We start from the raw sequence: 72,089 nt of genomic DNA on the forward strand, positions 1-72,089 counted from the left end.
TGTACAAAGCAGTACAAAAATACACATACAGAAAATGGCTTATTGTATCTCTTGACGTAGAAGTAAGTTTATGTGCTTCAGTCGCTAAACTATGGATAGTGACACAGTTTAAGTATATTTTAAAAGATAGATAGATAGATAGATAGATAGATAGATAGATAGATAGATAGATAGATAGATAGATAGATAGATAGATAGATAGATAGATAGATAGATAGATAGATAGATAGATAGATAGATAGAATTAAATTTTACCACACGAAAGTAAAAAAAGACGAAAAATGTACTCGAGTCAGATCAAAAAGAAACCTGAAAGAAAAGCAAAATATTTTGGTGATATTTGCTGCATTTGTTGTTGTAATATTTAGGTGATATTTAGATTAAACATGGGTTGTAATAGCATTATAGCAGTGTATAAAAGTAACATAGGTGTCTTGTGTCATCAACAACTTGAAGAATAATGTAAACGGAAGTAGGAACTAACTATGCAATGTTTTCCCCCCAATAATCAGGATTTATGCATTACTGACACATTCACAAACAGTCTTGTATAACAGACAGGCAGCTCAATCCCCAGGAGCAGAAGGAATGAGTCTGGATTCAACAGCAGGCAGCTCTTACTGAGAAGTGGTTTCACACACGTACACACACTTACATGCACGCACACACACACACACACACACACACAACACAACACAACACAACACAACACAATCCACATGAAGCAGACATTTATGTTTATTTGCTTCAACATGGTCACTTGAAGATTCAATACGCAAAAGTTTTTTTTTTTGTTTTTTTTGTTTGTTTGTTTGTTTCATTGGACAAGAATTCTGAAATTACCTTTCACCATATCACAGTTTAATTCTGTACCCTATCTTGATGTTCTTTACATGCTGTGGAAAATCTTGCCCACCATGGAAGATTTTTTGCTGATCATATGTGTTTTCAGACAAGAAGTAGGATTAAACATGTGATTTACAGCTTTAATTACTGACCATTCTTAAGATTCTCTATGGTTCTACTCTGTGGCTCGTTACAAAAGCAACATGGCACTTTCCATAACTGATATTTAGGCTTCCATTTTCCCACAGCAACATGAAATGGCATCAATCAGGTTATCACTATATCTGTAAATGTAATCTTTTCTTCCTGCAGAACGAAGACATCTGTATCTGCAAATCTTGTTCTGCAGCTTCAACAGAAAAGGTTGTAGAGAGACCAAAGTCAAACACTGTAACAAATTTAATACCAGGCAAAAAAGTGGTTTGCTAATTACTGTAAAAAATAATTACAGTATATTACTGGATACTTTTTACAGGTTTCTGCTGTAAATTACACCAATGTATTATTGTTTTATATTAGAAACAACTATTAGTTGTATTGTAGTTTTGTTTTTTCACTTTTCTGTGTGATTTACTTCAAATATGACTTTACTTCAAGCTCAGTTACACATTTTCAGCAAAATATATCATTAACTGAACATAAAACAGGTGTCTGCAATGACTGTCATTTATCAAACTCCATGGGTTTTTAGTTTTTTTAGTTTTGACTGCTCCAGTTCGACTGTAGCCGTGCTAATGGCTAACGGCGCTAACAGGGCCTGGACTGAGGTATTTCCGAATGGAGCGAACGCACGCAGCTAGCGTTAGCTTAACTTAACCAGTTTTTCATTAGCAAACATTTGTAAAATCGGTGCATTCTGAGTCCCACACCCCGCATATTCCGTATGAAACATGACTAAGATAAATAAAACAATGGGAAATACAGTCACTCACACTAATAAAGAAACATTACCGTAACTAAAATGCTGGTTTTGACATGTCTACATTACATGCAGAGTTAAAATAGACGTCTACACGGTCAAATTATATTGCATGAAGTTACTACTTGAATCACATTTTAATTTTGTGGGCTAATAATGTTTTACTTACACTTTTTTGAATGGATGGATGTCGGGTTCACCCCCCCATGTCCGCCTTCATGTCCTCTTTCGCGCCTTCTTATACTAACAGTTTGTAATTGTAATTTGTATCGTTTACAGTCAGGACCAAGTGAAAACACAACCATCCTGTAATTTTACAAAGTGATAATGTGAACAAATGCTTGAAGTTACAGTACATACTTTTCACCTACAATGCATTGCAATATACAGTTACACCTTGTAAGTTGTTAGAACAAGAAGCTACTGTAATTTTTTACTGTAGAAATTACAGAAATGTGTTACAATGCAAGTGTTTCAGTTATATTATTTTAAAATTTGTATCATAAAATGCCATCCTACATTTCCTTTTTAAGGTATAGTAGACGAAATCTAACACTAAATTATATTTAGAAAATATGAAGCCATTTCTCTGTTAACAGTGAATCAGTTCCTTATCTGTGATGTGGAAGATGTTCTGTGTCTAGTAATGAAACCAACTCTGCAGCTCTAAAGACATTCATTTTGCTCTACATTCTGGTAATTCTTCTGCTGGTTTTATTATTGGTTATAAACCCACTTGACGTTATGAAGACAGTTAGATGTGTTTTAGAGAGACTGTTTTATCAGCCCAACTACTGGTTTTAACTAAACTTGACGCCTATAGTGTCCAGTTCTTAATATTGATCGGGAAATACTGACTGTGATGGAAAATAATTGCACAAATATTCAAATCACTCCTTGAAATATTAGTTTTACTGCCAGTTGGATGCAGTTTCATACTTATTGATTTGTGTTTAATGTTAAGTGATTTTTTAATTTTTTTTATTTATTGTTTTGTGATAGCATTCAGTTCGACAGTTATCCAGTTTCTAATAAACTGCAACAATAGATCATTTCAGACAATCATTTTTTCTTGCTCCAAACTATCATTATTATATCAGTCTTTAAAAATCTAGTCTCAATCGATCTCTGAAATGTAAGCATTATGTTTACACTTACCAAGATAATTATTTATCAGGCTGATGTAAAAAAAATAAATAAAAAACAAAACTCTAAATTCATGCAAATATAACTGAGTCTCTCCTGGGTGTACAAATCTGCGATATCTGTTAACATCTCTACAAGAATTAATATAATATTACTAGCCCCTTGACCAGTGGGGAACCACGGGCCATATTAAAACAGATATCTAGGGACTGAAGTTACTGTCATTCCTGTTTTTAACTTCATTTCCCATCATGCAGCGTGGTACTGTGCTTCCCATCAACCATCATGGACTGAAGTTAGTAAATGTGTCATTCCTGTTTTTAACTTCATTTCCCATCATGCAGCGTGGTACTGCACTTCCGGTCAACCGAGCAACATGATTTTAAGACTGTTGTATTCCAAAATGACTAATATCTCCCAAAATATTGGTCACATCAACTTACTGAGATATTTAATGTGGAGATGGGACTATTCTTCAACTGTAGCTACCAAATTGGCCAGTTAAAAACGTCTCAATTTCTCAGAATCGTGCAGATACACACACACACTCAGACACTCTGAGAATTTCTAGTATTATGATATAGAAGATATGTATTATGAAACTGAGCAAATTAAAATTTTGATTATGTCATTATGTCACCAGTAAATTTTATGGCTCACCAAAGCCATATCTAATTCATCCTCTAGATAATATGAATGTTTGAACAAAATATAATAAGTTCAGAGTCATAATTATTAAGATATTTCAGGGTGGACTTATGTGGCTGACCATCTGAGGTCAGCATTGTCACCTCTAAATCATTGTGTTATTTTAATTTTATTTTATTTTATGATTTGTCTCAAACTTTGGAGTAAAAATAAATAAATAAATAAATACATCAAGAAGTCAATTATACGCACCCATCAATGGTCATTAATTACAGAAAAAGTAACGAAATACAATAAATTTAACATAAGTGTACATATTAATCAACTCGTAAACACAGTTTGAGAAGCGACAGAAAGAACCAAGGGCTTATCTAGTCCTGTCCCTTCCTTACTTTCAGTGTCAGATTCATAACTAAATATATTTCCTTCATCGGCTATTTATCGCATTAAATTAGAGAACAATGAATAACTAGTCAGAGCAACTTAATATTGGTTGTATCACCATTCTGCCAGAAATAAACATAAACAAATAGAGACTAAACTATACAGGGTATAATATGTAAGCCCCAAACTACATATAAACCCATCAACAATATCTCCCATTACACATACCAAAATATGAAAGTGGTCTGATTACTCAGTGCATTTGTATGAGTCGATTCACATTTGTTTGTATTGATTTTAAACAATGAGATGCGACTAAAAATATATTAAATCTCAGATAAAGACGCATTAAAGACCCACTTCTGTTGTCTTTTGTTTGTCACTTAAAAGTACGTGAAGAATGGTATTCATGGTTTTTACAGTACGACACAGAAACGAAGCAAGATGCACACAAATGTCCAAAAACAGAACAAAGTCATGCACCTTTAGATTGAATTTATTGTTGTTATAACACAGGACGTTGCCTTCATGTATGGGTTAATATCTGTAAAACTCTGCATCATACCCCAGCTGTCCTGTTTGTGACCCCAGTCCCCATCTGTTATAGCATCCCACCTATTCACTCCTTCCTCTGTTCTCCCTGGCATCTTTGGAGCATAGCCAGCAGGCTCTGTGATAAGTGTCCTTTTCAATGGTCAGAAGAAAATCATAGCACATCAGCAAAGAAGCTGCTCTGTTCTAAAAGCTTACACCCTGGGGTAAAACATAGGCCCCATTTGCACTTGTCATTTCATATTGGGTAGAAAATCAGTCACTCGCACCACTCCCTCATCCTTATAGATCTATAGGCTGTGATGCAAAAAAGATTATTCAGTGTTTCAAACTGATCAGAGATAAGATAAACTCGCAGTTGGGAGGAGGAAAGCTTCTGTCTGTGTTTTTAAGAGACAGATGCATTAACAAATCTGGTTTGATCAGATGCTTCTAAGGTGTATTTATACTCAGCTTTCAGGCTTTTTGATATTAGCGACTTCACAGTTATCACACATCACATGGCATCATTAACTTCTTTTTCCAGGTTTTTTTTTTTTTTTTTTGCATGTCTTTGATCCATCATTTTGTTTTGTCTGGAGGAACTGGTGCCTATGATCTTTTTTATGTCTCCATTTGTCACTGTGACACTATAAACACTAACACTCTCTCTGGTGGATTTCATAAATGACCAGCGCTAGAGTAGGCTGATACATAGAGAACAAAATCTTCCAGATGACGATGTTTTAAAGGTGGGGTATGAGATCTTAGAAAAACGGTTTGAGCAAGCTACATTTTGAAAATACTCAATTCAAAAGTCCAAACCCCGTTCTTCAGACATCCCCCCCGAAGCCACGCCTCCAGAGTACTGGCATGTGCAATACTTGTTCTCAAGGGTTCACAGCAGCTATTCGCCCGGCTCCGGTTGCTCTGATCCATGCATACCTCATTCAGTCTCCTCCAACACCCCGACTCTTACAGAACAGCCCCAGTTCATACCTATCTGACTAATGTTACATTTCCTAGTGATTTATGTTGGTGACAAAGCAGTTTTCCGGTGAACTTTCCATCCTAATATAACTAATATAGCCAAGCTCTACCTCTGGCTTCATTTCCTGAACAAGTGCCCCAAACCTCTGAGAACGCACGATTCATGCGTGAAGAGGGGTTACGCGCAGAGGGGGGAGGGACAAATGGCAGTTGAGTTTGATAGACGTATCGCCATTCAATCATTTTGATTGGGCGCTCAAAGTGATTGGAGGGTGTTTTTTCAGTCCTGTCCGTTCCACAGGTGACAGTTTTTTTTTTGTGTGTGTTAGAGCATTTAATTAATTAGTTATAATCGGGGTGTGAAGGGGATTTTAAGCAATATAGGAAAAAAAAAAAAAAAATGCTCCAGGAAAACATCTCGTACCCCACCTTTAATGAAGAAATGTCAGTAAACTGGCCTGTTTGGTCTGAATGTCAGGACATACATGATGTTACACTATTGTGTGGCCGTATGAAACATCTCCATTGACCTTTGCTTTTCATGATCTGTGACCACTGCATGCTTCATTTGTGCATATCTGACCCTTAGACCTTCCTCCCTTTCTCACAGGTTACATAAAAAGTTTTATTTTCTTTCTTTTTCTCTTCTCCTTTGTAGCTATGACTTGATTACAGAAGCTGAAAAAATGAGCAGAAACATGCTTTTTTTGACCAAGCCAAACAGGAACTGAGGTGGTCAATCAAAATGTTCTTTTCACTTCCTTTATTTCTTTTTGGAGGCTGGATGCATTTTGGCTTCTTAATCATTTTTTGTACTAAAAACCTGGCATAAAGTGTATACTTTGCAGTGTTCAGCACTGTGAAGTAGAGATGAATTACAAAGTTGCAGTCCACAGACAATTACTTCTCAGCCTGACCTAAGAAGCAACTCCTTAACTACTCCTCAATGCCAAGAAAGATGTATGGGCTACAAGCACCTGAAATGCACAAAATACCATCTTACAAAGTGGCTCAGCTGAATGATGGAAACTCTTTCTCATTTCACAAAAACCAACAGCTGTTTGCTAAATCATCTGTTAAAAAAACCATAGTGCCAAAATTCTGTTTAAATACCACATGTTAATGCCTCTCATATTTAATCGCTCAGGGAACAGATGCTGGCTTCTTTTTAATTAAGCAACCTCTGAGCTTTGTTACTTCTCAGCGAACGCTAATGCAATCTGCTTCACAAACCTGTAACTAGAAATGCTGAACATCCCATTTTCCACGTTGCTGAACTGGTTCTAATGATCGGTTGATAATGGCCTATAACCATACACCTAAGTCCTGAGGTGGTAAAGCCAGCAGTCAACAGGTTTAATTCAACTTGTATCCTAAACTTTACTCTTTGACATAAAAAGTTTTATAGTAACATATGTAATCAATAAACCACACACAGTTGCACTGCTGCTGTGATCCATAAAGGAAATTAGCATGCTTTGTAGAGTTTGATTTGCACCGCATTTTAGTTTTTTTTAAGATACTAAATCAATACCAAGCACCTAATGACCAATAAGTAGTGATGATTGTCTGCTACAGAATTACACAAGCAAAGTGAAATAGGCCGAGCCAAACGCTTTCTTTTTAAGGCAACGTGAGGTAAATGTATTCCACTCACATTTTGAGATTTGGAAAAGCAGCAGACCCGGCCCGTTTGGTGCGTGACATTGTTTGTGAGGTTTAATTAAGTCACAGTCACTCTTGATGGAGTTAGTTAAAGTCATGAGCCCCTGTTGACTTTGGAATGGCTGAGTGAAGCACATTCGTGTTGCTGCTTTGATTGTTTTTAGTCATTAAAGGATCAGCACCCTGGAGAAGTTAAGGGAAAGGTACAGCCAATTCCACTGTATCTGAAAAATACAACAGTTATCCATGGAAGGCTGAGTAAATCTGCTGGATTACTGAACGCTGGATCATGGCCAGCATATGGAAATGTAACCTGCATGGTACTAATCTACCAAGGTTTATCAGGAGGGAAATTTGTATTTATGATAGGATTTGTAGGTTTTTATCATGTGTAAAATTTGAAAGTTTTGAGTCTTTTTTACAAAACAAGTACAAGTATTAAGTTATTTTTAATTTGCCATGATTGCATTGTTTGCAAAGTTGTAATGTGGAATGTATTAAATTTTTAGCAGTGGAATAAAAAGCGCATCTAAAATCTTTTTAGATGCTTCAGGGCGGCCATGGCTCAGGAGGTAGAGCGGGTTGTCCAATTATTAAAGGGTTGGTGGTTCGAATCACGCTCTGTCCTAGTCATATGCCGTTGTGTCCTTGGGCAAGACACTTCACCCACCTTGCCGTTGTCACTCACACTGGTGTATGAATGTTTGGTGGCGGTCGGAGGGGCTGTTTGGTGCAAATTGGCAGCCATGGCTACAAATGTAGTTTACCACCACCAGCGTGAGAATGGATCAATAATGTAAAGTGCTTCAGGTGCCTTGAAAAGCGCTATAGAAATCTCATCCATTATTATTATAAACCACACAGTTGTGATTAAGATCAAGATTCAATTAAGGTGGTTGTATTCGTGAATCTGTACAAACTTCTTCAATTTCAGAGTTTTTTTTTTTTTTTTCAGTTTTTATGGAATAAAATGCAACTATGTATTAATGTTGTTGGTAATTTGGTCCTTTTTTCCATATCCTGCAGAGACTATTTTTACATTTTTAAATTAGAAAATCACCAAATTGTACTCTTGTTGTAGGAGTGCCATAATTTTGCATATAACTATGATATTTGGTATTTCAGAGGCCACACCTTCCCAAAATGTTTGTACAACTGATGATTAACAGCAAAGTATGAAAGTCAGTAGAAAATGTATACCATTATAAAAGTACTCTGCAGTAAACATATGTAGTGACAGTAATGTTACATTTTTCATTTCCTTATAACTATTGTGCACTGAAAAACGAGGACATTGCTGACTTTAACCATTTGACTTGGTCTATATTCAAAAAGTATTACTGTTAATTATGACTTCAGTATTTGTATTATGGCACATTACAAATGCATGCCTTCTAAATATCAATGCTGATGAATCCCCCCTATTCTGCCTTGAGATATACACTTATGGTGTGGACAAAAGGTGTAAACACAGCAAAAGCTGCACACTATTTGTGTGGGCATAGCCTTGGGCACATAGAATGTGAAAATGTCATTGTTGTGGGCTATGTTGGAAGGGGCCTGAGACACGCACAGTTGCACACAAAAGCAAACATTAAATGCATACACTGGCATTCTGAATATATCATTATGTTATGTAGGTCAGCTATGAAATATAACAACTGTCACAATAAAGAATAATGAAGGATTGTACAGCCATGTGGACATCAGAGGGTTATATTCCATATTATTTTCTTTTCACCATCATAATGGAAGAAACTGTGCTTGTTAACAATTACAGACTGTTAGGAAGCATTTCATAAAACGCTCAAAATCATATGTATGTTTGAAGAGATAAGACCGATAGGTTAGCTACCCATGGCTACACCCAGTTGTATAATCTAAGATAACTAGATTACTCCAGCTGCCATGTTCTCTAGCCTCAGGAGATGACCGTATATGTTGCCTGCCACCAAATGAACCAATAAGATTTTCTGTTACAATATCTGTGTTTTAACCAGTAGAGGGCGTATTTGGAGCACAATATGTCTGGGGGTTAAAATGCTTTTAGATTTGATTAGATAGAACTTTACTGATCCTTTGGGCAGAGCCTTCAGGAAATTGAGGGGCAATTTATTTCTCCAGTTTTGTGGTAAGCATAAAAAAATAGCAGCTGATGAGGAAAGAATGTAACCAGAGTTTTTGATTTGCAGGTCTGGCGTTGGGCTGATGGACCGCTTGTTTCTCAGGCTTGTGGTCTTGGGTTGGTTTCTCCTGCACAGCAGCACAGCTTGACAAAAAGGCTGCCAGTGATGCATGCAAATCTACCCTGATAATGGTATTAATGTCTGTACCTACAGGCAAGAGACAAGAGTTTCTGTACTACCTTGATAACCCTGAAAATGCTGTCATAGGGGGAGTGAGGAGGTCTTGACTAAAAGGTTTAAGATGAACATCCTTATAGTGGGTTGGGGGGGTTATATACTTATATATACTTATTAGAGAATCCAGGCTCAGGAAGATGTAGCTGCTAAAGGTAAAGGGATCTAAATAATATATTGTGAAATATCTTACATGCAGTAAAATTGTCACACACTTATGTAATGGAGTCAGTGGGTTTAAACTAGACATGGATGTACAGGGGTAAAAGTGAGCACCATTCTGCCTCTCCTTGGCTCGCTCTGTGTATAGTTCTGGTAAATCTGGGGCCAGTTTGGCTTCATTTGCAGCACAAGCCTCTTAATCCCTGGAGTCTCCAGTGTAGAAAGAGACATGAGGAGCATATGGAGGGCCTCTGATCCTTATTAGTACATGGCACAGGCAGCAAGAAAAAAATCAGGTGGTTTTAGGGAGCTGAACTTTTTTGTATAAGCCTTCATGGGTTTTTATCATTATTTTTTCTCACATCATGGCCCATCAGCAGAAGTGTGAAGCTTTTATTCCTCCTTTTGTATAAAACTTTCCTCTGTGAACAGTGAAGGGAAGATAAATTATATATTTATCGCACATTTTCTCTAATATTTAAAATCAGACTTAAGCTTCAATGTTGTAACTTTCATCTTCCGTTTGTCCACAGAAATTTCTTCTGTGTATTTCCCCTCTGCAGGACTGGCCTACTTTACACACAGTGCTCATTCATGTGGTAGAGCTGCCCACTAAGACCACAGTCTTCAACTGCAGGTCTCTAAATAGCTCCACTTAAGCTGTTGGGGTTAGGAAGAGAGGATTATTCATTCACTTCCAAAGACCAGATTTTGGTGTGGGTGCAGTTTTTGACCTAGCAACCTTCCAGTCACACATTTACAAGCATTCAGTTTTTATGTGGCCCAATATTTGACTGCCTCTGGGATGCAATGATGTAGCTGTAACAGAAACAACAGGGACCATTCAGTTTAGTGAGATATTCTCCAAAATCACGATCATCATCTGAATAATTTTTTCCTCTCTGCCAGCAGTGGTTGGCAGTCTAAACACCACCTACAATATATTTAACATTATGTTGACATTTGTCCCAAAAAGTCAGAGTTGAGCAACCTGTACGTCACCTCTCCACTCACAAAAATCAATGATTTGCAAGCTCTTCAGCAGTTCAACCCATTCTAAGAAGAAAAACAGCACAGAAAGAATAATATAGTAAGTTATCCACACTGGCCCCATACATAATTAAAGGCATCCATACAAACAAAGTCATGTTGTGGGTAAACATAAACCTCACATGGGGAAAAGGTCAATACAGCAAACCCATAAAAAATTAATCTGATTGGCCAAAAGGTGTCCGCATGCTTGAAAAGAATTAATATGATCTGATTCTGTCTGAAGGCAAAAGTGATTACGCCGAGTCTGTATGGAGCGGTCACATTCGGAGGTGTGGTAAATAGCCGGCAGTCATATAGAGGAGAGCAACTCAATAATTATTCAAATGGGGATGAAGGCATACACTTTCAGACTGTTTTTCCTTAAAGGCGAGTATTTGTACACAAAAGAGTGATAAATTTCCCGTCTATTTCTGTTGCAGCATATCACTCACGATCTGAGTTAGTTGTCAGCAAAATATACCCTGGTACCCCACGGTGCTGATCTGTAGTTGGAACTCTTTGCTTTAACCCATAAAGACCCAGTGCTACTTTTGTGAGACTTCATATGTACATTTTTTTTCTCCCTTATGCAATTAATCACTACTCATTATAATATTATCCTCTCCATTTTGCATTTATTTCAGTGAAAATCAGGTATTTTCCTACATTTATTTTACTGATCATGTACTTTAATTATTACGCTGCGATTAGGCTACATTTGTTTCTGATATTTTTTATTGCGAAGCCTTATCATAGTACAGACATGACATCCCCTGAGTGGTACATTGCGCTTCATTTTTGATATCAACATAACAAACGCATAATCAGAAACGAAAAGAAAACAACATTGATCAAGTGAGAAGAAGAAAAAAAAGTGGGGGAGGGGGGTTGGCAGAAAAACAAAAACACAATTTGACATCTCACCTCCCCCTCCCCATCCCCAGAGTCACTGAGATAAATTGGGGTAGTGCTACACATGGATTACTGCTCATGTAGTGGATCTTAACTGTCCAGCCCTTCCATATATGACATCACTGGTTTTCAGTTTGTTTGTTTTTTCAAATTCTCCCAATTTGTCATTAAGTGTGTATCTAATCCTCTTCAAGTGAAGGGTGACCATCATTGTTGTTATCCAGGCTTTAATAGTTAGTGTCTCTTTTGACGTCCACTACAGGAGAATGAGCTTCTGTGCACAGAGACGCTGAGATTACATTTGAGGGTTATCACACCAAAAACCGAGAAAACCTAAGAAAAATATTTACATTGTCTACATGACTGCTGCTACTACATTTGCACATTTTATACTACCTTAAATTTTTAAATCTTAGCCTTTCATACAGTATACCTCCATTTTGTACATATTTTTCAATTGCACACTTTTATATTTTTATACTCTTTCAACCTGTAAAGCCTGAACCACTGACAGAAAATTCCACTTCTTTGAAACTGGAGCCTTTATCAGTCCTTCTGAACAACCCCAAAATTTGTTTTTCAAATATCAGTTTCCATATATGAGTTTCAGTTTTGTAAAATATTTGATACATTGGGTCTCAATGCTCAAATATTATTATTTTTAAACACACAAAACATAATATAACACAAACATGTCTAACAAATTGTAATTCCTTTTCAAAATTAGCGAAGTTCTGCCTCCGTCCTCATTAATTTAATCTTGTAGTGTCACAGGAAAGGCCTCTGGTGAATGAATTCCTCCCCCCTGGTGGATTATCTGTGTATTACATGTGACTTATTGTATACATCAGATTTTTCAAGAAAAAAAATATCACACTGATCATAAAGAGGGCTTCAAAACCTCATGTATCAAATATGATACGTTTGGTGTTATAGGGTTAAAGATGTTTGTATCTGTTGTATTGCTACTTGATGTAAGTGCACTGTTGCTGGCAGAGACCACCTGTAATCTTGTTGCACAAGAGGTGTAACCACAGTAAAGCCTATTCTATTATATTCTATTCTATTCTAAAAAGGGACTTCATCAGTGAAATCTATCATTAACTGAACATAAACCAAGTGTCTCCATCCACTGTCATTGATTAAACTTAATTGGTTTTACTGGTGAATCAGTGTTGTAGAAGATGACGGTGTTTCCACGGTAACTACGGAGCCTCTGAACGTCCAAATGAGTCATATCTGATGACCATGAAAAGATGACAAACCGCATTTTACACCAATTATTTACATATATTGATAGGAGTAGTGGTTCTAAAGTTATTAAACATTTTCGATCGGTAGATGCTTTTGGATGCTGGCGTACATACTGTATGTTTGGGTCTTTATGGGTTAAACAGTACTGACAAAAACAGACATTATTTTAACATAGGTTCATTAAACTGTATGAAAGGATAACGAGGGCAAAACCCCTCACACTGCAACCTCGTTCACATCATTCACACTAAAACCACCCCCACCAAAAAGCTTCTAATCCACACAGCTTTACTTTTGTTTATCCATATTTTTTAAAATTTATCATGAACAAGATCTTGTCTCATGCATTCATAATTTCTACACCCTCAGAACTTCCTAACAGGGGCAATGTATCTTTTCTCCCCCCGTTTTTTCCTGTGGTGTGATCATTTGCATAACTAATCTGGTATTTACATTCATCAATTGCTTCATTAATTAGGTCAGTGATCAAAGTAGGATTTCTAACACTCGGGAGGAGAGGAAAAAAAATACATTTTGGTGGCTCTCTGCTACAGCTCTGCTCAGTAACAAAAAGGATTATAGGCGAGGAGTTTGGGTTGAGATCTAACGCATAATTTCTTATGGATAGCCTGCTGAGAGATACTGCACTCTTATGTAACTCAGCAACATCATTATGGAGACAGTCAGGGAAGGCAGATAGTCTCCATCTTTTTGCCACTACCACTAGCAGAACAGTCAGATCGCCCACGCCATCTACTGGTGGACACGGGGAGGATTTTAACCACCGCTAATGACCACCCAGGGGAAAGAGCCAGGGGCAGAGGAAAACTAACAGTCCTTTCAGGGGCTGGATTTGAGGTTTTTGAACACCAGTGACATGTATGATCCACCATTGGCCAGTGTCATTAGTCATGTGAGACAAATCCAGGCTCTGGGACCCACAATGCTGTTCTCCGACTCTCCCGCTTCCTTTGTCAGTGGTGATGTGTAATTTGTCTACCTTCTGCATTCATCTGACCTTCCACTTGACAAGGCGTCGTCTCAAAGACAGGTTTGTGTGTGCTGAGTATTTGCGGTATCTTGCTGACACACACAATGTAACTATGGACCAGTACTGAGGTCCCTGTTCCACTTCTTTAATCTCTCATCTGCTGGCAGCACTACATCATCATCTGGAAACACAGAGCACAAGACAGGAAAGGTACACAAATAGAAACTGCTGACCCATCTATTTCATATGTGTGTAAAAAGGCATGAATTATGAAATATATACACAATTGAAAAAGGCATGATCAATTTGATAAGCATGGCTGGACTGAAAAATGACTGTTGCCTTGCTTTAATTGCACATATTGAAGTTTTTGCGCCTCACTGAGTTAAGTGTCCTGTTATTGGAGTTCACTTTCTCTGAGTGATCCGCTTAAAATACAACTTGCACAAATGGAGAGAGCATTGAGTTTAAGAATTTTATATGCCACATATGACCTGAATGACTGCTTTAACCACATATTGATTCATGCAGTTAACACTCACGAATCATACAGTTCACTTACAGCTCGTCAAATCACATTACAGTATTTACCATATCAATTGCCTCTATATATGTGCCAAGTTTGAAGTAAATTGAAACAAAATTGATGTTTTTATAGACATGTGAAATCTCGTCCATTATAAGTAAATGGGAGGGGGAAAAAAAGATGTAAAAATTTAATTAAAAATTTTAACTTTGACGTACTTTTCCCAAAATGTAACCACATCCATTCTGTGTCGCTGGCAATCTATAAACACAATTTGATATGAATTCAACCAATAGTTTTGCTGCTACAGACATGTGAAATTTCGCCCATTATAAGGCTTGAGATAAGGCTTGCGGAATCAGAAACATCTTTTAAATCACTTCTTAAAACACATTTTTACAGACTTGCTTTTATGTGATGTCTGTCCCCTTTTTAACCTTAATTTTTAAATTTGATCCTGTTTGATTATTAACTTGTTCATACATCTCTCTAATTGTGTTGCTTCTGTTTTAGTGTTTTTACTTGCTTCGTGTATCCTGCTGTTGTGCCCTCTGTCAAAGCACTTTGTAAACTTTGTTTTTAAAGGTGCTATACAAATAAAGTTATTATTATTATTATTATTATAAGTGAATGGGAATTTTTTTTTTTTTAATTTAAATTCATTAAAATATGAACTTTGAAAAACTAGAAATACATTTGCTAACAATTTATACATTTGAACATGAGAACTAAACTGCAGTATTGATTTAATTTACTTCATGCATCTATGTGTACAACCATTATCTTGTTTTGTCCAGACACAGTGAAACTCCCAAAGGAACCTGGTTCAGTAATTAGAGGGAGCATTAACAGGAGTATGTGACCCCAACTTTCACCTCACCCCCCTGAGTATACAGACCCTAGACACAAATACAAGTTATTCAGCAATCTGCTATGAATCTGTATTGACCCTACAGTCAGCTGACACACTTGAAATAACCAGATGGAACCAGCTTCTCCTTGAAGTCTTAACCTTAATGGCACATTCTATGTCTGACCCCAAGACATGAATGATAGGACACACATGGAATGAATAAATACAGTGGAGATAGAATGCAGAGAATGGACCCATATTGTAGGTTTCTTTATTTTGTTCCATATTGGGCAATTTTCCACATTTAGAGGGGTACATCTGTGAAATAATCTGGACCAGAACTTTAAAATGTTTTTTTTTCAGTTTGTGCATTTAAAAGGATGTATGAATCCAGTCTAATAACAAAATATAGAACATTATCTGAATAAATGAATATCCAGTTATAATAAAGAAGAATGCATAAAAATATGATATTATTGTGTGTTGCCTATTTGTAATTAATTAATGAATACAGACTATCATGATAAGGAGATATTATCACATTTATTAATGACTGTATTTGTAGTAAGTACTTAAAGTGCATATAAATATTATAGTTTATATTTTAAAAAAAAGGATTGATTATGCAACTCTGATTATGTGTGAGGTGACTAAAAAAAGTGTATTTGAGTGGTTTGTACGGATGCTTTGTGTTATTTTATATATATATATATAGAGAGAGAGAGAGAGAGAGAGATAGACAGACAGACAGACAGACAGACAGACAGATAGATAGTGTTAACAAAGCAAAGGAAGCAGAATTAATTTAAGTATTAGTTTGTAAAAAGGGGGTGGAAGGCTGTAAGTTATACTTCTTCCCACTCCTTTTCAAGCACCAAAAAATTTTGTTTGACTGTGTTGTATGGCTCTTTGTTATCTGATGATTCTATGTGGTCGAAATAAAACTAAACTAACAAACTAACTACTGGCCTTGATGGATGTGTGAGATCTATCCTAGCCCCTTCCCACCAACATGGAACCAAAAAAATAAACTGGTTCAGAAATTTCCCAGAACCATGTCTCTCTTATGGAACCAAACACAAGTTACGGTTTCTTGGAACTGAAGTGTAAATCCATGTGGGCATGTTGTGTCCTACAGGTTGAAAGAAAAGAGAAAAAAAAGAGAGGATGCAGATGCAATGTAGCTATCTCAGAAACCAATGGGGAAAAGTAAGTGCAGTAATTGCTTGTTAAGCCCAGTGTTTGGTGTTGTTGATGGTTTTTAGTTGGTTAAACGAAAAGCTGGAAAGTGGCACAAGATTTAGCAGTTGATTGCAAATTAACAAGAAATCTAATACTGAACAGACAAAATAAAGTTGTCAAAAAATGCATGTGGATAAGGACATGTATTATATTTTGTCTCATTTGACGTGATGGTCCGCATCACCATCTGTTAATTACGCATCCTTGGTTAGAATTATTCACTCTAAACCCGAGGAAACGTAACCAAGCTTGTAAGAATCCTGAGTAGAACCACTTCAAGAACCAGAGCTAATTTGGTGAAAAAGGCCTGTGAGAGCACTTCTTGTGTAATCTTACTTGAAATGTAATCAATACTAGTGTTACGTTTCAAGCCAATGTGATATTTAACTGAGAAATTGGCCACATGTAGTACAGTACCTGTAAAGTGGTTGATTAAGGCAACGGTAGGCCTGTTAAGTGTCATCCATGACGCTGTGGGCTGGAGCTCATATAATTGAAGTGGTTAGGAAACAGGTTCTACATTTTTTCTAAATAGACTCAGAAAAAAAGCATTCCAATATGTATCACTAGAAAAGCACACGGAGAACACAGAGCTCCACCAAGGCAGATCAGTCTTCCCTACCCCAAATCACCACCAAGATTTAATCATTTGTTCCTTTTGCCAGTATCAACATTTCCTGAAAATTTCATCCAAATCCGTCCATAACTTTTTGAGTTATCTTGCTAACAGACAAACAAACAAACAGACAAATCCCGATGAAAACATAACCTCTACCGTTCCTTGGCGGAGGTAAATATTATGCATAATTTTCCATAGTTTGTGCTCTTACTCCAGCCTTGGTATCTTTGCCTCCAGTCAAGTGATACCGGTACCTAAACACCACCATAAACAAGTTTTATAAAATGTGTGGCCACAAAAAGCAGATATAAAACACATGTTCATTCAGCAATCATTAATCCAAGACGGAATAAGCTTGAGGGATGGCACAGGAGCCAAACTAACTCCAAATGGAAATAGAGACACAACTATACACTGGTATTTGTGGAAAAAAAAAAAAAAAGAAAAGTAAATCCCTCCATCAGGCTGAGAGTATCTAAGAATAAATTATTTCAAGTAACCTGCTCTTGTAATTGTGTTGAAATAAAATGTAGATATAGAGGGATATGTGAGGTTGTGAGTGTTTGGACACACAAGGGTATAAAAGCTGTATTTCAAGTTGTGACATATTAAACTTAAAGGCGAGAAATGGCAAATCGCAGGTCAGGCAACAGTGTGTGTCTCCACAGATTTAGTGAAGTCTATGTCTCAACAGAGGGCTACAGCCTCCAATTTGCTGGTGAACTGCTGAACTGTAATTGCCTGGTATGGCTCTTATCAAACTTATCAAACTCATGCCACTTTAATTTTGTGCTTCCTTTTGCTGGCCTACTGTAACCTCTGAGAACCTCTTTGGAGTAAACAGAAATTACATGAACAATACCACTTTTGTCTTCTTTTACCCTGGGAAAGAGTTTGCAAAGTACCATGTGGCATGTCCAAAGTCCAAAAAGACTGCAAAAACAGTTCTTCTAGCATTACCTCTAATGATCTAGTTATGCAGTGAAGTTTTAACTAATTTTGCTGTTTTCAGAAATGTAACTTTGTGCTTTTATAGCTTGTTTTGTTTTGCATTGCTCTGACATGAGCTTTTATCTTCATATAAAGACATTCTTTGTCTTATCTTACTCTCATCCCCTCAACCTATAAAGACCCAGTGCTACTTTTGTGGTAGTTCCCAAATCAATTTCTTAAGTGATTTATCACCATTTATTATAATATTATCCTTTGTATTTTGTGGGGTTTTTTGCGTTTTTTCACTGAAAATCAGGTATTTTCCTATATTTAATTTACTGATCATGTAGATGTTCGTTAAAGCTCTGATTAAACTTGAGGGTTATTATATCAAGAAGAAAAAGGGGTTTTCTCAGCAAAATATGTCATGAATTGAATGTAAAACAAGTGTGTCCATCCACTGTCAGTGATCCAACTCCATGGGTTTTACCAGTGAATCAATGTTGTAGAAGATGACAGTGTTTCCATGGTAACTACAGAGCCTCTGAATGTCCGAATGGGTCATATCCGATGACCATTAAAAGATGATAAACTGTATTTTACACCAGTTATTTACATGTATTGATAGGATTAGTGGATCAACGGGTATTAAACATTTTAAATCAGTAGATGGTTTTGGTCACCAGTAGATGTTTGGGTCTTTATGGGTTAAAGTGAATTGGTTCAGGGATTTGTTGATAGTTTGTCAAGACACACAGGGACTCCAGTCTTTCTAATGGTAGTTAATGAGTTTTATGGGGTTTTTTTATGTTTATGTGTTCTAATGCAATAGCTGGGATACACAGTGGTGCAGGTAAGGGGAAGCACTATATGGCCAAAATGGAGGTGTGTTTGGTGGCCAGGGAAGTAAATACAAACAGGGATGACAGCAATGCAGCTCACTGTAATAAGTAAACACATCACAACTCCATGTGATTTATTGCAGAGTCTGGATGACATTTTCAGCTGCGGGACAAAGAGCCACGGTCTTGTTTTTGTTTTTTCAGAGTTTTTTTTTTTTTTTCTTATCCCTTTTTTCTACAGAGGACAAATCCTGCATTTTTATTCTTGCATTTCCCCAGTAAAGAAAGGGCAGTCTGCTTATCTCACTAGAAGGGGAGAATCCAGCCGCTTTGGCTGTAAGGGTTGAGAGGTACGGTATTGGAAAATAGGGGTGGGAGGTTGCAGCTTGATAAAGACCCGAGAAGTCCACCATGACAAGAATAATAAGTCGTTCCTGTCATTGATTCCTTTGAATTTATATTTATTTTCAGTAAAGGATTCCCGCCTCCAGCAAAGGACACAAACAAACCCAAAGAGAATCACATTTTTTTCTTAAACATTATACACTTACAGTACATACTTTTTTTTTTTTTTGAGTTACTCTTAATGCAGCTTTAACTGCTATATAATTAAATGAATGTATTGATCACAAATCTTTAATGGAGTCACACCACTGGGCCTTGTGTGCATATATTTTCTAGGCTTTGACAAAACCAGACAACAAAAAACCAAACTAAATTATTCACGGACTGAATTTTAGAAGCTGTTAGTGATTGGCTTTGCTTTAGAAAAGTACTGAAATTTTAAAAGAAAATGCAGACATGTACTGAAAATAGTTAACAAGAGGAGAAAGGTCTGGCAAAGCAGCTCCCAAGTCAGCATTCCAGGGCTATTATGCTTGCCAAGGGAAGCTCATACACAATAAAACTTTAAATATACAGGTGTTGAGAAGTGCTAAAGTAGTAGAGTATCTCAATGCTGAAGTGTTTACAAAGAGTAGCACACTGTAAATTATATTTAGTATTACATAAAATCAGGGTGCAGTAACTCTAAACAGCCTCAGATTGCCAACCTCCAGAGTAGCAACATTAGGCAGCATGTTATCACCTCATCTCAGCGATGTGCTTATCTTCCCAAACAACAGTAAAATATGAGCTTATTGTCCTCAAAGATACAATAAAATGTGTAATATCTGGTAACAGATAAGGCCTCTATATCATCAAGATTTCCAAATAAGAATAATATTGTTCTATCAGTCATTTGAGATTATTCATGTGATAACAGAGAGGATTTTCCTACCCATGCCTATAGTTGACACAAACATGATAAATAAATGTGTGAAAGGATTATGAAGGGATCTGTGATGACAGGCCTAAGGTAACAATTCACAGCTGTAAGAAAAGGTAGACCTCATTCTGTGCTGTAAAATCTGAATGAACGTTATAAAGGCAAATCTGCCTTGTCAAACATTAGTGGAAGATGTAAAGGGAGCATTGGTCTTAGCATTTGTTTGCCCATAAAGAGACCCACAAGGGGGCAGTAACTTGTTGATGTCCCTGTCAGTTTAGATGTGGCTGTAGGGTAAAGTTAAAACAGAGGATGACAAAAGACAAAAGCTGACCATTAGGCAATCTCTTTTCTTCATCAGTAAACTTTAATCTGTGATGTTCCTGTTATTAAAAAGTCCAGTTCAGTTTTTTCACTTGTATAAACATAGACAAACTTCTACTTTACTGTGATTCATGGCTTAAATAACTGCTTGAACTGCTGACGTAACCATCTTGAGCTGCAGTATGATTTGTATGTGATCCATTTTTAATTCCAAACATTGCAAAGGCTTAGTAAATGGGCTTCTCTTTGGATACACAGAGTGAGATAGAGGAAAAAGGGAGAAAATATGACCTCACGTCTTCATCTCGATGGGGTCATGTGCATGGGTCTGTCTGGCAGCCAAAATTAATCCACCTACAGTGTAATCATGAGGAAATGCCTGGGAAGTGTTTTAACCTGCCCGTCTTAATCCAAAGTGCCAGAACACTAAATCAGGCAGCTCTGAGCAAATATTCCAGTTGTTTTTTGGCTTGGCCTCTGGAGCGGGTTTGCACAGCACTCTCGCTCTCTTTCTTCCTCTGAAGCACTTTGGCATTGACCCCACATAGCAGCATGCTTTACAGAAATACACTGGGCCCAGGCAGCATGTGTTTGTGAAATATTTATTACATACATTCCACAATGAGAAACATTTCCTTGACTCTACTACTACTGCAACTCTTGAGCAAGGCACTGATAGGTCCAGATGTTTTCCTAAAGCTATAGGGGCCAACAGTGAAAGAGTGTGTTTGGACTGGGTAGCTCTTGGGTATGACTGTAAGTGACTGTGTGCATGTGAAGCAGGGCGTTATTGCAAAAGAGCACATGTTCTCACCAAACCTTCCCAGGATAAATAAAGGTTTAAAAAAAACACACTTAAGTATTGGCCGGTGACTGCAGTGTATGTAACTGAGATACTCTGTCATCCTGTTGGGACTCTCCGGCATCTATTAGTTTAAGATCGATTCCACATGTTTTCAAATCGATGTGAGATTTGATTTTTGTATTATATAGTAGTTTTACTTCAGATAAACTCACAGATATGGCTTTGTTTGAGGTGAGTAGTTTTTCTTTTCAGTAATCATTCAGAATAATAAACACTAGATGCTTTCATCTCATCTAGGGAGTGGCAGGACAAGGAATTGGGTTTGTCCCATGGGGTAAGGGAGTGTGATGAAATGTAAATTCCCACACTCACTGTCCTAACCCCTGAGAGGGTTTTAAAGGGGGAATTTCAGGAAGAAGCTCCACATTCAACACCCTGTTGAAGTGCTTAAGATGCTCCAAGTCCTCTACACATTCGCTGTGTGACCACGTGATGTTGTGTGTCTTGTTGCGTAAGTTACTTCCAAACTGTAATACATTAGAGATTACTTGTTACTGTTATTGAAAAGTAATTCCTTACCTTACAATATTACTGTCTCAGAATCGTAACCCCCCCCCGCCCCCCATACAAGAGATAGGAGAGCCTTACAGGGTTTCTACAGGGTTCTACAAGTTAAATTTAAGACTTTTTAAGACTGGCAAAAATTCATGATTCCTAGAATTTAGGGAAACTCGTGTCAACCAGGTTGAGTATGATCTTTTCTCCAACCAAGCGTCATTAAATTTGCACTTCCTCATGCTTACTTTTGTCCTGAGAGCTGTCCCTTAAAGTTCCCAAAGTTAGCTTTCTCAGGTGACATGGTGTTATTAACAGCTACATGTGCGTTGGGCTGAATGTTCTGTGATCATTCCTCACTGGGGGCTGCAAAGTTAGCGATAATTGGTTCCTTATTTCAATATTAACTGTCAGGTTTGAATGGGTGGAACTGAGTCACTGAACGTTACTTTCTTTGCAGCTTGGACACATTTAAACACAATACAACAAACAAGTTTATGGCAACATAACTTAAGACCAATCCTATAAAATTTAATACCTTTTAAAGACTTTTAAGGCATTAAATGCAGATTTGTAAATTCAAAACTTTTACCCAGGGAACCCTGGCCTTCGGACACATAATGCGGACAGATAGCTCAGAACATAACGCTACGATCTATGATGTTTGAATCCCAGCAGGAATGCTTACATTTTTTTCAACATTTTACATGTTCAAACAGGGGGTGCTGGTAGATAAAGAACTCTAACTAGTCATAGAAATTAGGGATGCACCGATACCACTTTTTCCAGACCGAGTACGAGTACTTACATTTGAGTACTTGCCGAAACCCAGTACCGATACTAGTCCTTAATAATCCCATTCCAGTTCTTAGTTCCTTTTGTAAATGTGCTTTATTGTCATTGTCATTAGTCTGACTGGAACAAAGTGCTGTTACTGACATTTAATGTGTTGGAATGAGCGTTTCTCAATTAATCCACCAGGGGGCGCCACTCTTAATTAACCATACTGGACAAATACCACGAAGAAGAGTAAAGTTTTTTGAGAAGAAGAAGAAGAAAGTCAGTAATAACAAACATAGAGACGACAGAGGTAACGCTAATTTGATACTAATAGCGTTTTCACTGGTAAGGTTTAAAAGCTTAGCTTCAGCAGGTAGAGGAAAAAGAAATGAGTGATAAGTTTTGTTTTCACTTCTGTTGGCAGCGGTCCGTACCATTCCGTACACCCGCTGGTATTCTCATTCTGTTTACGCATCCGCGAGCACCTGGTAAACGGATGGAATGTACGCAGAGGGACAGAACGCTGCGTCCGTATCTGTCTGTCTTTAACGTTATTTGCAGTCAGCGTTACTTTTATCACCGTCATTTATTTTGAAAAATTTCCACACTCTTCACACTCCCCACACATTATTCCTCTTCCTCGTACCTGCTGCCCTTATCTGTGAATGTCACACGGCCGTAAGTGATACCGGTGCATTTGTATCGGATGTCTTTTACAAGTACGAGTACACACACTGAGTATCGGAGCCGATGCCGATACTCGTATCGGTGCATCCCTAATAGAAATGTTAGCTTACCTTGTCATTGCTGATCACAGGGATCATGCTAACTAGCTTCTTAAAGCAGGGTTAGGGTTAGTAATGAGTAGACGTCCGTGTGACCATTGCCTTCTGCCATCTTCACCCATTGGCTTAACACCAACAGGAAATACAACTTTCCTGCTGCATTTTTGATTCCTTAAGGTCTTGCAGTCTTGCTGTTTTTTTGTTTGTTTGTTTTATTTGAGAGATTAAATTATGGGCGAAAAGGGTGTTGTAAGGCAAGTAAAAGTAAAATATTACTGAAAATGAATTAGTTATGTCTTACACTACTGTGTTACAGCAATTTCTGTAATGCATTACTTTTGTAACACATTACTCCCAACACTGTTTATAACCCCCAGAAAAAGAAAGAAAAAGCAGCATCCCATTACTGACCAGTGGTGTGAAATTTTTGAGTCTTTAACATTCAATCAGTACTGAAGGCCACTGATCAAAATGAATAATGACATCTGGCCAGGGAGGCTAGTTCTCCTTTTAGAAACACAGCCTCTTGGAGGAGATAAGGGGAAAGAAAATAGTTGTTTCGCTATTCTCTTATCAGTGAGAACTGCATAATGTAATCTGACTCAATGGCGTATCAGATCAATCACTCTGTCTGGTTCTGGAGGGAGGGGGGGAATGAGAGAATAAAAGAAAATGGAAAGCTGATAAAATTAAGTTTAAAAAAAAAAAAAAAGTGCTGGAGTAGAAAGAAAAATAGCCATGAATTTTACAGTTCAACTTCCTTTTTAATTTTCCCATGCTAATTTCATTAATTTTAACACAGTAATGATTTAACTGTAATTATTTTTGCACTCTCTCTAGTGCATATTGAATTAACAAAGTTAGGAAAACCAGTGATAACCATTATCATGTAATTACAGCGTGTGTTTCTGCACATAATTTTTACCTGGTCATGACTGTGTTTTCTGTTGTGTACCATGTTTGTTACCTATCAAAGCAAAATTAGAACCAGACATAAAATGTGAAAAATGCTGAGCTTTGTGAATACCTGCTGTCGGGTAGAGTTATAATTAGTTTTTGGGGGTCTCTCATCACAAGTAGAACATCACACTAATGGCATAATAACATTACTCCACCCTCTAAGACATAATTCACCCCGCGACTTCATAAATCCACTAAATGCTGGCGTTTCCATTATTTTTGTACATTATTCTGAATATGGGTGTGTTCCATAGTGCTTGCCTTTGTGTCTGCTCAGAGGGATGACTCTTTCTCCTTGAACAATATCAAGCAGAGGTGTGAGATGATTTCAGATTCAGCCTCTTGTCTGTCTCTGTGCTCTGTATCCCAGCTCAGCCAGCATCTGATTACCAGGACCTTGTTGTGTTGTCTAGAGAGTGTAACAAAGAAGAGAGTGGAGGGGAAAAAAGGGGGAGAGATAGAGAGAGAGAGAGAGAGAAAGGAGAAGATAGGTAGTTCTCTGGAGTGTGGAGACAACAGCACACAACACATCTGTGGAGATGACTCTCTGGGGACCAGCTGTGGATTTCTGGCGCTAATTGAATAGGCTGCTCCAACAAATTTACTCTTTCTTTGAAAAACACATGACAATGGAATTCTCCCTCTTGCATCACTTGCCCCCACCCACATACCTTATGCATCTTGAAATGTTTTAGCTCCTTTCTTTGTGTTCACTCTCTCCGCAGTTATCGTGGTGCATAGAGTGTGCTAGAGGTGCCCACAGACAAGCGGTAGGCGCTTACTATGCCAGTCACTTCCTTCCATCTCCATGTCCCTGAGAGACCTAATTGATATTCCAAAGCAGAGTTGAAGCTGCATCTCAGGCTCACCTTAGTCATTAGTGAGCCCCACAGGGCTGTTTGCATTATAATCTCTGATTTAGATTGTGTGTTGCCTCTGTGTCCTTCCCTCGAGGTTGAGCTATGTGTGCAAAAGGCCACCTTCATAGGGGATCTGAGCTCAAATTAGCCCCTGCCTCAGAAGTTTGCGTCTAAGACAAGGGTGGCAGGTCACGAACTCACACTTACGCAGACACATCAGGTGATTTGTTTAATATCCCGCCAAGTTCTGCCACAATGTGTGAGGAGTGAACGTCACCATCTAAAGGTCCATCTGGACATTTGTATGGTAACGAGGGAAGCGAAAGTGCTCATAACTCATCAGATCTGGCTTATTTATGGAAGGAGCATGGGTAGAATAATAAACCCTTCAAATGCACAGCCACCTACTGTATATTTTTAAATAGAACTACTGGCACAAGTTATGTGTGTTGTTGCTCACATGTGGACATGTGCGCTTGTTCACCTTGGTTTTCTTTCTTTTTGTTTTTTATCAGTCTGCTGCTGTAGTACATACTTTAAACACTGTAATATGCTAAACAGTTATCACAGATTACCCAACAGCCCCCGTCCACTTGATTAATCTGAACCAGACTTTAACATCCATCACATCACTCTATCTACTGCCCCAAGGCTGGAGATGGTGTCGATTGTCAATTGTACCTGTTAGATAATTACGTGTCCATTATGTGTACAATCTATACCACCTAATTTGCACTTCATGTAGTCAATGACATCCACCCACTTTATTGCTTCAACCTATATATGGTATTTTGAAGCTTTTTTGGAATCGAGCCACACATATGTTTTGATGCTGTGGGATATGTTGTGTTACTGGAGTCGTAAATTATATTCTTGACAAGCGTCTCACATTCCAAAAGAATGTACTCTATACATCATAACCAAAACAATTCCAGTGGAAATAATGATAACAATGTCTGTGTTTAAACCTTCATGGGGAGGTTGACAAAAGTCCAGTTTCTTTGATGCAAGCATAAAGATGGCTTATAAATTTTTCAGCCTGACACTTGCACAGTATTTGTTACTTAGAGACAGATGGCTCTGTTTAACAAGACCCCAGTCTTGTCAGTTTGAGTTTCATAAGCTTGGGCTTTATCTAATACTAACTCATATTTACAATATTGATTTAGGACTTCATTATTAAGCCCACAAACACAAAGAATAGGAATAGATACAGTGCAAATAGGGTAAAATAAAGAAAATAAGTCTTTGCAACAGAAATAAAACAAGGTTCATTTAAACAAGTGGAAAAATGTAAGTAATAGTAAGAGTTATCCAATGATTGAAGGCATTTCTGCGGTTTCATGTTTCTGTTTGCTGGTTTCTGATACTGAGCCAAGAACAGAGTGCAGGTGCCTGATGACTCTCCTTGAATGAAAATGAAATTAATGGAAAGCAGGTGGGTACTTCAAAGGCTGACTGCTCCGACAGTATGACCAAATGTGCTTGCAATCGCTAACCTCAGCTGTTGTATCTCTGCCATGGTGAAGTGGAAGTTGTGGATTGTGAATGAAAGTAATTATTTAATACACTGTGTGTAAAGCAGATGAAAGTGATGGTATCCATTGTGTTCCTGTAGGGAGTCAACAGTTATTACAAAGTCATACAAAATATATAGTTTGTAATTTATTGTTACAAACGCTCAAGACTTTCATAAAGTGGTAACCGTTTTAAGTTCCATTACCTTCAAGAAATGCATGGGAGTAATTTCAAAATACTTAATATATCAGAAAAATGTGGATTGTTTTTCATTCTGGTCTCTTTTTTTATTGTGATGGATCTTTTGATTTTATCATTTAACTGTTGTGTGTCTATTCAATTTAGTCATTCAAATATTCCAGCATATTTTGACATGTAATATGTTTTGCAGCGAAGTTGCATTTTCAATACAGTTCAGTGAAACAATCGCAAATGTAATAAAATAAACAGTGGTGAAAAATAAATGAGGTATAATACAACCTCAAGAATAACAGTAGTCATTAGAATACAAAGTACATGATTCAACTAAAGCACCTCAAATCTAATCATTGTAATTCTTGGGGTATTTTAAATTAAAAGAATTAAAATCCCCTAAGGACAAAAAATAAATGAGTTTCAGATCTTTCTGCAATTTATTCCAAGTTAAAGGCACAGGGTGACAAAAACATGTTTTTCCAGTCTGGGTAAATACTATCATTTTAATGTGAATGTAAAGGCAAACGTTAAAAGACAGCAGTGAACTGATAAAGATGAAAAAAAAAAAAAAAATATATATATATATATATATATATATATATATATATATATATATATATACACACATATATATACATATATATATATATATATATATATATATATATATATATATACACACACATATATATATATGTAAAGGACTTTATAGTAAAACACATGTTTGTCACAAATTACCGAGAGGAAAGTGTATACAACCCAGTTCAGAATAATAAGTAATTTAATTATCACCAATAATAGTTTTTCTTATTCTTGTTTTTATCTGCGTGTAGCTATTGAAGGCAACTTGTAAATCAGCAAAGTATTGTTGGTGGTTTTAATGTACAACATTTGTTTTACAGTACAAAATAGTATTATCAGTGTAAATATGTATATATTATACCCAGTTACTGTTGAAAAAAATCTAATCCATGCAAACTAAATTTGCCACAAGGTCGGGTCTAATTAACACCCTGTGAAATAAAACTGAGCAGTTAAAAATAAATGCAGTTTAGTTGTCTGATCTAACTGTGTGTTACCATTGGAGCTGCAAGGTTAAAAAAGATTGTGTTAAGTGAATTCTTTAAACCTAGAGCTGGTAATCCATCTGCCACGTCACCAGAAGAGAACAGCTGTAATGTTAAACAAAGCCTCAGCATTAATTGGATATCAGGATGAACAGCAGACAGCAGGGGTTCTATAAGTTACATCAAACAGGTTACAAGCAGATACAAGATGATTATCTAAAGCTACACAAATCTCATTATGGTCTGAACATACTGAACACCAGTCAGTTATGTTAAGAGGGGGAAATGAAAGATAAGGCTCATGGAGAACTCACTGCCTTTCAAAATGTTCCTGGATTTGAATACAATTTGAGAAGGAAAAGAAAATAATTATTACATTTACACATTTATTTTTGCATTTGTTTGTAATTGAAGAACTCAACCTTTATTTCTCTGTCAGTGCATATGAAACTTCTGCTTAGACCCAGAAATTTGACCAATTTTGTACCAATTTCTGTTGTGTATTTTAATAACTAGTGAGTTTCATTCATTCAGTGTCTGAGCTGCTTCGTCCTTTGGGTCATGGGTGGTACTGGCAGAGTGTACTATTGTTTTTTATGCTTGCACTATTGTTTTTACTACATGCTTTTTTTTTTTTTTTTTAACTTTTATTTAATATTTATAGGCCTATATATAAGCTGAGGAAAAAACTGGAGTCAAATTCTTTTATTGTGGTCACAAACTTGGCCAGTGAAGCTGATTCTGACCCAGTTCTGGAGCCTATCCAGGCTACTTTCAGCCAAAGCTGGGGTGCACTGTAACCATGACACCAGGTCACTGCAGGGCTCACGTGTCTAGTTTTCTATTGTACGATTCACCTATTTACTTATTTATTCTTCCCCTTTTCTTCTCTCCTTCTTTCTTTTATATCTTCTCCCTATTCTAGGAAATGTTATTGTATTTTTAGAATGTAAGCCCCTTTTTATGTATTTGGCTGTAACCGTTCAGACTGAGCAAACTTTCCTATATCTGTCATGTTTAATGGTTTTCTTCCAGTATATTAGTACTTTATAATCTCTCTGATGTTTTATTATGTTGGTTGTTTGTCCAGGAAAACAGACGGAAATTAGCTTCTCTGCTAAATCTGGTGCATGCATCTTGTTCTTTGCAACTTATGCCAATACACACTGTTCTGTAACTAAAAAAATAGATATAAATATGCACAGGGAGTGATTCATTTATTTATTTATTTATTTATTTTTTTTTTTTTGGGGGGGGGGGGGGGGGGGGTGGTTATATGCGGTCCATAACTAACGTAAATAACGCTGGCGTGAAACAAAAGCGTAATGTTACGTACTTTCAACGTCCAACTCCCAAGTTCTATTCCTCTATTATTCAGCAGATCTTACACGAAATTTTCACACCTTCTAACCTGTATCCACTGGAGCCCCTCCACTGCTCTATGGGCCCCCCACAAATGCTGGGCCCCATAAATTTGTCACGCCCCCCCCCCCATGGCACCAGTGCAAGGGGACATTCGCAAATTCTGAGCCTGCCGACAGATCGGTTCAGGTGAATGTTAGTGCCAGTAATGTAGGATATAGGTGTAAGAAAACTGTCACAACCTGCCTGTTGTTTCAATTATTTGGTCCCCCCCCCAGAGGATGAAATTCATCGAGCAGAAGTCAGGATGTAAACACCAGAGGGGGGGGTTGATCCTTCCCATCTCCCACAACAAATCACACCCTGCCCTGAATATACGTACATATACACATACACATACATATACATATACAGACACTCTTACATTGACACCTATGAGAGATTTAGAATGACCATTTAACCCATTAAGGTGTGTGTAAGTACTTTATTACAGTGTTATTTCTCTGACATACAGTGATCAAAAAAGAGAGGGGACATCCAGAGCTTTAACTGGTAACTGGTAAAAAAAAAAATCTCATGTCAGAAGCTAAACTGTTTAAAAATTAATACAGCAAGTCTATGACACCAGCCTTTCGCTGTGAAAATAATGTTAACTGCTGTTAGCTAATCATGTTAACGTTCATTAGCAAGAACACCCTGGTTTCTGTTACCTGCCTGCTAAAATTTAGGTTGTCAGGGAGTCAATATAAAACAGGTGGCTATGTCAAAATCTAACATGAAGGCTGTCTGCGTAGAATTGAATGGAAGTATCAGTTGTGTGTGACATTTGTAGCGTTGTGAGTGTTGTTTTCTTGCCAATGTTAAGATCAATCCTATGCTTTTGTCTAACACAAGCCACTGGACAATGGGCACTAAAAAGACAAATACCCATAAGTTAGTGATTTTTTTTTTCTTTCTGTTAATTAAGTCCATCAGTGATGACTAAGGGTCTTTTAAGTTTGGCCTTGTGTGGTCAGTAATTATTTGATTAAAGACTGATTTTTCCACAGATGTCTTTTATTCAGAGGTTGGACTTAATTTGAGTTAACCTAGGCTAACCTCACCTAGTATAATCATCTCTGCATTTTTATAAAGAGAAGTTTTATAAGAGAACTTTTGTAAAGAGAAAACTCTTCTTACTGTTGAAATATATGAACACTTAAACCCATAAAGACCCAAACATCCGCCAACTACCAAAACCATCTACTGATCTAAACTGTTTAATACCTGTTGATCCACTTAATCCTATCAATACATGTAAATAATTGCTGTAAAATACAGTTCTTCATCTTTTCATGGTCATCAGATATGACCCTTTTGGACGTTCAGAGGCTCTGTATTTACCGTGGAAACACCATCATCTTCTACAACATTGATTCACCAGTAAAACCCATGGAGTTTGATTAATGATAGTAGTTGGACACACTGGGTTTCTGTTCAGTCAATGAAAGATTTGATGCAAATGTCATTTTTTCTTCAGTTTTCTCCATTTTTGATATAATAATCCTCAACTTTACTCTGAGCTTTTATGAAGATCTACATGATTAGTAAATTAAATGTTGGAAAATACCAGATTATCACTGAAAAAATGCAAAATAAAGAGGATAATATTACAATAAATGGTGATAAAACCCTTAAGGATGATTAAATTTAGAGAAAAATTCATATGGGAACCGTCACAAATGTCACACTGGGTCCTTATGGGTTAAATGATATGCATAACTTACAAATCAAACCAATACTCCTGAACACCAAGAGCACTGTATTTCTTAATGTTTGGATTTAGTACAGAAGTTGAACGAAACATGTTGACCCAAAATAATTTGCAAAATAGCTACAAATGCTCCACAGAAACTGCAGCCATATCAGTCTTTTAATCTTTTTTTTTTTCTTTTCTTTTTTTGGCTTGATTGTTTGCTGTTGGACACCAAAATGCTGAATTTGTCAAATTCTTCACCGACTTCAGGATGTGTCTTATCATTACATTTGACATTATATGCACAAATAAGTGCATGTATAACACATATTTTCACTCTAGGAATTTGTAGAGGCTGCATTTTGTATGAAAGGTGCTGTTAACCCCACAAACGTATTAACTCCCTACAAACGTAAGAAACCGCAAAGGTAATAAAAATTCGCAGCTTTTAACGTAATAATCCCACAAACATAATAACAGTTGCCTACTACAAACGTAATACCTCATTTCCCACAAATGTAATAATTATTACTTGTTTGAGACTTTATTACGTATTTTGGATGGTAAAAATCTTCAGTTTCCAAAATTGTAATAACTTCTCACAAATCTTATAAATTAGTACATCATATACATTTAAGTAATGCATGCATGAATATTCATTCATCTTTCTTTTTCTTCCCATTTTTTCTTGTCCCTTGCATACTTGCCTTTTTCGAACAATCAAATGTTGCAGTCACACCACATGGTACTAATTCCAGATAAGTAGGTGTTTAATTATAAATACAAGCGGAGGAACAACACAGTACGGGCAAAAATGTTGTAAAGGTTTTATTATAAAAGCTTCAGTATGAACTGGATATTATTTACTCTCATTAAGTTTAATAGAACCCTGTGTTTGAACCATGTAAATAAAATGTCTGGATATGATTATGATAACAATGGAGAAGGTAGGAGCACACTGAGAAACTGAGGTATTACATTTGTGGGAAAGTTATTACATTTGTGGGATTAAAAGATACAAATTTTTTATTACGTTTGCGGTTTATTATGTTTGTGGGGTTAACAGGTGCAATAGAAATAAAGTTGTAGTTGAAGTAAAAATGCTCGGTATATAATCTATGTATGCATGGTACAGTATATATCGAACATGTTGCTGTTTCTCAGTACAGTATTTCCTTATCTTTTTGTAACAGGAGTGATCAAATAAGTGTGATGTGAAACGCAAGTCTTGCACCACTTGACAGCTCTAAAAAGATTCTTTTTTTTTTTTTTTTTTTTTAACAGGCAGGTTTTATTTTTTCCATAATTATGAGAATCTTCTCTGTTTGTGATCTCCTGTTGTCAGATGTCAAAATTAAAATGAAAAAGACACTGCAAATCTCTGTTGCCATGGAGAAGAGGCACGTCTTTTGACAGAAATCCGTAGCATCTAACCAGATTAAAACATTTATTAATTAAAATCTTTGTCAGTTTTCTGTGTGATTGGATCCCTGCTTTTAATGAAAAAATACAGCCAAGCTAGAGTTGACACTGTGTGACATTGCATTTGCTTCATCTATATGGTCCAGGACTAGGACAGAATTTAGTCTGAATTTGACATAGTCCATTAATATTAATACTCTACCTGTACCTGTACTGAAAACACCGACAAGTTTCATGTAAAATAACATATGAAAAAGTATATCTACTGTCTACATTGACTTGGAGGATGAAGGTGGTTGTAAGTATGTAAGAGCATCCTTAACTTTGATTCTGTGCAGCTAAAGGTTGCTCTCTGTGGGATGCCTACTCCCTGGGCTTTTCTCCTGTGCTGCATAGTCACTAAGATCAATGTGTTCTTTCACCGTACTTCACAGAGTACATGGTGTTTCCCGCAGACAGGAGGCACACACAGCAGTCACACAAAAACAACCAACCTTACCTCACAACTTAGACTAATCTCAGTGGAATGTTTCAGTGACAGGGTTTCAAGGCGTTCTGAGGCTCTCTGCTGGTCTGACTCTTTAAAGCAGAAATTTCTGTCTCAAAGGAAAATCCCCTGGGATCAATCTGTAATTAAGAAAAATACCCTTAAGGTTATTATAAATATAAAAACTCTAGGGACATATAATGCAATGCAGGAATAAGAGAGCAAAACAAGACTGGTCTGACAGAAATGAGTCCATGGTTTTAAAGAACACAATAAACAAAGGACAGTATAAAATCTGGCTGTCCGTGGGGAATGTCTCCATTTTGTGACTATATCTCATTAGATATAGTCACAAACATGGCAGCTGTGCACTAGTGGGAGAATGTGACGCTGGTCCTTTCTTTGTGTATTATTGCAATATATAAAACTGCAATACCGTTAATCAGTTTTGTCATATCTATTATGAATGTGTTTACGTCTGGGTGCTTCTATGAAACTGGTCCCTAAAGATAGGACATGGGGGCTAAAAATTCAAACCAGATGTAGACTAATGTTATGAAGCAAGTTTGGAAGCACTTTGGGTCTTTTGTAAACATAAGTATTTACTGTGATGAAAGAGAAACTATTTTTCAGATAAAACACATTTTTATATTATTTTACATTATATTTAATACAACATTCTGCATGTAACACAGTCAAAAAGACACAAAAATTACACGCTGCTATTTTTTGAATATGTCTTTATTCTCTCACAGGTACATTTTGGGAATCAAACCAATTATGCAAGGCAGATTGTTTCACAAAAATGACCGCTGTTGCAAAATCATTTGTGATTTATATGCGTTTAACTGGGCAGGTTCTGCGTGTAACACAAGTAGACACGATGGGTTACATACAAAACCTGGAATGAGACTGAGATTCATGAAAAACCCACATGTCTGGATTAAAAAAAATACTAGGATCCGCAAATTTAACTCAGTGTCTTTATTTATAGCTGTGTATAAGACCATTTCAAGCCATGTTTTCCAGATCAAATGCATTGACATCTAAGTAGCTTTCATGTCCCAATTTTGGTCCTATTTTTGGCCCCAATATTTTAGTAAAAATTCATTAATTTTGGGATGGCTCAGAGCAACAGTATACTTTTTTGCATTCATCTGAGGTCATCATTATGTACATCCTGGGGGGAAATATGTCTAAATTTCTCTTTTACTATTGGGTCTAAAAAGCTGGCAAAGTGTCAGATACCAAAATGAACCCAGTTTCATAGAAGCACCCATCTACCGTGAATACACCAATATAAGGTAACAGCTCATTTCCACAGAGCTGGTTGACCACAGCAGTGATACTTCTGTGGTACTCTCAGGGCCAAGTGTGTTCTCTGGGGAGCCCTTGCTACATTTTCTTGTGTAAAAATTATCATGATGAAGCTTTCCTTTACAAGACCTTTACTTCCTAGTGGGCAGAAGATACCTATTGGAATCACTGTGTGTACATCAGATTGTTTTTCTGCATCCCATTTCAAAGCAGCAAAGTGAATGTTGACATCCACAGCCACAGAGGAATGTTGTCCTTTCTTTGGTCTGTGGCACACTCTGGCCATTGCCAATACAAGCAATGCCAAGGAAAATACCTTACAAACTGCTGACTTTGATAACAGGAGGAAATCTGATTCTGCCTGCATCTACTTTATCAAAGCAAACAGTCACCAAGTTGTTTCAAATCCCACATGAATGTGTTTACTAATGACTTGTCTCTCTGAATATTTGTGTAAATTAGGGTCTCAGAGTGCAATGCTGCTTTGATAATATTCACAGACAACAAAACACACACTCTATTCTTCCCAGGGAGCTCTGCATGTATGCATGTCTTTTGTGCATTCAGTGTTCTACAAGCCACAAGGGCAATAAGGGGTGGAGAAAAGTGTGTGTGTTTTTGGTGAGAGGAAGGTTTGAAAAATGTTCCTAATTGACCCCAGTTTGATATTTCAGGGTGGAGTATAGAAAACACATTTCATACAAGTTGGAGACTGTTTAAGTGACTAAACTATACAATTTATATTAAGTCAAATCATATTACCAGGCTGTAAATCCTGATTATTATTTGCCAAGTCGCTGTGCAAGCACCTTTCAAAATAAGAATCCACTTTAAAAAAGACCTGTTGTCTATTGTGTGAATTGCATCACTTTAGTGTCTCTTTCCGCTGACAGGATGCCCCTGTTAGCAATTACTGCACTGCGATTTCCCATCTGCACATCATTATTGCAAATTTTAAAAGTTTAAAGGCAAAGCAATAACATAACAAGTCTTTGAAACACTTGTGGGGAAACTGAGGTCACATTGTTCCTATTTAGAGTATGCTTGTACGTGATGAGAAAAAAAATCAAGTCCCTGAATGTGAGATGTGTTTTACAGTACGTCTTGAATGCCTTTGCAGATGACGAGCCTGGACGCCTCACAGAGTCCGGGCTGCTGCAGGCCAGGAAACATCACTAGCACTAGGGCCATGTGGGACTTCTCCTTAAAAAAAAGTTTCAGATTTTTTCACAGCCCATTGTAAGTAATCAGGCAAATAGAAGCTTGCAGTCATGCAGTGCACAGGCACTTCTTTCTAGAAGGCAGAGAGCGATGCACAGTCTACAGACAGGCAAACCAGCTGACCAACAAGAAGTCAAGACATAGTCTTGCACCACTACCAGATGATAACACCACCAGTGGGTCTTCTGAAGCTCCCTTTTGCTCTCCTGCTTGAGACTGCTTTTGAATGCACGTTCAGGGAAACACCTCTACTGCTGACAGTGAAGAGCCACAGATGCACTCATCTACAGGCTTACTATTCAACCCTGCATCGGTCTCAACACTCACACCAAAGCCGAACCCGCGGGAGGAGGATACACATGTTTTATTGACAGAACTACAGGTGGTTTGAGTTTCAGCTGCTGGTGAACTGGAAAGGTTTTTCAAGAGTGGTGCGCTGTGCCGTCTTTAGAGCCAGTATGTTACCTCTTGTTGTGGCATGTTTGGTATTCATCCTGCTGGGCATAGGGCAGGCTCAGGTTGCTACACAGACACAGGGGCAGAGCCAGAGTCGGGGCCAAGGGCAGGACAGCTCTGCCACCCCTTGGAGGCAGGTAATTCAGTGGGAAAACAATGGCCGGCTGTTTAGCCTGCTTAACAGTGGAGCAGAGTATGTTCCTGCTGGAGCAGTGGCTCGGGACAGAGGTCCTAGGGTGGTTGTGGCAGATGCTCGTTCACGCACCACACGTAGACCTCAGGGAGGCAATGTCCGACGGCAGGCTCCTCCGAGAGGATCCTCAGACACTGTTCGAGGTCAAGCCAGGCATCCTTTTGGCTTTGGGCAAGTACCTGATAACTGGAGACAGACTACAGGTAGCACAGGAGGTAGCTTCCAGGGATCCTCTAGCTCTCGGTTTAGGCCATCCACCGGGTCATCATCTTCATCATCTTCATCATCATCCTTCTCTTCATCATCTTTTAATGTACCATCCTACCAGCAGTATCCTTTTCCTCAACAGGCTCCCTTCCAACCAGTCCCTTATGACCCAACTTTTGGGGAGGGACCAGTGAGGAGCTATGAGCCACCTTTTCAACCTATTGCTGGTGGAGGATATGGTGGTGGTGGATTTGGTCCTGGTCAAAGTTATACTGGAGTAGGATATGGAGGTGGTGTCGCTCCCGTACTCCCAGGCTCTCCCTCTGACTTCACTGATGATGGCTACCGTTACTACCAGCCTTATGGCTATGGGCCTAATCCTGTGGTGCCACAGGCAGCTCAACCACCATTTTCAGATGGTCTGGACCACAGATACACCCACAGTCTTTTCAATGAGAACTCTGGTCCTGCTGTCTCTGCCCCTGATGCCAACCAAGCTTCCCCTGTGATAGTGGACAGAACTGGACCAGGTGGGCAACCACCAATCAGGAGTCCTCAATATGAACAATTTCCACCATTTGGAAGACCTCAGCCTCCATTTTTGCAACCCATCCCTTCTGGCAGAAGTTCTCCAAACTCTGCCCCTGAGAACCCCAATATTAATGTTGGGAGTGTGTACCGACCAGAACAGAGAGGTACTGTGATCTTTTTGTTTGAATGTCTATGAACTCACAGGACATATTCTTTATTTTAGATTTCCTATAAAAAATATTATATTTTGATAGGATGGGACACACTATGAACTGGATGGGAGTGAAAGCAGATTTAGAGACATTTGTTTAGTTTTCAACAAAATTCCAAGCACTTAAAATATTTTACATATTTATGAAACAGTAAAGATGTCATTCACTTGTAGGGATTATTCCAAGTATTTCTGTCTTTGAGGCAGAACATGAAAGCCATGTTGTCTCTGAGCATATGATGTTGAAATATGTAAAACCCAGGAGAGTAGAAAGCATAGCACTTCATCAAATTCTCCAATGTACTTTCATATTTTTCATATTTCTGAAATAATCAAATCGAATCAGCTACTTTTCAACCTTTTTTTTAAGTGTATAAACAAAGCAAAGTGGACGCAAAGTTAATCTTTTCCCACTTGCATGGTTATTGAAACCAGGTGTTGAGCAATCTCTGCCAATGTACAGAGAGTACACACAAGAGCCACTGTGTTTTTCTGTGGGGAGTTCTGTGCTGCGAAAAAGTAGACTGGTTCATGAGGCATGCAGGGTTTGGTAATAGTGGTGACTTCATAGGGGGGATGGCGACAGGGGGGTATACTCAGGCAGTGGTGGCTGTCTTCTAGGCTTGAAGACAGGAGAGGGGAAATAAGGGAGGGGGATACAGTGCTTCACAGCTCCTGGAGGGGGAGGGAGAACATGGAAAGTCCCTGTAACACATGGGGTCCATTGCTTCAGCTACAGGAAATTAAAGAACCATTTAGTCAGACTTCTTAGGGCAAGAATGAGGAGTGTCAAAACATGCAGTACATTGACTCTAAAAAAGTACATAGTTTATTTGAATCGTGGCTCCAGTACTGTGGAGAATAAAGCCTTCCTGCAGTTTATTGTTAATTCTCATGAAATATAAAGTCTAATTAGCTGAATGTAAACAGCACATTTTTTGCTTATGGTCTTACTGCTGCAGGCTATGTGTGTTCAGGGATGAGAGGAGATGTGGACCTACAACAATCCTGTCAGACTGCTAATAATACAGATTTACCTAGCAATTTTCTTTTGTGTGCAGCAGTCACTTTAATGCGTTGTGTGCCTTAGAGCCATCATTGATTAGTCACAGAACTAGAAGCCTTCTACAGCACATGTGTGCAAAGGCCTCAGTATCTCTTAGTAATCACTGTCATAAAGATTCAGCACTTGGGAGCTGTTGAAAAGCTGACATTTTTTATCACATAGCTTCATGACACAATGTTAAACCGTTACAGTATTATAAAAGCTATTGTGAGCTACAAGGTAAAATGTAATTAAAACAGAAAATAAGTATTAAATGTGTAGGTTATGTTGGTGAGAGGCCACAAATGCAACTAATTCCAAATAGGATGGAATGTGTGTTGACAAGCAAGCAAGGATTATCATTAGCAGCCAAAAGTGAATACAAATAACTGCAACAGAAGTTTAAGACCATGAAATGAATGTTTTATTAGATAGATATTTTCTCATCATTGCTATTAGCTGTCAAATGGTTTCACTGACAAGTTATTCCCAGATTCATATAAATAGAGCCTGGCCCACAGCCAAAGCTGCAAAGCATTAGTGGTCATAGGAGAATGTGGTGTGAGGAGGTAGAAACTCACTCACCACTACATTCAGCAAGCATGAGCTTACACTTCATGTACAAAGTTTGAGTAATTTGGCAAAATTGCAGGTGGCCTTTCTGAACCCTTTTCTGAGCACATACTTTGAAACCACCAAGGCATGGAAAGTACAGCTGTTTTTAGTGGGAAGTGCTGTCCACTTCTGTAATAAGTGTTCTAATACTAAAAGCTGCATAAACAGAAATCAGAACAGCAGAATTTGGAAACGCATGTCTTCCTTCTGCAACTTTCTCCTTTTAGTCCAAAATAAATGTCTAAATGTAGATGACTTGACTTTGTCTCAACCCACCATGTCAATCCACAGAGTAGAGCAGTCAAGTATTTTCTGATGGAATCCTAACAGCGATTGTAGTCACAGCCGTCAGTGATGTGTCTGAAAACACCAGTGATTGGCCAAATGCACCCGTCATTGGGTGTATTTGGTACAGCCCAAAAGCTGTCCTCAAAAGGGTGGGCTGTTCCTGCTTCCTATCAGACCACTTGTATTACGATATGCTTAAAGGTAATTACGGAGTCTTTTACCCAGTGATGCAAAGACACGGCATCTTTATGTTAAGAAACTATGCAGCATTATTCTTTTATCACTCTTTTTTTCTGAGGAGTTCATTTTCTGTACCACAACATAGTCTAAATAGATTCTGATTAAACATCTTAAAGAATTGACAGTAAAATAAACTGTATATATACAGTATATATATTAGTATTTTTTCTGAGATTTAGCAGTCCTTCTGCAGTGGTCTATACATTCTCTGTAGGCATCTTTGAATATCTCTTGCTCTTAATGTAATCATTGAAACGCCCCAACCTTTTCATTACACTGTCATTAATCTCATTCATTTTCACTTTCCTATTCTCTGACACACTCACAAGCAGTCATAAGTAAGGATAACTAGACCTTGACTGGTTTAGAATTATTCATTAAGACAGCCTGAAGGCGACACAGCAGCTACTCTGTATTACTGTTAAACTGGTGAAGAAGTCTGACATTTACTCCTTATCATGTGCCATTGTAGTATTGCTTTTTTTTAAATATTTTTATATAAACATAAATGATGTTCAGATATTGTTGGTCCTCAGCAGCACTAGCTTAAAAATGGGAGTGTGAGGAATCAGAAGGGAAGAGAGAGACAGTCCTCATGTTCTTTATAATGCTATATTAGATGGTATAAAAAGCCTGGCAAGATTCAGTATCTTTTCTCCGTGCCCCACTTAGAGTGTAATGTGTGGCTTTGTCACATGCTGTCGAGAGCTGATCAGCTTTGGCTTCTCAATGCACTTTATCCCTCTGAAAGAGACCCAATTTCACATTTCAAAAGATTAGGGCGCAGAGAACAAAGCCTATCTAGGGTGAAGAGAAAAAATAGAGTTGAGAGCACTGTTGGAAAACCTCTGTGTTTCACACTGGTCTTACAGTGTTTACATGATCTGCCCCAGGAAGCTTCCCCCTGTCCTATACGTTTACTTGAGAAAGCTGTCAGGATGTTTACGCAATGCCTGGAAAGGCAAGGCCCTTAGGCAAACTTGTAGTTGAGGAACAAAGACTCACCTGGATGCTAAACTATGGGTAAATATATAAATATGAAACTTCCTATTTAGTTTCCAGAAGCAGACCCAAACAGGTCCTTCATGTTAATCCAAAATCAGTGGTTTAATAGTTATATTCTGCATAGTTAAAACTGCAAGGCAACAGGAATTGAGGGGTTTATATCATTTTGTGATTTCATTTGTGCTTCCAGACTGAGGAGTCTGGTGGATTGACTTTCACTTGTATAAACAAATTCATGCTAAAGGGTGTCTGGCCTTTGTGACCTAAACAGAAAGAGGTGATAAGCTACACCAGAAACGCTTGCTGCTGTTGCTTTTACTTGGAACCGAACGGATTCCCTATAGGAAAACAGGCCCGCTTTTTGTTTTACTTATCCTCCTCAGGTTGACCTCAGATTTTCTGACAGACTTGGTCAGTGGCCTACTTTAAAAACAGCAGGGGCATGAGATCACTGTTGTCTTGCCCTGGCATGCACATTCCCCATCTCTCTGTTTCTGTCTGCTCGTCCGTTGTTTCTCACCCTTGCCTTCGTACATCACTTAATTCATGTCATTTGTTTGCAGAAATTTGTAGCTGCATTTTAACAAACTGTCATGTGTTTCTAAGTTTAGCTTATTCCCAAAAGACATGACTAGTCATCCTGCATTAACTTAATGTTAAAGTAGCATGCTCATAGTAAGATTAGTGTCATCAAAGATCACATCACAGTGCCAAGGTAGTAAATTATTTGCAAACTTTTTTTCCTAATGAGAAGTTGCATTTCTATAAATGCATTAAAATGTATAAATGTGCATATACTGTATGATTCACGCAAATGATCCCATGCTCTCTGACTGCAATTCACTGTCTGGGAGGATTCTGGAGCAAAAGTGTCTCATTAAAAGCTGTGATAATAATCTGGAATGCACAAAACAGTAATTAGAGTCCAGTAGACTTCTCTACTGTGACCCAGTCCTGAACTGTGGGCCTTGTTGCTACATGAAGGCCACATTATATCTTCCATCAACACCACTCTAAATACCAGGTAATAAAAACATGATGACAAATATGTCAAAGACGGTTTTTATTAAGACTTCAGTGCAATATTGGAATGCCCTGGAATTCAGAGACACTGAAACATGTTCCCCCAATAATAACATTTTAATAATAATAAAACAGTAATGATAAAAACAGTGTTATATATGCAGAGGTTTCATAAAATTACTCCTTTAGTTGGGTTAGTCCAGTGAGTGGTTTGACTTTTCACCTCAATGTTTTGAATCGATTTGTGCTATTTGCAAGCTTGTTGATGTTGTTACCGTTATTCTGACAACAGTATATGAGTAATTTGTCGATCATTTCAGGATTACCCGACCTAGTTCCAGATCCCAACTATGTCCAGGCTTCCACATATATCCAGAGAGCCCATATGTATTCTCTCCGCTGTGCTTCTGAGGAAAAATGCTTGTCAAGGTAATTTTAGATGTCCTTCACTGGCTTGCATTTGTGTATTCATACATTTCTTTACTTTAACAATTTATTTGTCCCCGTGTCACAGACTCTGAGCAATTTCCTGTCTCTGCGGATTCTGTTTTCATGAAAGATACAAATGTTGTTATTCTAATACTTTCTGGAACATCTTAAGAGCAGCATGATTAGAGAATTCTGATGGCGTTCAAGCTTAGAGAGGTTGAAATAACAAATTGTGTTTTATGTTGTAATGCAGCTCTGTGATAAGTTTGACACCAGTGCAGTTTGCTTTCCACACAATCCAGGCTGGATAGAACCCTCTGAGACCCTATACAGGATAAGAAAATTGATTGCTGGCTCATGCATTCAAAACAAGTTCATAATTGTAATACATGATTACGATTTTTTGTTACTTACTCCATCTTTTGGGCAGCATTCACCAGTAAGGGAACTGTTTATAGTTTTGAAACAGCCATAAGGACTAGTACAAAAATATCTAATAATGAAACAGGTTTTCCAACAGCACATTTGGAGATACAGGCTTTGGTTAGTTTTATTTCTCTGAGCTCTGTGATGGTGGGTAGTGTCCCCCTGAGCCCTGTGTTTGGGCCCTTTTGACTGCCTCTGTACTAAGGACACTATTGAAATGATGGAAGTGTGCTGTCCCTGTGGCTGCTCTATTTGCCCTCTTCCTATCACAAGCACAGCCATCCCTCAAAGCCCTTTCATATCCTGTCTGAGTTTGCAGCAATCACCGACAGATGGGCTGTTGTAATTTGCCATACACTCCAATGTCAACAACAGCCACAAGACAAATGGCTTAGATCTTCAGTGGTATTGTGAACTCTTTCACACAAATAGTGAATCATGCCACAGACTGCATACCTTGCTTGCTCTGTTCCCTTCCCCGTGTTGAAATGGTGTATTTGGAGATACGCTTGTAATCTGTTGAATGAATTATTTAGTACACGCTCCTGCCTCCGAGCTTTTCCAGTCTTTCTTTTGTTGTTGTTGTTGTTGTTTAGTCATGAGGAACAGACAAAAATTCTTTTGCATATACTTGTGTAATTTCCCTTGCCATTTTTTGTTTTGATAAACTGTATGTGCCTGCCATTTAGTTCTGCATATAGCCCTGAGACCACCGACTATGATGTGAGGGTCCTGTTACGATTCCCACAGAGGGTGAAGAACAAGGGGACTGCTGACTTCATGCCTAACAGGCCACGGCATACTTGGGAGTGGCACAGCTGTCATCAGTAAGTAGCTAACACAAACCAGATTTCACCTAATCAGCTAGTCTTATGTTATTGGCTGCAGTATCAGCTGTTACGGTAATCATGGAGCTAGTTAGACAGCATTTACAGTATATGTCAACCCTGATTTCATTGTTGAAGAATGCCTTTATTTAACGGTGCGTGTACATAGGTATGATGATTCATGGCTCTTTATGCAACACATGGCTTTATAAAGGTGACTGTGGAATGCCAGATGTCTGGAAGCCTTGCCAATGTGTTGCACTATTATACAACATTTCTATAAAAGTGGGACTGTTGTGTAAACTGTAAACACAATGCATTGATTTGTATAATTCATAACTCCATATATAATTCACAGTGGAACATGAAAAACATATCAAAGGTTTCAACTTTTCTTTTTTTTTTTACTAAAAAATCCGGTCAAATTTGAAGCAGAAACTATACAGTCTCCAAAATCCTGGGACTGTTTACCTTTGTTTACCATCATGCTCTCATAATGATGCATCAAATGTTCTCAATTGGTGAAACGACCTGAAGCAACAACTTCACCCTGCTGTCATGTTCGATCCTGTATGAAGTTTAGCATTGTCTCCTGAAATATGCAAGGCCTTCCCTGAAAAAGACATCTGGATGGAAGCATATGTTGCTCTAAAATCTGTGTAGAAATTTATACCTGGCATTGACGTTGCCTTTCCAGATGTGCAAGCTGCCCATATAAGCACTGACGTACCCTCATACCATCAGAGTTGCGTGCTTTAGTTGACCTCATCACAACTTTTTTTTAGATGTGTTGCTGCCGTCAAATTTGAAATTACATTATGTTTGTTTTTCTAAAATGCCTCAATTTGTCAGTTTTAATTTTAGTGAATTCAATATGGATTATGGCCTCAAAACTTCTAAAACCTATGGCCAAATTGTAATGAAATAGAATATGAAGCCAGTTAAAAAAACATTAACCTATTATTGCGCTTAGATGTGCAATATGTGATGTCTGTAAATGCTCACTTGTGTACATGAAGTCTGTGTTGGAGTTTGTGTTGCACTGGGAGCTAGGAGTGGGTGATCACAGCATATACACTGATAATAGTACACAGTATGTCAAATGGCTTAAAATAAATATAAGATACATCATCACATTTGATTTTTTTTTTTTTCTTCCTCTCTGGAATTTCCACACAAAACGATTAATCTTTAGGGTCATGTTTATGTCTTCTCTTGCAAACATATGGACTCAAAGGATGGAAAACATACAGTGCCCTAAATTCTGAATCTGATATAACTAAATGCATGATTCATCATTATGTGAAAAAAAGCAGACTACATTTACTTTAATAATATGGAAATGAGCCCTGCACTGAACTGACGACACATCCACAGTGTAGCCCACCTTCACCCACTGGTAGCTGGGATAGGCAACAGCATCCCTGTGACCCTTCTGGGAACTAAGTGGTTCATAAAATGAATGAATTATGGAAATAATAAAATGATTAATACATTTCTTCACATAGTAGGATACATATAGGTCATACATAGGTTACTTTAAACTTGAGCCTAATATTTATTTAATATACTGCTGATATGTCATGTCTAGATTAGATACCACAGTACCACAAACCCTCATTGCATCTGGGAAGACAGTCGTATTTGAAACAGGAAGATGATAACGCTGCAAACTGTTTGGTTCTTACCAAGATAAAAAAAAAAAAAAAAAAAAAAAAACATATTTAGAAGTGTTAGATAATTTATCTTGTTTTAAGAGTTAATTTGTTATCTAAAGTGTTCACACATCTGCAGACATGCTTATTTCTAGACTGAACAATCTTAATTCAAGAAATCTTGTCAAATGAAATGATCTTGCTGCATGGACAGATATTTCATTTATTTTTAGTACCCTTTTCCTCAGATTTTGTGTTTTTATCTTGTTTTTAACCACTTTTTTGCAGTGTACAAATGTTCTCCTAGAATAAGAGTTGTGTAGTAGATTACACATCAGCAGAATGTGAACATAATGCATTCTTAATGGTCAGGTGTGGAAGGACACTGTCAACACAAGCAATAGGAACACAGAGAATATACTGATGCACCTGCACAACAGAAGAAACATGAACATTCTCACAACCCAGAATTAAATGTTCCCTAATTGCATATGTGTTAAAATGCACATGAGACTAAGTCTATGTCCAGTAGGTTAATGTGGTGCATGTCTGTGTAATTTGGAATAAGGTGAATGCAGAGCAGAAATCAGTGTCCAGCTAAAGGTTCTGCAAATTTGGCTGAGATGTTAGTTGTTTGTATGTGTGGTGCTAAAAAAGAGCCTGCGGTAAATATAAAACCGAACATTAATGCTGCATTTCCACTACATGGAACCAGCTCGACTTGACTCGGGTACCAGGTACTATTTCTGGAGACCATTTCCATTACAGGATACTACCGATTTTAGAGTACCTGGACGTCATAGCAATGCGATGCATAACTTCTGTGACATCTTCTCAGAGAGTTGCTGATAAACTCGTTCAATGTGTGTTGCCCCATTTTTTTGTCAACCACCAAGGACAGATATGGGGCCATTATTGTAGCAATCACCTTGACCAACCATGGTGTACTTTTGCGGGCCGCCATCATGTGGATTAAACCCTACCGGTATATTTACTGTAAACTTCCGCATCTATTTTTTATCAAAAGGCATGTCGCACATTGATGACACAATGATGCAGAGACAACACTGACCAATCAGTGGTCTGGAGTGTTTATACATCACGTTTTAGTATCTCTTCACCAATTTCGGAACCTCGGCTGTGCAGATACAAAAAAAAATAGTATCAGATTCCAGGTTCTTTTACATAATGGAAACGCAAAAAGGCCAGAGTCCAGTCAAACCGGTACCACGTAGTGGAAACGCAGCATATGTTCAATATACAGTATGATGAAATACAATGTTATATGTTTGGTCCATTTAAGAAGTGTTTATTTATTATTATGTCTGATTTAGTTCTCAAAGTTCAGCTAGTTTACCAAAATAGTGGTAGCTCAAACTAAATATCTATAGGGGCCTGCTGGGTTTTGGGTAAAGTTGTTGTTTTCTGATTATATTCAATGTAGATTTTTTTTTTTTTTTTTTTTTTTTTTAATCTCAATAAATCCACCCACTATGCTAGTGCCAGGCTCTGCTTCAGTATCCTCATCTCAGAGGAATGTTGACTGGCCGTTAGGAGATTGGCAGTGTTGCTGTCTGACATCACTCTGCATTTACAGAGTGATTCCCAGGAGGCAGAAAGCCAAGGCAATCATTCCACTGGCTGTGTCATCAGAATGACAAATCAATCCATTTTTTTCTTGTCAATCTGTGACACAAGATCACACAGCTGCAAAAGTATGATGGCATGGATATGGGTTACTGGGACAGAGTGTTTGGTTACAAAGAAATCTCTTTAGAGAAAGAAAATCTGTAGCCTAGATTCTTACAATAAACTTTCTTGCCCTACATTTCTGTTGAATAAGCTGTATAGTTGCTTTTTACATTGACTTCTATATTTTCCCCACCTGAATTAGAATAAGGAAACTGTATTCTCTTGAGTACCGTGAACAGAGGAAATGGCAGAAATTTGGATCTTTGTTTTAAACAAATGAACACAGCATCATGTAGAATCTATTTTCAGTCCAATAAGTACAAAAGGCAACTGGGAGTCATTTAAAGTGTTGTTAATTTATTTTTATTTAGTTTTGAACTTAATAAGAAGTTCCTTAACTTCTGTGTAATTTATCAACGTCTTTTACCGTATCAGACTGCATGAATTTTGTGGACACTGCACAAAGAACCTTCTGTACTTCTCTATGACTTACAGCTGATGCTACGATCTGAGAAAGTCTCAAAGTCTTGCGACACAAGTGGAAAATGACTCATGAGTATGACAGAGGATTTGAATGTTTTGTATGTTACGATTACAGGCTATTCCTGTTAAATCCTCTGTGCCCTTCCAACATTACATTCTCTCTTGTTGACATAGGCAGTAAGGAGATCCAGGAATAAAAAGAGGCTGGACCGGCACCTCAAAGAAAAGTGTCTGTTACTCTCAGTTACTTTCTTTACCTCTCTGTCTCACTCACACATTGCATAGATTATCTCAGAACTGCTACTAAATTAATGTCCTTTTTGGTAACATAAACAAAGACTATGCTTCAACATTCATTGCCCCCCAGTTCCTTCCCCCTTAATGCATGCAGTACATGCATGTACATAGTGAATATGTGCCCTGAGAGCTCCACATAAAACAGGCCTACAAAACCAGACACAGTCATGTATTGTGCATTTGCATGTTAACAGAGACAGTTGAGTAATTTATGCACATACCTACATTAAAGATTCAGGCTCACTTAACAACACCAGACAGGTTTCTACCTGAAAGCAGCACTTAATTGGATGCCTCTCCTATGGAAAGAATGAGAACTTGAATGGTCACTTGCTCCATAAGTGGAAAGTACCCGCTTTTCCTTCCAAGTCATCCTTCAATCTTTAATGACTGTTCCAGTAAAAGCTGTTGCTATGTTGAAATATGGGCCATGAAGTGAGGCGAAAGGGCAATGTTTATATAGTCGGAGTTCGTCTGACAGTTGGAGAACGAATGCTTACCTCACTTACTACAACAACTTAAGTAAACACCATTAAAGGCACTGTATAGAATAATAGGAATTTTAAAAAACAATAAAGAAAGAAAAAACCTCTATAAATCCTGCTATGTAGTCCATCCGATAGTTTCCCACATTAGGAACATTGACACATTTATGTTGTCCTTGTAAATGTTTTACATTTTATATGGTGCAATGATATAAAGTTGAATAGATCAGCAGCAAATGAACAACAGCTTCCAAACTGACTAGTTTATATGTATCATGCAGCACAAAAATCATTGGATTTAGCCATGTGTGGCTTATAAATACTGCCAAACGTGTTTAGTCCCTGTACACAGTGTAAATACTTTGCATAAGCAGTTAAAAAGCTAAGTGGTAACATACATATCAGTCACAAATAATGTTGTTTTTAGAAACTTGACAACCATTTCGTGTTCTGTGATGTTTCACAGCTTCCAACACTATAATGATTCCACCTCAGTGCTGCAACATTTAAGGTGTTAAAAGTTCATGAATACATCATACTAATAATGCGTTGTTAGCATGTACCTTAATTATTTACAAGCTTGTGAAAACAGAATAACATCAGAGGTAACTTAAACATTGAACAGAGGTCAAAATGGTACCAGTACCTCTTAATGTAGCATATTATTCCAAATGCAGCAACTCATTGACAAAGTCACACTAGTTCAGCTGAGATGATCAGTGGTCATGTGCATCCAAGCTTTTCTAAGCATCCAAAGCTGTGCAAACATGCACATGCTACAACCAGCACACAAACACACTGTGCACAAGCTCATGAAAAATAGCCACACACACACCAACACACACTTGCACACACTAACACCTCTGATGTCTCCGACTAATACAAGCTAATTAACAGCATTCATACATCATTAGGGTGTTAATGTCTTGCTTCAGCAATACTTTACTGTTGTCATTAATTAGCATCTATTGTCCTTTGAGCTTTTATAATGTGTTCAGTCAAGGTTCGACATGAGCTGTAAAAATTTTAACACATAAGGTTAACAAAGTTGAATATAGAGTATACAAAGTGTTAAGTAAAAAGATTGAATTAAGCAGGAATATTGCAATGTAATTATATCAGTGTATCAGTGCTTTTGGCATTATGGTAGCATTATTGCTTTAACCCATAAAGATCCAGTGTTACTTTAGTGGCAGTTCCAAAATATGTTTTTCTCTATATTTAACTTTTCTTAAGTGATTTATCACAATTTATTACTACGTCATAAGCCGCTGTATTTTGTGTTTTTCAGTGAACATCATGTATTTTCCTATATTTAATTCACTGATTGTGTAGATGTTCATTAAAGCTCAGATAAAATTCAAAGATTATTATATCAAAACGGAGAAAACTGATGAAAAACTGGCTATTTCCATCCAATCGGTCATCATCTGAACACAAACCCAGTGTTTCATCCACTGTCATTGATCTAACTCCATGGGTTTTACCGATCAATCAAGGTTGTAGACAATGACGGTGTTTCCACGGTGACTATGGAGTCTCTGAATGTCCAAATGGGTCATATCTGATGACCATGAAAAGATGATAAACTGTATTTCACACCAATTATTGACATGGATTGATAGGATTAGTGGATCAAAACATACTAAACAGCTTAGATCAGTAGATGGTTTTGGTTGTCAGTGGCTGTTTGGGTCTTTATGGTTTAACTGTGTGCATTAAGGATTTTTTTTAGGGCTGGGCAAGTTAACTCGTTATTACCGCGTTAACGCATTCATTAAATAACGCCGACATTTTTTTATTTTTTTTTATCTTCCGTTAATGCCGTCCTGCCTTTCAAGCAAGTCTTAGTTCATGTATACATATGGACTCTTATTTTGAAACTCATGCTTTTATTTTGGCGCTCCACACACACCAAGCGCCGGTGCCAGTGTAGCTGAGAGGGGGAAAGAGTGAACTTTCCGAATAATGATGAATCAAACTTTGTTTAACTTCTGCAGAAGCAACACCTGTATGTATCAATCATTCTGTTGTTTGCTGAATAATTTCACATGCAAACGTGCTGTTAGAAACATGTTTATGATGTTAATTTGGATGTGTTTATTGCAATGTGTTATCAACATGTTTAAGCTAATTCGTTTATGCTAGCAGTCAGAGATGGTTTGCTAGTTCTTTATGCAGGTTCATGTTAAGTTTATGTAAATTCATTGGTTGTGTTTAATATGCCAGCCTTTGAACTAACCTTTACTTATTTATGATGTGATTAGCTCGATGCTAACTTGAATGGGAAAATCCATAGACACGCTAACGATTAGCATTTACAGATTAATTTAAGATTTACAACGTCCAGCAACAAAGGTTCACATCAGAGATATTTTATACTATTCATTCTTACAACAACTGAACATAAAATACTCACAGGCAAATGTTTTTGGGACCATACAAACAGAGTGAAAGAAACGTGTCTGTTAGTTCCTTCTTATGTCCGAACTGACTACGGTAACACCGAAAGGACAAAACATACATTATTGCAACTTATTCCCACCACTAGAGGGCCTCCTTTGCTTGCTTTTAACAACTGAACATCACATGTTATTGGGCTTATTAGTATTAGTACTTATTAGTGGGCTTAAGACTCTTGTCAATCACTCACAAGCGGAAATAAACTGGTGTGGACATAAACATGGAGGAAAGTAGCGGTCTGTTCCATGGACATTTTCATTTTAAATGTCTTCAGATGGTGGGGGTGAGAAGGACACAGTTGTTTGGAAGCACTGACATGTGGAATTATTTTTATCACTGGAGTACTTCCAGTCTGAAATATCACTGAAAGGAAATACACGCTGTTGATGCCGGCAACCCCCCCCAGTATATCTAATAATTGCGATTAATCGCAGAAATCCATGCGATTAATTGCGATTAAAAATTTTAATCACTGCCCAGCACTAATTTTTTTTTTTTTTTTTTTAACATTGGTAGAGCAATAAGCCTTAAAGAAAAAAGGCTGCGATCTGACACAAAGGAAAATCCTGTGGCCAGTTAATGAAATGGACATAAAGTGTTTGGAGCCCTGTACAGAGATGTCCCTGTGCTGTGCCTCTACCCACAGCCCATTTTTATGTCAGCCCTAGGTAGAGCTATAACCAATAACCCATATTATGTTATGATTTCTGCCTGTTCCATAAGCACACCTAGCACACAACATCACATTTATGACAGTCTGAACTATAGAAGTTGCTCACATCAACAGAGTTGTTTGCTTCAGGTCTGACTACATGATTTTTGTTGGTTCTGACAGACACTACCACAGCATGGATGAGTTCAGCCATTATGATTTACTGGAGGTCAGCACCGGCCGTAAAGTGGCAGAGGGACACAAGGCTAGCTTCTGTCTGGAGGACACTACCTGCGACTTTGGCCACCTAAAGCGTTATGCCTGCACGGCTCACACTCAGGTAATACAGCGAAAACACCATCAGCAATGAATTAGAAATGAAACTGAAAAACATCCACCATTGCAACACTTTATGATTGATGATCAATTAAAAATCAATGAATTCTACTACAACACTGGTCTGATCACTTTATTTTTTGCATTACTCCACTTTACTTAGTGCATGTAATATTTGTCATATGTAGTTGTTTATATGTGTACTATACAGTGTATTTGGCTCACATCCTACTGTCATGTTTTTTTCAGGGTCTGAGCCCAGGATGCTACGATACATACAATGCTGATATTGACTGCCAGTGGATCGATATTACAGATATCAAGCCAGGAAACTACATACTAAAGGTAAGAGTCAAGTGAGAATGTAGTGTGTGTGTGGACATGTTAACTTGTCAGAGAACCTAGAGGCACATTTCATAGCAGGGAAGGTCTAGGTCACCAAAACAAATTGATCTGCGTTATAAAACAGTTATAAAGATACTAAAGTTTTAAAATGTTTAAATCCCCTGGGTTTCTATGCAGTGCTTCATGGCTCAGTAGAGATATTTCTTCATCCAGCCAATGTCCGTTTGTCATGCATATTTTATTTTGTAAATACAAGATCTGTCTATCTATCTATCTATCTATCTATCTATCTATCTATCTATCTATCTATCTATCTATCTATCTATCTATCTATCTATCTATCTATCTATCTATCTATCTATCTATCTATTGCTATGCTGTGCTATACTGTACTATACTATGCTATGGTATGCTATATTGTGCTATACTATGCTATGGTATGCTATGCTATGCTATACTATACTATACTATACTATGCTATACTATACTATGATATGCTATGCTATACTATACTATGCTGTGCTATGCTATACTATACTATGCTATGTTATACTATATTATGCTACACTATGCTATACTATACTATGCTATGCTATATTGCACTACACTATACTATACTATTCTATACTATGCTATGCTATACTATACTATACTATACTATGCTATACTATACTATGCTATGCTATACTATACTATGCTGTGCTATGCTATGCTATACTATACTATGCTATGTTATACTATATTATGCTACACTATGCTATACTATACTATGCTATGCTATATTGCACTACACTATACTATTCTATACTATGCTATGCTATACTATACTATACATTGCTATGCTATACTATACCATGCTATGCTATGCTATACTATGCTATGCTATACTACACTATACTATTCTATGCTATGTATGCTACACTATACTATACTATATTATACTATGCTATGCTATGCTATGCTGTACTACACTACACTATCCTATACTATTCTATGTTATGCTATGCTATACTATACCATGCTACAGTATGCTATGCTATGCTGTACTGCACTATACTTTACTATTCTATGCTATGCTATACTATGCTATATTATATTATATATGTTTTTATCCTCTTTCTTATCTGTCCAGCTCCAGGTTAATCCCAAATTCTTGGTCCTGGAGTCAGATTTTACCAACAATGTGGTGAGGTGCAACATTCACTACACGGGACGCTTTGTCACAACAACCAACTGCAAGTTAGCCCAGTAAGTAAGACTGTGCAGAGTTTTGCACATACTTGAGTCATTATAAAGAATGGCACAGAGAGCACTGAGCTTATTTAACTGAAAGGTTTATATGATCATGATTTGTTATTACTTGTTTTACAATTAAAACATGGTTAATTTTCAGATAGATGGGAGGCAGTGTAAATTTAGAACACACATCATGTTTTTACAAGTATATTACACTGAACCGCATGACAGTGAGTTGGTTAAATGCAGTTTTATGAAGAGCTTCGCAGTGTTTTGAATTACTTAGTGGACTTAATGGGCTCCGGGCTGAAATATATGATGACTTAATGAGTTATGTTCTCATTTTCAGTTAAGATTAATAGCCTCTGAGGCTTTCATATTTTCCCTCAAAGGGAGATGTAAGGGTGTTGAACTTTTCAATAGTGCTATTAGGGAGTGTATCATTGCACTCAGAATTACTATCATATCCTCTTGAAGACTTTATATAGTGAGTGGATATACATGAGCAAAGCATCATTAGGTTCAAGTGCCCCGGCGTATACTCCATGGTGTCAAATAAAGCATTTCCAGAGTTAATGAAAGCCAGAAATAATGGTTATTTTAGGCTGCTACGGCAAATAAAAGAATGATGTATGTAAGAATATATTTGAAAATATTCCCATCAGTGTTTTTTTTTTTGGTTGGTGTATCAATTTATGTATTTATTTATTTTTAATCTTACATAATACATTATTTGTAATGTCCTCTTAGTTATTTTCTGGCTAAGCAGTATGGGTGCCATTTTATTTAAACATTATACTATGACTTTTTGTAGAATTCCTCATGAGGATGAAATGGTGGATTGAAAAAAGATCCAAGTGCAGCAGTTTAATGAACTGTAAACTTCAATAACTCAGACTAAAAATACTGAAGATGTAAAATGTTTGCAAAAATGCAATTTTCCTTGAACCGGCATACGTAGTTATTTCAGCAGCATCAGTAATTATTCACCATATTAGTCATTATCTACATGGCCTCATAACTTTTCTTATTCTTATCTATATTTCCTCTAACTTTTTAAGATAATATGGACTGGTACATGTGTGTCATGTCAGATTAAGCAACTGTGTTAATGGCCAACATAAATGTTAAACAGCTTCCAAACTCAGAATTTCTTCAAAGTGGTGAAATAGGCCATCATTTGGTGAAAAACTTCAATAACAATTACAGCAAAGTCATTAGACATCCTACAACTGAATTAGTTCACTTGCACAAAGAAAATTTAAAACACAAAGGAAAAAAAATAATGAATGCATCCAGGTCTGCTAAACATACATTGAAGAAGAAAATTGTTCTTACTTGAGACCCAATATTTGAGGCTGTTTGGAGAATTGCACTCAACAAAAGTATTTTTATTTTACAGGTCTTGATGAGGCACTGGAAGACTGCCATATAAGAGTGACCCTGGTTGTTATTCCATAAACAAATGTGAATAGAAACCATTTGTTGTTGATTCATTGGTGATGTTTTCCTTCACTGTTTTAGTGCTGTTTTAGTATCTGGAGCCACAGAAAACAAGGGCTCCACTGGCACTGATAGGGATGTAGGGCCTGGGAAGACACACACACATACACACACATATGAACACATATAGACAAACTGCATCATGCACATTGCACAGTGATCCCAATAATGATCCCGCTGTTTAGTTCTTCACAGCTACATTTCCTATATTACTAGTTTGCCACTCTGGTTTGGTTACATGTGCAGACACATCATTGACTTTCAAAGGAGGTGTTTACTGCATCTGCACATGGCAACAAACATTTATTCATCCCCCGCAGAGTGGCTCTGTTTAAATTATAAATAAAGCGTGAAATGGTGCCGGTGCTGAAATGAGTGGCTCCAGACATGTCAGGGTTCAGCTGCAATCCAACAAATAAAATTAGGGGACAAAGTCTTCCCAGAAGCATTCATCCATGCAGTTTGGGGACAGACGGAGATGCCCAGTGACTCAGAAGAACAATAATGTGTTTTTATTTTTCTCGTCTCCTCACTGCCTCAGTGGGTCAGGCTGGGATACTGTGATTCTCTAGGCACATCCTGTTTAATGTTGTGTTAACAGAAAGAGGAAGACAACAGGTCATATTTGCATTTGTCATCTTCTTTCATATCGTAAGTCAACATAAAGACAGACTGCCAGGACTCTTCCCATATACGCACTATGTCTCTATTTGCCTGTTTTTTATGACATTTATTTCATTGTAATTAAATCATGATCAGGAAGCTTAACTGGCAGACTATAATGCTTTGCTGAAAACATAACTCACAGTGTGTAAGCTGTAGGTTGGCATTACCTTAGGGGCTTTTCTTCAACTACCGACACTGATCAGATGGCACATAAGTCATCTATACCTTTTGAAGAATATACATACAAATATTCCACAGATGCATGGCTTAAATGTTGAAGATTTGTTTTAGCGGCTACATTTGTTTATCCAGTTTGACCTGTTTCTGTAATTTGTGAAAGTCAAAAGATTTTTCTCTGTTGTTTTTTTTTTTCTGAATTATAAATCTGAATTATTCTTTCAGTAGAATGTGTTGTTGGAAAAAAAAACATGCTATTGTAATGCAGAGTGCCAGAAAGCCGCCTCTACCTACCTCTCCAAATGAGTGAGCTGTTATTTCCTGTTCAGTCTTTTATTTCCATTGAAAACCCATGCGACGGCTCACCACGGCCTCCTACCAGTCTGTTGTAACTCACACTTATACCCTTTGTATCTACTGAATATATTACAGAACACACAAGTTAGAATCCAAACACAGCCTGAGTAATATTCCAAACACATGCTATCTATGATAAATAAATGTGATTAATGATGTTTAATTTATCTGTTCCATATGTACTGTATTGAATAAACAGTGGCAAAGCACCAAAATGTTTTTGTTACTGTAAAATTTCTATGTTTTCTGCATTTTCAGTCATAAATTAATTATGAAACAGAAAACACTGAACACAGAATAGGCGTATTCTTTGGTATCCAGTTTTACATTTATAGTACACAGTTTTTTCATGTTCTTTGTTTTGTTTTTGTTTTTTTTTATCTGGTAGCTTATTATTGCTCTGTACTCTGACTGAGAAAAATGCGGCAACATGTGATTCTGATAAATGAAACCACAGTGCAAATGTAGGTGACAGTTTTAGAGAACACAGTGATGAAATTTGTATTTTTCTAACAGTGAATACCTGTCAAAAATGTCATATACAATAAATACATTTACAAACCCGCTGTGTGTACAGACTGGAATATGAATGCAATGCACCGCTTCTACAGCAGCACTTCACTGTAGTATATGTGAGAACACATCCACACATTTAGACGGAACACCCATCAATAGATTTAAAGGAAATGCTGTGTGACAGATTTGACAAGTTACTGAAACCCTTCCCCTCATAAAAGATTAGGTGTGATATTTTTAATGCATTAAGGCATCCCTCTGTACAGGGTGGGATATTGTAATGAATGATTCAGGGAGGGATGCAAATCTGACCTTTAGAAATACAGAAAATACACACTGCATATGTAATGTTTACAAACAACAAACTGAGAATGGAACAACGGGGTAATGTTTATGGACAAACCAGTGGCTGGGGCATACATCCCATCAGACACACAGTGCACTTTCTTATTTTTGTCAATAAATATTTGATATCGCCTGATTTATTTCAATAGAGAACAGACACCTATGGTTTATAAGTTTGTCATAGACACATGTATTTATACCACTGGGGGTCTCTATCAAAACTAACAAAATACATACTTTTGTGAGGTACAGTGTTGTGAAGCAGTGTTGGATCTTGGGAGTTAGTTTCAACACCTATAAAAATGTGACATGATTCAAGAAGAAGTATTGAAGCTTATTTTTTATATTTTTTAGTTTATTACAGTATAATAAAATGTCATGATATGGTGACATCGATTTAACCCATAAAGACCCAATGTGACTTTTGTGTTCTGTATATCTAACCTTCCTTGAGTTATTTATCACCATTTATTATAATATTATCCTCTGCATTTTGGATTTTATCAGTATAAACCATGTATTTTCCTACATTTAATTCACTGATAATCAAAAAAGCATCATTAAAGTCAAAGGTTATTATATCAAAAACAGAGAAAACTGAAGGAAAAGTGACTTTTTCAAAAAAATCTATCATTATCTGAAATAAACCCATTGTGTCCATCCACTGTCATTACTGGTGAATCAATGTTGTAGAAGATGATGGTGTTTCCACGTTTACTACGGAGCCTCTGAACGTCCAAATGGGTCTTTATGGGTTAATCATGTAACAATGTAAAGCTAAAACATTGCCATAGTCATTGTGTTTATTTTAGTGTGGAAATCTTATTATACTTTTAAAGGAATTTTAAAATATCCAGATGAACAATGAAGCTGTCATTTTTTATTTTTACTAAATGTTTCATGATTTACTAACAGAGTAAGTAATAGGAGATAAAATTCTCAGTCTTCATTCTCTACATGGTATTTAAAAGAATCTGAAAATCATGTAAATCCTTAGCAAACTCAGATATGTAAATCAAGAGGTAGTTTTCCAAAGATGAAGTCTAATAGAGAAGTCACACTTTGTGTCCCTCAGCATACATTTCTGTACTGTTCTGTGGTTAAGTACTTAAAAAACTGGCCTATAGAAGATCCTGAAATAATTCATGAAACTATTGGTCATTTGTCTACATTTTCACTTTGCGATGGCAAATACATGACACATCTGATTCAAATGGCTGAAACCTTCAAAAATTAAATTCGGGTAAAAATTTTAACTTCTTGTTGTGGAGAAAGTGGTCTGTTTGTCACCTCTCCCATTGTTTGTATTACAAGCGCAACAACATTAAAATGATTTGTCAAAGCTTGATAAAAAAAATTAAAGACAATTACCAAAAAACTTACAAAAAACTGAAAATGCAATGATCCTATGGGCACTTGACTATTGTTGAAAAATTGTGAAACTATCCTGTTTTGTCTCTAGAAGCTGAAAGATAAAATCTCACAATATTTCTACAAATAAATATTTGTATATCTGCATGAAAAGCAATATTCTCTGTTTTATCATAAGGAAGACAATACCATTATTCTTGTTTTTAGTCTCCCAACATTAGTCTCACATGTATCTCATAAACAAACTGTAACAATAAAGTTGGCAATGATGGATCACGTGTCATTGCAAAGCGAAAATGTAGACAAATGACCAATGTTTTCATGAATTATTTCAGGATCGTGCTTGTTGAGTGTATGACTGAATATATAATGCACTTCAAATTTGACAGAAGAGCAACTGAATGTGACAAAATCTTTGTTGATATCCCCTGCATACATATAGAAAATTGAGTGGCTGCACAAATAAGAGTCAACATTAAAAACAGGAAATGGGAACAATACAGAACAAGCAAAACAATGTCTGAACAAAAACTGAGCCTTACAAAAAAAAACAAAAAAAAAAAACAGTGTATTGAGGTGTATTAAATATAGTCTCTATGCTTGTAACTGGTTTTCAGTGTGACATTTGGAAAACACAAAAGCATTTCCGTTTTCCAGAAGAATAGGAATCCATTATCTAGTTGTTTTGATATGCAGTTCTTTCGCTCATATTTGGCCTGTCCTAACAAAACCCTGACCCCGTGATGGAACTTCCTCTTGGTATGGGTTGTTTGTTCAGGCTGTTCACACGAAATCACCCCATTCCAGCACTCAATGCCACATTATGTTGTTGGGTGAAAGTGCTGGAGTATGTGCTGACACTACTAGATTCTGACTGCATGTGTTTGTGTCTGTGTATAGCTCTGTGGTTGTTTGTGTATGTGTTGGAGACATATGGATAATTCATAATGAGGAAAAGTGAAGCCAAATGATGCACTAACAGGACAGACTCTGCCTGTTCTGTTGAAAACCCACATTTCCTTTTTTCAGACTTCTACATATTCTCATGCAGCTGCTACTTAAGTAGCTTAAATGAAAGCTTATATTCCCAGTGGTAGACGGCAGCAGTGCACAACACACTCTTTTACAGTTACATGTTCCTGTTACAGGTAATGACGAGGGCATACTGCAGTAAAATCCCAAAAGCAGTGTCTGCACTGGCTGTCAAAGCACGGATTTAGACAAATGTAGAATTAGGATACTGTTTTTCTGCTTAATTTGAATATGCAGTTGTATTTATCAGAAATGCTAGAGGGTCTACCCCAAATGCATCCAAATAATGTGCAATTCTGAGTGGAGCACAGAAAAATACCCTAAGGCGTGTGCAGAACAAAATCCAGCGGGCACATACTGTATCACTGAGATATGGAATATACATGATGCACAGTGCCAGAGATGGCAACGCAAGCATGGTAGTTACAGAAGAAACTAGAACAGGAGGGAGCTGCAGGGACAAATTAGCACAACTAGCAGCATGTAGTAAAAGCAGGGTAGAGTGTAGGGGTAGAAATGTTAAATGAGGGGTCAGAACAGATATTAGGCAGGCCGCCTCATCTGGTGACTGTAAATGTCAAATGATAGTGATCAGCTGATGGAACGTCTTTTGTCAAGGCAGGAGTTAAATATAAAACATTTAGTGGATAAGTCACAGTATATGTATGAAAACTCAAACTCCCAAGCTGAAAAGTACAAGATTTTACAACTATTTCATTAATAATGAAGTGAAATACATGTAATTTTCCATGTTCCATTCAAAACATAAAGTCTGACCACGTAGCAGAATATTTTAGTATTATCCTGAGAAAAGGGTGAGATTCTGGACAGCACCCTGATCAAGTTTCACCACGATAAGAGCAAATCCATTACACATGTAAATACTCCGCTTTGGCAGTAAATGTTGTGTGATGGTTGATAAGCAGATGATCTGTAGAAGTAACTATACCCCCCCCCCCCCCCCCCAAGACAAATATTTCCCTTTACAACAAGCCACATTTACTTTACTAGGAAACCTATGTAAAGCAACAAGAATTTTGCAGCTGCAAGCTTACAACCTAATTGAGGAAACAGATCAAGTGAAGTGAAGCAGGACTGATTAGATCTTCCAGCATTCTCAGTGGCGAGACGTCATTGAATACACAAACCCCCCATGGGAATGGAAGCCATGAGTGTAAGGCTGCTGATGCTGAAAATGGAAAACATGAGGAAACACCTTTTCCAGGGTTTTAGATTGTCACTCATGACCAAAAGAGGCTGGGTATTGTGTTTGCAATTGTGCCTCCTTTCACTAACGGTAGCAGCAGCAGCAGCAGTAGAGATGGGGTTTTGTCCATCTCCTACACCTGCTGGACTGTAGCTCAGCCATCATTAGAGTTTATGCCACATACTATGAAAATGCCATTTCGCTACTACAAAATACTCTACAATATTACTTATTTGGGTGCTTCTATGAAACTGGGTTCATTTTGGTATCTGTTTTGGCACTTTACCAGGTTTTTAGACCCAATAATAAAATACATTTCAACATATATCCCCCCAGGATGTACCTAATGATGATCTCAGATAAATGTAAAAAAAAAAAAAAATTACACTCTTCCTCTGAGTCATCCGAAAATTAATGAATTTTTAATAAAATATTGGGGCCAAAAATAGGACCAAAATTGGGACAGGAAAAGCTACCTAGGTGTCAGTACATTTTATCTTGAAAACATGGCTTGAAATGATCTTATATACCGCTATAAATAAAGACACAGAGTTAAATTTGATGACCCTAGTGTTTTTTGTAATCTAGACTTGTGGGTTTTTCATGAATCTCACTCTCATTCCAGGTTTCGCGTGTAACCCATCGTGTCCACTGCCTTTGCATGCGGAACCTGCCCATTTAAACACAAATAAATCATGTGTGATTTTGCAACAGCAGCCATTTTTGTGAAACACTCTGCCTTGCATAATTAGTTTGATTCCCAAAATGTACCTGTGAGAGAAAAGATAAAAAGAAATTTGAAAAAATAGTAGCGTGTAATTTTCATGTCCTTCTTACCATGGTACATGCAGATTTTTGAATAAAAATATGCTTTATCTGAAAAATTGTTTATTTTATCTCAGTAACAACTTATTTTAAAATAAACCCAAAGTGCTTCCAAACTTGCTTCATAACATTAGTCTACATATTGTCTGAATTTTTAGCCCCCATGTCCTGTTTTTGGGTACCAGTTTCACAGAAGCACCCATATGCTACTTATAAAACATTACTGTAATACTTTGATAATAGAGTTCTGCGAATCCATACTCCCTTTTATTCCCATGAAATTATACATATTATCATTAGCATCATTAGCATTAGCATCATCCTCGTTTACGGCCATTAGTTAACAGTGGGGTCAAATCAAGATGGTTGAATTACTATTTTGTGTTTTACCATGTTTTGTACAAATTTATGTGTTTTATTTAGTTATGAATCTACCTGCTACTACTACTTTCAGTTTCTCCCTTCAGGGATCGCCACAGCAAATCATCTGCTCCCATCTGACCCTGACCCCTACATCTTCTTCTTTTACACCAACCACCTACATGTCCTCCTTTCACCACATCCATAAATCTCCTCTTTGGTCTTCATCATAACCTCCTGCCTTGTAACTTCATCTTCATCATCCTTCTACCAATGCATTCACTCTCCGTCCTCTGCACATGTCCGCACCATCACAGTCTGGCCTCTCTCAATCTGTCCCCAAAACGTCCAACCTGAGCTGTCCCTCTGATGTGCTCATTCCTAATCCTGTCCTTATTTGTCACTCTCAAAGAACATCTCAACATCTTTAGCTCTGCCTCTTTTTTGGTCAGTGCAGCTGTCTCTAAACCGTACGGCATCTCTGGTCTCACTACCGTCCTGTGGAACTTTTCTTTTAATTCTTGCTCTTTTGTTACACATCACCCTTTCTCCACCCATTCCATCCTGCCTGCACTCTCCTCTTTACCTCCAATCCAACCTCCCCATTAGAAAATTAAGAATCGACCTAATACATAAATAAAAGTTGATATTTGGCCTGTCTTAACCAAGAGAGACCCAGTGGTACTTTTTCTCCGTATTTAATCTCTCTTATTTGATTTATCATCATTTTTTTTATAATATTATCCTCTGTTTTTAGCACTTTCAGTGTAAATAATTTATTTTCCTACATTTAATGCACTGATCATGTAGATCTTCATGAAAACTCAGAGTAAACTCAAAGGTTATTATATCAAAAACATAGAAAAACTGACTTTTTCAGCAAAGATATCATTAACTAAACATAAAAACAAGCGTCTCCATCCACTGTCATTTATCAAACTCCATGGGTTTTACTGGTGAATCAGTGTTGCAGAAGATGGCGGTGTTTCCACGTTCACTACGGAGTCTCTGAACGTCCAAATGAGTCGTATCTGATGACCATGAAATGATGACAAACTGTATTTTACACCAATTATTTACATGTATTGATAGTGGATCAACAGGAATCACACAGTTTAGATCAGGAGATTCTTATGGTCACTGGTGGCTGTTTGAGTCTTTATGAGTTAAAAGTCTTTAAGAACAAGGCAATTATGGTAGGTGCAAGTTTAAAATCTTGATAATTGTAAGCTACAGTGGTGTAACTATTTTAGTAATTTGTAATTCAATCCATCCATCCATTTTCTTAGCCTCTTAATCCTTGTGAAGGTTACGGGGTGCTGGACCCAGAGTTGGCATATACAGGTGAACAATCATTCATTCTCACATTCACAGCAATTGACCTATTAACCCTATAACGCCAAACTTATAATATTTGATACATGAGTTTTGAAGCCCTCAATATGATCAGTGTGATTTTTTTTTTTTTCTTGAAAAACCTGATGTATACAATTAGACATATGCAATACACAGATAATCCACCGGGGGGAGGAATTCGTTCACCAGAGGCCTCTCCAGTGACACTACAAGACTGTCAGGAGGCAGAACTTTGCCAGTTTTGAAAAGGAATTACCAATTTGTTAGACATGTTTGTCTTATGTTATGTATTTGTTTGCTCAATAATAATATTTTAGCATTGAGACCCAATGTATCAAATACGATACAAATGTGAAACTCATACATGGAAACTGATATTTGAAAACAAATTTTTTTGGTTGTTCAGAAGGACCAATAAAGGCTCCAGTTTCAAAGAACTGGAATTTTCTGTCAGTGACATAATGGTTCAGGCTTTACAGGGTGAACCTATTAAGTGCATGTCTTTCAATGATGGGAGGAAGCCGGAGTACCCATAGAGAACCCCACGCAGTTGCCAAGAGATCATGCAAACTCCATACAGAAAGGTCCACACCGGTCAGTGCTGGAGCTGAACCCTGAGGCGATAGTGCTAACCACTGCACCACAATGCTGCTCTAATTTGTAAATTAGTAATTTATTTCAAACATGTAGGAGGCAGGACAACTCCATCAGTCAACGACGAAAATAGAAATATAACACAAATGGAAAATAAAAAATACAGACTCTATACGTATTGGAAAAGGAGTGGGAGGAAGTATATACTTATTTAGTCCTATCCCTTTAGAGAATAAAATTAGATTAGTAAAACAATTTTTTATCACTAATATAGATAAACTGAGAACAAATTGACCTGAAATTTCACAAACCATTGAGAGGATGGGTTTTACCTGCAAGTAATATTTGTATCTGAGCTACCTTTTACACTTCAGAGTATTTCTGTTCATAAGAATAGATTCATTTTTCAGATTCCTTCTAGTGCAGTTATATAAATGTACATAAACCTGTGTCTATCTTGATAATATTAGCCAGCCACTACTTATTGTATTTGTTAAGTATTTGATATTAAGCATATTTAATGTCTGAAGCAAATCATTTCTAAAAACTTTTCCAAGTATTATCTTTGTCAGAAAGTTCATCTTGTTGATCCAGCAGAACTACCATGGTCTCAGGAACACGACGTGGGCCTCTAATGGCTCAACCCACTCCATCTTTGGTCGACCATTTGGCTTCAAATGTGACTGGACTAAATGACATCACCTGATACTTCCATTCTTCACTTAAGCAGGTTTACGTGAGGATAATTGAATTTAGTGGAAACAGAGAATAGGGGCTAGTCTATGAGTCGGCAGTGCCAGAAAGCCCACCTCCAGACTTGAGGTCTAATTTCTGCAGAGTCTACTGTGTAGAGATTCTGTGGCACAATATCAAGGCCACAGGTAATTCATCTTCTGGCTCTAGCTCCGCTTTGTGACCTAATTAAATGAATAAAGATGTGAAGAAATCTTCATTTCCGTAGGGATAAACACATTGCTGCATGGGAAAGGTAAGAGGAAAGGCTGGCTTTGTAAAGGAAGAATAGAGGCAGATGAAAAACCACTGGCAGGGAGATACTGAATGGCTGAGGACGTTTAAATAGTGAGGGAAAAACAGTGTTCTGATTTACATGCAGCTGCAGTTGCTGGCTCATTTGTTTTGATAATAGCTCATCCTGCACACACTTTAAGCAGAGCTGACTCCACCATATATATCCGAGTTAACAAACATTTCGCTTTTTGTAGTGCTACTCCACATGAAAAGTGATGGGCGTTGTAGTAGAGAGCAACTTGTGTCATAGAGACCTACTTGGGTCGTACATGGATACACTGCCTGTCGATGGAAAAACCTTCTGCATCATCACTGAAACATCTGCCTTGTCTTCGGTGTCTGATGCAAAAAAATAAAATAAAAAGCCCTCTACAACTTAGTTCCCTCATTTTCTAAACTCATCAATTTAAAGGTGTATGCAAATGGACAATTCCTGCAGCATCCCTGGGAGTCCACATGGTTACAGCACCAGGGCAATAAATTCTCATTAAGGCTTTCCTTTCATGAAAGCTAGAAATTGAAGTTGGGATATTCGTGTTTATAGTCTCAGGCAATTGGAACAAATGAGTAGATCTTGTAGAAGGAAGATAGGCTTCCAGCCCCTCCCCCTTCCCCCCTCCCCCCTCCCACCCATCGGCTCCATGGAGAGTATCAATGATGAAGTCAGCCACAGGGAGCGGCGACCCTGTGCCACTGTGCTCAGCCTCTCTCCCCTCTGACAGGCCCATATTTCACCAGACTCATTCTCCAACCTCCGCTGTCACAGTTTCCTGTGCTGTCAGGGGATGACTCCCATCATCAGATCGGTGATTTCACAGGCTGGTGGCAGCAGCACTCCCTCTCTGTAGTTGACTAACGTGGCCTCATTCCAGACAGCTGGGTGACCCCTCCTTAGTCGTTGGCTGGATATTCTCTATTCCTCTCATCATGCACATGTAAAGATGATCTAGGATAGGAATTTTTGCTGCATGATGCCAATTGTTTTTGGGAGCTGCTGATTTGTGTATTTTGTTTGAGTTTGTTCAACACAAATATCAAAGTCCAGCTGGGGCCACAGGCGCAACCTTCTGGTGTTATCCAAACAAGACAATGTGGAAGTCACTTTGCTGTTACAGGAATTGTTTTGCTTTTTGGAAAACGTCAGTGTATTATTTCTTGCTTCAGAAGTCTTGTTTCCCGACAACAAGCAGAACATTATATACTGACTAAATCTTTATCTGGCACATACCCCTTGTAAAGCAAATACACTGATATAATTATGTGATAAAATGTGTTAATTAGTGGGCTTTAGGGGTGTTAGTTGGTTTGTTTCTTATAGATTGATTATCTAGCTTCTGGCTGTAGCCTCATATCTTCAAGACAGATCAAACTTCTGATCTAAAGCTAAGTTTTAATGGAATCACAGCTAAGAAATTGCATATTATTTAACCCTTATAGACCTAGAATTATTTTTGTGGCAGTTTCTGAATTCATTTTTTCTCTACATCTAACCTTTTCTAAATGATTTTATTACAATATTATCCTCTGCATGTTGTATTGTTTAGAACTAATAAAAGCTCAGAGTAAATTCAAAGGTTACCATATCAAAACAGAGAAAATTGAAGAATTAAATGACTTTTTCAGTACTCATTAAAAGCTGTTTAACCCTGGGCCATTTGTTTCTAGTAGGAACTATTTCAATGTAACACAAAACAATGGAGTAACCATTAGCTCAAGTTTCATATATAAAAACGTCAGAAAACAGCAAAGGTAAGATAAAATTCGAAATAATTGCTATGTAAGCTTTATTTTTTTGCTCTTCTTTGTCTTGTTACATCGCTAAGATAATTCTTGTACTGCTGAATCTACTTAGTGTTAACTTAGAGGTGCAAACTTTGTCACATTAATTTTTCGTTTTATTCAATAATTCATGACATAAACTGGTCTCGCACTGATGGCTTGTTTTGGATATTTGCCTGTTTAAGTGTTTTTGGTGTAAATTGTGTTCTGCTTTCTGAAAAGTAGTTATATTGAGCTGTTAACTGATGTTCTTCCGGTTACGTGAACGTATAGACAAGCGTCACGTAACGTTACCATGGCAACACGGACAGAATTGTGGCTGAGAAACTGGATTTTATGTGAATTATTTCAAAGTGTTGACAGGATTAGTGGATCCAAAGTTATTAAACATTTTAGCTGAGTAGATGCTTTTGGTTGGCTGTTTAGTTCTTTGAAGGGTTCACATTAATTGTTCTCATTATAAAAACTCACGAAACTTAACAAATTTTCTTTTTTTTTTTTTTTCATGCCAGAGATAAAAAAAAATAAAAAAAAATAAAAAAAAATAAACTAAACTAAACATCTCATCAGTGTATTGTAATGTGTTTTAACTGAGAGAAATTTTTTGATCTGGGATTATAACTTTTTTTAGTTCCTGTTATTTGACTAATAATATCAAAGAATGTGATCAATCCTCTAACAAAAAGCATATAGAGGTTTTCTGAGGATCTACAACTCTAAGGATTATAATTAACATTAGTAATCACTACTTACCAAGACACAAATAGACACACCTGCTAGCTATTTACAATATGTTGAGGTTTTTTCTCTCCCCTATTTCTATTCTATTTTATTCCTCTAATTAGTATCTCTAATAAAAAAATTAAAAAAAAAAAAAAAAAAAAACTCTACATGAAGATGCAAAGGGGCATGGTGAAAATGACCCACACACTGATTCCACTCTGAACATTTACCTTTTGTTCATGTGCTCACTTCTCACTGAGGAGAAACTAAAAATTTACAGATCTATGAAGGTATATTTATTCCAAATCTAGCATAGACAGTGAAGAATAGGCTGAGACATAGAAGCATTGCATTTTCTTAGTCTTCTTTCTCATCTGAAATCTGTTGTAATTTACCCACAGGATGTCTGGGTCTTTGACGCTGTCAGAAATGTTTTAGAGGAGCCATGTCGAGTGGGGGGACCCAGTAGTCTGGATAACATGTGTATCAGTGTCACACCATCATAAATGCATGCCTCTGTCTACACACAGTACTGTTTGTGTGTGTGTTTTACAGCCTGAAAGAGCACTCTATCTGCATCTCTCTTGAAAAATGAAACAAAAAGGCCCTCTGTGCTCAGTCATCGTAAGGTTATGCAGTACCCTTTATGTTTAACACATGTTTTCCTTCCTACAACACCTCTGTTCTCTTCTGCTGATAGAAATGATCACAAGGAAATGTTGCATCCGCTGTTTTGGAGAAGCCCTTTTGATTTTCACTGAATTTTCTTACAAAAAAAAAATTGTGCATCTGATTGTGCAGCATTTGATTTGTCTTAATTTAATACTGGAAAAGATCAAATTAACTCTCAGAAGATCAACTGAGAAATTTTACATCTCAGGGAAGCCTTTCCTCTCTTAAACATCTATAGAAAACATAACAGAATAGAATAGCTATAACACTTGTATATAAGTGAATGTGGACCAGTGTGGGCATGCGTGTGTGTGTGTGTGTGTGTGGGGGGGGGGGGGGGGGGGGGGGGGTACTACTTTTCTCCTTTTTAAATTTTTTTCTCATTTAGTTTTTGTTTGTTATTAGTTGGTGTTTGGAAAACTAGAAAATTGGACATGCTTATACCTATGCTGAGAGGATACGTATACTGAAAATATGTCCTATTAAAAAGATTATTTTAAAAAAACTATAGTAATGAGAAAATCTGTAGTATTTCAATTTATCATTTGCTTTATATGAAATAAATTTGGTGTGCCAAAGAGACATGCAGACCCATGGTTTCCTCCTGTGTTTGCTCAATTGTAAAAAGCAGATTATCTGTACAGTGTTGAATTTTTATGAATCAGTGTCTGACTATATTCTGTAGCTGTTGCTCTACCCTGTTTACCTGAAAGCACACGTATTTGCTGTCACAGCTTGTCACTAGAGATTTCCATGTGTTTGGCAATTGCAGCATTTGTTGGCGGCTGCTGGTCAGTCCTCTGGGTATCTACTATATTGCTGTATAATTTCCTCTCCCTCTCTACAGTGTAATTTCATAAGTCTCTAGACAGGGACAGGCAGGCAGAATGCAGGGACGTATCTGTAGATCAAATACCTGAAACCATAAAGTGCATTTTGGATCCAATGTGATTATTATCATCACATGTTATTGGAAAAAGTGTTTGCTTTAAAAACAACATTATTCACGTGTACAGTGTCATTCACCCTAACAATCTTACATGATTCTTACACTTACACAGACTTTATAAATAGATCACTGGGGGGAAATAACGTAAAGGTCACACAGTGCCCCCAGTGGACACTCATTGGATTAGACAGCCACAGAAGGCCAACAGTGCCACCTGAAGGCTAAGAATGTGCCTCTTAATTTCTCATTTTAACAGTGTTTAAATGTAGTTGCAGTGCCATTTGCTATGTGTAATGTATTGGAAACAATTCAAAATCACATTTTAATGATTGAACACATTGTCTCGATTAAATGGGGCAAATATATATATTAAAAAAAAACATTCAAACAAGAAACGAATAGGCTTTATGCTTTGCAATTTTCCTGAATAACTCCATGACAACAATAGAACAAATGGAACAATCTGTTTAGTGGTTTATGTAAAACTGTCTTTAAGAACTGGAGACACAAAAACATACTAACACTATACATGTCTTTGTTAAAAATACTTGCATGCATCTTATGTCTACACCTAACTTTGAGGATTGGATCCATGTCCAACCTCTCCAAACAGTAAAGGAAGACAAACTATTATTAAACCAATATGCAAAATGTATGTGTTGTTTCAAAACCCCAGAGTGATGGTGGGAAAAGTAAGTACATATTAATCTGCTATTCACTACAAAGCCACTGTAGGGTGTCTGTGCAGAAGTCTTTTTACTTCCCCTTAGAAGTAGAACTGGTATGCACTTAGCAGGTCTGCATTTTGTACCAGGGAAGCACTCCAAATAGCCATGTGGGTGACGTAGAATACCACTGAAAAGCACTCAAACCTGACATTTGTTGCTATGAATGGGTGTGTAGTGATTTCAGATTTTCAGAGGCTTCATTGAGTAGGAAGAAAGGAAGATTGAAAAGTGTGAAGGGCGTTACAGCTAAAGAACAGCACACACAAATGAGAAGCAGGGAAAATACAGGGCGACGCAAATCTACACTGTGATCTGTCAAGGAGGACTGAAGGTATTCTGTACGAGTTGGAGATTTTTATTACAAACTAAAACATCAGCGCCTCTGTGTGGTCAAACAGCCATACAGCAACAGGCAGGTGTCTTCTAAATGGACTTAATTTGCAACAGAACACATGCTATACTAATATTCAGTACAAAACTGCCATTTTTCTAATGAACTAGACATCAGAATATGTTAGGGGTTTTTTTCAGACTTTGCCAAACATTATAAAGAAATCATTATTTTATAATATTCATCTGAAAAACAGAAACGTCAACAACTTTTAATACATCAAAGAGGCAGCTTCAAGAAGATTTTCTATTTCTATTTAAATCCAGCTGAACACTTGCAATAATACTGTTATATATTGTAATACAGGCTGACATCTTTTAATCATTACCACATTCTTTCATTTTATAGTGCAATAACTGATAAACTGCAAAGAAATATGATGAAATAATGTTGAGGTCACAGAAAGTGGCATAACTCAAAGTAAATTGACAAAATTACATCAGATCTTTGATTTTTTGTTTTTGTTTTCCTTTGTCATGTAAAAACACTGACTGAAATTACATTACACCCGTGTTATTCCATCAGCAAAACAGTGCAATAGTAAATCTCATAAGTATAAATGACGTTAAGTCTTCATTAGGGCAAAATTTAACATTTGTTTTGTATCTGTTGTAAACATTGCTATTAAAGTAACACACATTCAGAACTAGTTTCATTTCAATCTCACAAACAGATAAAACACACGATGGAATATAAAATACTACAAATAATTAGCATGCCCTTTTACAGTAACACAGGAAGATTCAAACCATCCCAGAGATGTTCAAAGGTAGCCTACTTGTTTGCCAAATGATGCAACTGCTTCAAAACACTGAAAACCTGGTTTTCTGAATCAAAGTGAGTGTCAGAACTGAACATGGTGCAATTATGCAGCTGGAGCTCTCCTTGAACATGAGCAAATATGACAACTCCTTTAACTCTGAAGTATTTCTGGGATATGATAAGATCTTCCTAACTCTGTTTCTTAAACTTTGGCATAACTTTAATTTCTTTGACACCTCCCCTTTGAGATTGCTACATCTGGTTTGCGTTATATTGTGGGCTGGAGTACTGATCCTGCATGGCTCCAGCAGCCGCCCCCATGGCTGCCTGCTGAGCTGCTGCCTGGACATGAGGGTTCTTCCAGGCTCCTGTGGTCCATTCCTCCTGAGCTTTGGACATGCTTCCCCCACTGCCGCGGTAGAAATTGTGGATCTGCAGGGAAGGCGGGATTATAAATGACTGTCAACTTCCAGTTAAGATCAGCAAGATGCAACAGATAAAAGTGGGTTCAGTGATGAGTTCTACCTGGTTATATCACTTTTTTTTTTTCTCCAGTCATACATTCCCAGGCATTGATCCAAAAAACTGTGTATTTTGCCCTGCACACAGAGGGTGACCTGGGTTTTCAATTGCAACTTGTGTGTGTGTTTGTTTGTGTGTGTGTGTGTGTGTGTGTGTGTGTGTGTGTTTGTCTTTTACTGGTAAAATAATAATTCAATTCATTCATTCATCTTCTGAACTGCTTTATCCTCAAGAGGGTCGCTGGAGCCTATCCCAGCTACCTATAAGCAAAGGCAGGGTTCACCCCTGTTGCCGGTACATCAAGGGCTGACATATAGAGACAAACAACCAATCACTCTCACACCTATGGGCAATTTAGATTAACCAATTAACTTATTGATGAATGTCTTTGGATGGTGGGAGGAAGCTGGAGTACCCGGAGAAAACCCACACAAACATGGGGAGAACATATGAAGTTCACACCAAAAGGTCCCCTCTGTGGTGTTGGAATCAAACCCAGGACCTTATTGTTATGAGTCAACAGTGTTATCCTACACCAGCGTGTCGCCTAAAATTCAGTTCAGTTCAATTCAGTTTAATTTAATTCAATGCAATTCAATTCAATTCAATTCAATATACTATATATAGGGAGTCATTTGAAGGCACATATGAGCAGCATGATTACACTTTTATATAACCAAAGAAATCGACGAAAATAAAGTAAAAATAAAATTCTATAATATGTAACAAATAATAAGAGGAAGAACAACAGAGTACAATAAATAACAAAGCTGTGCCATGAATATATTAAAAAAAGATTGCACTGTCCATAGAGGATAAGGTTGGTTTAAGTAGATAAAATGCGGGTAGAATATGACAGAATAATGGTGTGTGTTTGTGTTCATTTTGGATTTGTAAATGTAACATTGACTGATATAATCTTTCATCCATGTGCAGGATCTGCATCCATTCTCAACTTTATATGCTTTTAATGATCACTGACAGTAATAAACCTACAAATGCTGCTGCCATGTACTGCATCTCAATTTCTAGACTGACTACAGCTATTACACTAATTATACAACAAAAACACTGAGATGAAGATGAACAAACAGCTTCAAAATGAGGCAAAAAATATTTTAGAGGGCATCTTTATAACAACTAATGGAACATGTGAAATAAAACCCTGCGAAATGTTTCATTTTAAGATGATTTCCTCCATTAACTTGTGTAAAAATGCATTTGTCAAATTCTTACCTTGGTCAGAGCAATGAAGGACAGTGAAGCCACGGCAGTAAACATGATAGTTGGGACCAGCATGATTAGTGCAATCAAAATATTATAACTGAAGAAGGAGATTGTTGCCAGCCAACCACTGCCAAGGACAAAAATAGGGAAAAAGAGATTTATTTCACACAAACATAAGCCATTATCATCTGTTATTGGATTTCTTGGTGTCCTTCAACATGTTAGAGCCACTAAACATCTGGATGTTAAATGTCAGTAATTTTGTGGACTTTAAGTAGTGCATATTAAAGTTTTAAAGGTTTTATAGCACATCACTCATACTGTACATGATGATATCCAGTGG

General features: G+C 37.3%; 2 protein-coding genes and 1 long non-coding RNA gene across 3 annotated transcripts in view; 2 read left to right on the plus strand and 1 right to left on the minus strand.

Annotated features, from left to right (window-relative positions):
* The first annotated feature begins 3,851 nt into the window (after positions 1-3,851).
* On the plus strand, positions 3,852-22,006 carry LOC115416943 (uncharacterized). Its single transcript, XR_003935065.1, has 3 exons — positions 3,852-4,227; positions 9,476-9,487; positions 21,996-22,006. It is a non-coding gene; the product is annotated as an uncharacterized LOC115416943 (long non-coding RNA).
* Positions 22,007-35,538: 13,532 nt separating this feature from the next.
* loxl1 (lysyl oxidase-like 1) lies at positions 35,539-55,922 on the plus strand. The gene is made up of 7 exons (XM_030127813.1): positions 35,539-37,066; positions 41,650-41,758; positions 42,874-43,011; positions 50,922-51,078; positions 51,324-51,419; positions 52,552-52,667; positions 54,058-55,922. The coding sequence occupies exons 1-7, from the start codon at positions 35,974-35,976 to the stop codon at positions 54,062-54,064; spliced, it is 1,716 nt and encodes a 571-aa protein (XP_029983673.1). The 5' UTR covers positions 35,539-35,973; the 3' UTR covers positions 54,065-55,922.
* Positions 55,923-69,179: 13,257 nt separating this feature from the next.
* Positions 69,180-72,089, minus strand: part of scamp5b (secretory carrier membrane protein 5b) — a 10,085-nt gene continuing 7,175 nt past the window's right edge. The window contains exons 6-7 of the mRNA XM_030126723.1: positions 71,756-71,873; positions 69,180-70,429 (exon numbers count right to left, since the gene is read on the minus strand). Of these exons, the coding sequence (XP_029982583.1) occupies positions 70,250-70,429; positions 71,756-71,873 (298 nt within the window). The 3' untranslated portion in view covers positions 69,180-70,249. The remainder of the gene's footprint in view (positions 70,430-71,755; positions 71,874-72,089) is intronic.

The sequence above is a fragment of the Sphaeramia orbicularis genome, chromosome 3 (genome assembly GCF_902148855.1).
Source record: "Sphaeramia orbicularis chromosome 3, fSphaOr1.1, whole genome shotgun sequence".
In the NCBI taxonomy this organism is placed as follows: Eukaryota; Metazoa; Chordata; class Actinopteri; order Kurtiformes; family Apogonidae; genus Sphaeramia; species Sphaeramia orbicularis.

What these genes read in the sequence shown, in the direction of transcription:
- loxl1 (XM_030127813.1), top strand. Translation starts at nt 35,974, where the DNA reads ATGTTACCTCTTGTTGTGGCATGTTTGGTATTCATCCTGCTGGGCATA. An exon ending in GTACCGACCAGAACAGAGAG is followed by an intron (nt 37,067 to 41,649) that starts GTACTGTGATCT and finishes CGATCATTTCAG; the next exon opens with GATTACCCGACCTAGTTCCA. An exon ending in GAGTGGCACAGCTGTCATCA is followed by an intron (nt 43,012 to 50,921) that starts GTAAGTAGCTAA and finishes TGGTTCTGACAG; the next exon opens with ACACTACCACAGCATGGATG.